The 66,035-nt window shown below is 43.5% G+C and overlaps 1 protein-coding gene and 1 non-coding gene across 3 annotated transcripts; both read left to right on the top strand.

The window, feature by feature from the left end:
* Positions 1 to 28,177: 28,177 nt before the first annotated feature.
* tmem38b (transmembrane protein 38B) lies at positions 28,178 to 43,373 on the top strand. Of its 2 annotated transcripts, XM_055875156.1 has the most exons (7): positions 28,522 to 28,580; positions 32,140 to 32,165; positions 34,561 to 34,717; positions 39,885 to 40,069; positions 40,967 to 41,054; positions 41,356 to 41,473; positions 42,077 to 43,373. In XM_055875156.1, the coding sequence occupies exons 3-7, from the start codon at positions 34,611 to 34,613 to the stop codon at positions 42,386 to 42,388; spliced, it is 810 nt and encodes a 269-aa protein (XP_055731131.1). In that variant the 5' UTR covers positions 28,522 to 28,580; positions 32,140 to 32,165; positions 34,561 to 34,610; the 3' UTR covers positions 42,389 to 43,373. The 2 variants fall into 2 exon arrangements, with proteins under 2 accessions (XP_055731130.1, XP_055731131.1); XM_055875155.1 differs by lacking the exon at positions 32,140 to 32,165 and having other exon boundaries at positions 28,178 to 28,580.
* Positions 43,374 to 56,418: 13,045 nt separating this feature from the next.
* Positions 56,419 to 56,471, top strand: LOC129819246 (U7 small nuclear RNA). The gene has a single exon (XR_008754077.1). It is a non-coding gene; the product is annotated as a U7 small nuclear RNA (small nuclear RNA).
* The last annotated feature ends 9,564 nt before the right edge of the window (positions 56,472 to 66,035 follow it).

The following is a 66,035-nucleotide window of genomic DNA, read 5'->3' on the forward strand; positions in this document are numbered from 1 at the left end:
GAAGAGGAGGAGCTTCGGATGAAGAGGAGGAGGAACGCCGTTACAGAACCACCCACCAAATTAGAACCAAGCAGCATATGCTCGAGCAGTGGAAATCACAGGACTACTGGACTTGGGAGGACGAGCTGGATGGAAAAGGTCCATGGGCACAGCCGGGAGAATATCGCCGTCCCAAAGCTGAGCTGGAGGCAGCGAAAGCAGAGAGGCGGCGATATGAGGAGGCAGCAAGGAGACGTGGCTGGAAACCGGAGAATGAAGCTCAAAACCGGATTTATGAAGGTACGCAGCTAGCACGGAAGCCCGTGAAGACCAAAAATTTCTTGGGGGGGGGGGGGGGGGGGCTAAGAGGTAGTGGGCCAAGGGCAGGTAGGAGACCTGCGCCCACTTCCCAGGCTAACCGTGGAGAACGGGAGTACGGGCAGACGCCGTGTTACGCAGTAGAGCGCACGGTGTCTCCTGTACGTGTGCATAGCCCGGTGCGGATTATTCCACCTCTCCGCACTGGTAGGGCTAGATTGGGCATTGAGCCAGGTGCCATGATGCCGGCTCAACGCGTCTGGTCTCCAGTGCGTCTCCTCGTGCCGGCTTACATGGCACCAGCCTTACGCATGGTGTCCCCGGTTCGCCTACATAGCCCGGTGCGGGTTATTCCATCTCCCCGCACTGGTCGGGCGACGGGGAGCATTCAACCAGGTAAGGTTGGGCAGGCTCAATGCTCAAGGGAGCCAGTACGCTTGCACAGTCTGGTATTTCCGGCGCCACCTCCCCGCCCCAGCACAGTACCACCAGTGCCTACACCACGCACCAGGCTTCCAGTGCGTTTTCAGAGCCCTGTTCCTCCTCCACGCACTCTCCCTATGGTGCGTGTCTCCAGCCCAGTGCCTCCAGTTCCGGCACCACGCACTAAGCCACCTGTGCGTCTCCAGAGCCCTGTACACACTGTTCCTTCTCCCTGTACTCGTCCTGATGTGCGTGCCCTCAGCCCGGTGCCACCAGTGCCGGTACCACGCACCAGGCAAATAGTACGCTTTGAGAGTCCAGTGTGCCCTGTCCCTGCTCCCCGCACTAGGCTTGAAGTGCGTGTCTCCAGTCCGGTGCCTCCAGTTCCGGCACCACGCACCAGGCCTACAGTGCGTCTCAGCCGGCCAGAGTCTGCCGTCTGCCCAACGGCGCCTGAACTGTCCGTCTGCCAAGCGCCGCATAAACTGCCCGTCTGTATTGAGCCTTCAAAGCCGCCCGTCTGCCATGAGCCTGCAAAGCCGCCCGTCTGCCATGAGCCTACAGAGCCTTCCGCCAGACAGGAGCCGCTAGAGCCTTCCGCCAGACAGGAGCCGCTAGAGCCTTCCGCCAGACAGGGGCAGCCAAAGCCTTCCGCCAGACAGGATCAGTCTGAGCCATCCGTCTCCGCAGCGCTATCTGAGCCATCCGTCTCCTCAGCGCCGTCTGAGCCATCCGTCTCCTCAGCGCCGTCTGAGCCATCCGTCTCCTCAGCGCCATCTGAGCCATCCGTCTCCTCAGCGCCATCTGAGCCATCCGTCTCCCCAGCGCCGTCTGAGCCATCCGTCTGTCCCGAGCCATTAGAGCCGCCCGTCTGTCCCGAGCCGTCAGAGCCGTTAGTCAGTCAGGAGCCGCTAGAGCCATTCGTCAGTCAGGATCTGCCAGAGCCGCCAACCAGACAGGATCTGCCAGAGCCGCCAACCAGACAGGATCTGCCAGAGCCGCCAACCAGACAGGATCTGCCAGAGCCGCCAGCGAGCCATGAGCGTCCAGAGCCGCCAGCGAGCCATGAGCATCCAGAGCCGTCAGCCAGCCCGGAGCTGCCAGTAATCCAGAACTGCCCCTCAGTCCAGAGCTGTCTCTCTGTCCGGAGCTGTCTCTCAGTCCGGAGTTGCCGCTCTATCCTGAGCTACCTCTCTATCTCGACCTACCTCGCTGTCCTGAGCTACCTTGTCTTGGTGTTGCCCCTTATATTAGGTGGGTGGAGAAAGAGGGTGGTCATTCTAAGGGGGAGATGTAAGCTGGGATTGACTATGGTGGGGTGGGGACCTCGCCCTGAGCCTGAGCCACCACCGTGGTCAGATGCCCACCCAGACCCTCCCCTAGACTTTGTGCTGGTGCGCCCGGAGTTCGCACCTTAACCCCCCCCCCCCCCCCTTATGTCACGTTCCTGACCTGTTTTCTGTTAGTTTTTGTATGTGTTAGTTGGTCAGGACGTGAGTTTGGGTGGGCAGTCTATGTTTTCTGTTTCTATGTTGGTTAATGGGTACCTAATATGGCTCTCAATTAGAGGCAGGTGTTTTTCATTTCCTCTGATTGAGAGTCATATTAAGGTAGGTCTTTTCACACTGTTTGTTGTGGGTGGTTGTCTCCTGTGTCAGTGTTTGTCGCACCATACGGGACTGTTCGGTTTGTTTGTACATCGTTCTTTTTGTGTAGTTTATTTTCCCTGTTCGTGCGTTCTTCGTGTTATATGTAAGTTCGTATAGTTCAGGTCTGTCTACATTTTCGTTTTGTTATTTTGTATCATTCCAAGTGTTTTTCCCGTGTTTCGTCATTGTCCTAAATAAATATTATGTATTCACAATCTGCTGCATCTTGGTTCAATCCCTGCTCCTCCTCTTCGGATGAAGAGGAGGAGGAACGCCGTTACAACACCCAGCAACAAATGAAACTAAAAACACCAACAGAGTGACATAAAATGTATTCAAAGCCAATGGTGGTATTACCATTCGGTGATTGATTGGCCCAAAGCAAATGACAGCCAATCACAAGCCTATAAAGTCTTCCACTAGAAAATGAAAACCAGTGCATAAAAAACCTGGGCGTAGATAGAAAGATAGATTACTGGCTCAATTGGCTCATTCATATCCTCTCCCAGGGTCTTTGGATAGAAAAGAGAATGTTCTCAGTTCTTTTCCCTGGTAAAGTAAGGTTTAATAATCTAGACTCACAAGGGATATTTCTGCTCAGTCAGTGAGAGGGATGGATGGTCAACACCCCCTGTCTTTTAACAAGGGGGGGGGGGATATTATGCTCCACCTCTTTCTAATAACCTACAGGTTAAAGGTCAAAGAAGCATTCCCCCTTTGCCGCTTCAGTGTGCTTAAACTCTGTCCATCCTCCCCTTTCCCTCTCCTTCCCCTCCTCCTTTCAACCCCTCAACCCTTCACATCCAAAGTGGGGTTTATCTCCAAGGTAATTATGTCAAAGGAAGCGAGAGGAAGAGGATAAAAGGGAAGAGAGAAACAAAAACAGGAGGTGCTTTAGGGCTTCTGACCCGAGAAGATAACAGCTAACCACCATGTTGCATGTTGTGATAGTCTTCCTGACACTAACCTTTGTTTCATGTAATAATAAAATATACTGAGTGTACAAAACATTAAGGACACCTGCTCTTTCCACGATACAGACTGACCAGGTGAATCCAGGTGAAAGCTAGGATTACTTATTCATGTCACTTGTTAAATCCACTTCAATCAGTGTAGATGAAGGGGAGGAGACACATACATACATAATCCATGTCTCAAAATAGAAAAATGCATGTCATTCTGAGGGTGAATGGGCAAAACCAAAAGATTTAGGTGCTCTCGAACGGGGTACGGTAGTAGGTGCCAGGTACCGGTTTGTGCCAAGAACTGCAATGCTGCTGGGTTTTTCACACTCAACAGTTTCCCGTGTGTATCAAGAATGGTCCACCACCTAAAGGACATCCAGCCAACTTGACACATCTGTGGGAGCATTGGAGTCGACATGGGCCAGCATCCCTTTGGAACACTTTTGACACCTTGAAGAGTCTTGTATGTGGGGGGGGGGGGGGGGGGGTTGCAACTCAATAGTAGAAAGGTGTTCTTAATATTTTGTACACTCAGTGGCAGGGCCGGACTACAGCTTTTGGGGCCCCGGCCCTCCAGTTTTATAATGCTATTCTACACATTTTGTCATGAGCCTATGAGAAAATGTTGTAGTTTTATATCTAATTTCTTTAAAATAAAGAAGAAACCCGCACACCGTTCTTGATAGTATCACTGTTCTTTAAAACCTCTACCGCTTCTCTCTCCCGGATCTGGGATCCTCCTCATCAAAAAAGCTGACTAGCATAGCCTAGCCTAACGGGACAGGGATATCATATAATATAATTTCATGAAATCACAAGTCCAATACAGCAAATGAAAGATAAACATCTTGTGAATCCAGCCATCATGTCGGATTTTTTAAAATGTTTTACAGCGAAAAGACAATATATATTTATATTAGCTCACCACAATAGCCAAACACACAACGCCATGTTTTCACCATGTTTCCACCGCAAAGGTAGCTTTCACAAAACCCACAAATAGAGATCAAATTAATCACTAACCTTTGAAAACTTCATCAGATGACAGTCTTATAACATCATGTTATACAATACATTTATGTTTTGTTCAAAAATGTGCATATTTAGAGGTACAAATCGTGGTTTTACATTGTGAATACGTAGCCATGATGCACCAAATTGTCCGGAGAAATTTTGGACATATATAATAATCTAACCAAAAAACTCATCACAAACTTTACTAAAAAATACATGTTGTACAGCAAATGGAAGATACACTGGTTCTTAATGCAACCGCTGTGTTAGATTTGTTGAGATGCGGTATGCATGAGACACGGTATGCATCAATGGTAATATAGGACAGCCCTTCTTTATTCACACACCATTGTCATACCTGGAGGCGACATAGACTTAGTGTTTATTTTATGGCCTTTTACCGTGTATTGCTTTCACAGCCTCCCTACCTCCAGCTATTATCCAGCGGTAACCTCCAGGACTCAGGGTGGCGTTGTCATTAAGCTGGCCGCTCTGGGAGGCAGTGAGTCTCGGAGTGATTAGGAGTCTGTCCTCTACCAGTCCTCCATCGCTCCCGTTTAGTCTGGTCTGTCTGCACCAGAAAAGACCACGTCTTGACCTGACGTTTCCAGGTCCTCCTCACGTGCTCCATGGTGTTTAAACAAAACAATAGAAGATGGTTAGAGAGGATGAGTATACGTCTGACAGAAAGAGTGAGACACGGGAGAGGGCAGTCAGAGAGAGAGAGAATGAGCGAGTGAGAGAAATAAAAGGTTAGAGCCAACAATTACCCAGCGGCCTTGGGGTGACACACAGCAACACTCAGCAACGTTCCTAGCTGTCCCTCGTACGCTCGGAAAACAGCCTCTGCATCCGGAGAAGGAAACTTCTCCTTCCAACATCACAGCAACAATCACTCCAGCTAGATGTCTCCCACTTCCCAGTAACCATGACCTGTAATGGCTTTTACAAATGCAATTACAAAAATATAAGGATAGTTGTTAGTGGGGTATTTTGGGGCTAGCGATCTATCCCGTTTTCCCCCATAGATTTGACATGAAAATAAAAATCTATTGCAAATCACAAGATTTCAAGAATAGTTGTTGGTGCTGTAAGGTGGAATCAGCTATCAAGATGTATGTAATCCATTTTGAATTGTGGACTTCCTGGTTAAATAAAGGTTAAATAAATGTGGAGTGAATATTTTTTCTTCTTCTTCTCAATACCAAGGCAGGGCCTGATCTGACATCCGTTGAAGTCCTCCATGCGTACTGCAGCTGTGTGGTTTGGCTTAGTCGGATTGTGCGAGGCCGGGTAGGAGAGAGAGTCGCCACAGAGAACGTGAGACACACATACACACATCCATGTGTAGCTAGAAGTGTAGTAGGGTGGCTGGGTGGCGGGTAGCATGCATGGAAGGACTGCAGCGAGGTCACAAGGATTGACCGCTTTTTCATTAGAGCACAGAGGCTGAGCCCCGAGCCACGACATCCACAGTCTGACATTCCTGTGGAGGAACAATGCTGAGTCATAGAGTGACCTACACATCCCCTCTAACTTACTCAGGCTCTCAGTTATGACACCAGCAGGATGTACTAACTCTCTCTCTTCAACATATGCCGCAGTGTAGACTCAGTACATAATGTAGCCATGCAAAGGTTTGGGGTTTAGTTCCTGTAGAAATCACGGACACATAATACGAATGTGTGCACTGCATCTGCTAAATGGTTCTATATTAGGAATGTGCTGTAGGAAGCTGCTACACCAAATGAACACGCTGGCTGCATGCCTGATTGAGACCAATTGTCCTAACTTCCATTCGATTAGAGTACATCAGATGAGAGGAACGTGGCTGGGAATAACGAGGATGAATTATTAATCAGCTCTTTAGGGGGGGGGAGGAAGTGTGTGTGTGTGTGTGTGTGTGTGTGTGTGTGTGTGTGTGTGTGTGTGTGTGTGTGTGTGTGTGTGTGTGTGTGCGTGCGTGCGTGCGTGCGTGCGTGCGTGCGTGCGTGCGTGCGTGCGTGCGTGCGTGCGTGCGTGCGTGCGTGCGTGCGTGCGTGCGTGCGCCGGTTGGTTGAGGCATACCGGGTTAGCCAAGCCTGAACTCTCCCAACCTCCTTATCATTAGGGACAAGGGTAGTGTTTTTATATAAACAGAGATTTAAACAATGAAACTAAGGGGACTTTGTAAAAAAAACAAAGGGGCCTTTGTACGAGTCCTCTGCATAGCCATGGTTAAAGCAGCGTGACCATAGGCTATTCATATCCTCTATGAGTAATATGCCACCACTATAAGCTAACCTCCACAAAATGGTCTCAGATATGTTAAGGTCACGCTCCTTTTCCCTCGGCTCTTTGTCTGGATTAGGGTGGAGAGTGAGTCTGAATGACAATATATGTGTGAGTCACCATGCAGGCTGATGGGGGAAAGTAAACAGCATGCTGCTGGGTGTTAGTTCTGCTCTCACAGGGGAACGCTACAGTACATGGAGGGGAGGACATTCCTTGGCCAGGATTCAATCCAATGCAGATTAGCAACCTGTACGGAGCTCCGCATAGACTTTAAGAATCTTCCTGCATGTTCTCTGTATACACCAGTCAATAGCAATGCACAGGTCATTTATCTGCATTTCTTTTTAATCTCGTAGGAAATTATGGATAGAAAATGCACGACACTTGTGAACATTTTTATGGATTTGAAGAGTTTTGTGACCATTGGCTCACAATTAATACACTTATTCAAAGTCGCTTTCCAGCGAACGGCTTTAGATGTCTAGTTATAAAACATCTGCTTTATGTGGCGACGTGCAGTAATTACTTTATGGAGTCTGCTATTGTCAAACATCTGAGCAGCTCCTCTGGCCAGCTTTAGAAGTTTAAATTGGTTTAAAAAATAGAAAGCGGCAAAAAAAAAAAATATTTCAAAATTATAGTGGTTGGGAGCTATACTGTAATTATATATATATTATATATTATCTCAATGTAAACAGTTTATAGTGGTTGGGAGCTATACTGTAATTATATATATATTATATATTATCTCAATGTAAACAGTTTATAGTGGTTGGGAGCTATACTGTAATTATATATATATTATATATTATCTCAATGTAAACAGTTTATAGTGGTTGGGAGCTATACTGTAATTATAGACATCTCGATGTTGGCTTTTCACAACATTTCAGTTCACACAGTGATGACATCAACCAAAGCCTTTAGACAAGTCCAGCCCAGCCATAGGAAGGGCATAAGATGGATGCTTTACAAAGTGCAAACTAAGCATAGGCATTCTTTACAGACATAGTCTATCGATTGTGAGACAGTTTTTGGGCAAAGAAAGCAGCATGTACTGAGCAGCATGTACTAAGACTTCAAGCAATTCAAAGCAAACATATTTCTGAAATATTGAGAGCTGCGGGGGAGAGTGGCGTAGGTTGAGCCAAAGGGGTAAGTTGAGCCACCCTTGTTTCTAGGAAACCGTACACAAAATATTTAGGAAGAGGTCATAATTTCATGGAATCTGTGAAGGAAGAAAACACATGGAAAAAGTCGTTAATTTATTCATTTATTGTGTTAGAGGTTTCATGATATTTGTACCTAAACCACATTTTAAGATTGTTACTATACATCAGTTCGGGTCTCTATATACTTCAGTATGAGGTCTTAAACCTAGCATGAAAGTGCATCTGTATGGTCTAAAGTCCAAATGTTTCCCTTGAGGTAAGTTGAGCCAATGGTTGAGCTAATGACAAGTTGAGCAAATGTACGTTTTTCTTCCCAGGCGTCATGCAAGGAATTATCACTTGTATAGTTGAAGTCGGAAGTTTACTTACAATTTGGAGTCAATAAAAGTCGTTTTTCTACCACTCCACAAATTTCTTGTGAACAAACTATGGTTTTGGCAAGTCGGTTAGGACATCTACTTTGTGCATGACACAGGTCATTTTTCCAACAATTGTTTAGAGGCAGATTATTTCACTTATAATTCCCTGTATCACAATTCCAGTGGGTCAGAAGTTTACATACACTAAGTTGACTGTGCCTTTAAACAGCTTAGAAAATTCCAGAAAATGATGGCATGGCTTTAGAAGCTTCTGATAGGCTAATTGACATCATTTGAGTCAATTGGAGGTGTACCTGTGGATGTATTTCAAGGCCTACCTTCAAACTCAGTGGCTCTTTTCCTCCACAAGTCTGATTCATCCTTGGGAGCAATTTCCAAATGCCTGAAGGTACCACATTCATATGTACAAACAATAGTACGCAAGTATAAACACCATGGGACCACGCAGCCATCATACCGCTCAGGAAGGAGACACATTCTGTCTCCTAGAGATGAACGTACTTTGGTGCGAAAAGTGCAAATCATTCCCAGAACAACAGCAAAGGACCTTGTGAATATGCTGGAAGAAACAGGTACAAAAGTATCTATATCCACAGTAAATCGAGTCCTATATCGACATAATCTGAAAGGCTGCTCAGCAAGGAAGAAGCCACTGCTCCAAAACCACCATAAAAAAGCCAGACTACGGTTTGCAACTGCACATGGGGACAAATATCGTACTTTTTGGAGAAATGTCCTCTGGTCTGATGAGACAAAAATATAACTGTTTGGCCATAATGACCATCGTTATGTTTGGAGGAAAACGAGGGAGGTTTGCAAGCCGAAGAACACCAACCCAACCGTGAAGCACGGGGGTGGCAGCATCATGTTGTGGAGGTGCTTTGCTGCAGGAGGGACTGGTGCACTTCACAAAATAGATGACATCATGTGGGAGGAAAATTATGTGGATATATTGAAGCAACATCTCAAGACATCAGTCAGGAAGTTAAAGCTTGGTCGCAAATGGGTCTTCCAAATGGACAATGACGCCAAGCATACTTCCAAAGTTGTGATGGCAAAATGGCAACAAAGTCAAGGTATTGGAGTGGCCATCACAAAGCCCTGACCTCAATCCTATAGAACATTTGTGGGCAGAACTGAAAAAGCATGTGCGAGCAAAGAGGCCTACAAACCTGACTGTAAAGGCTGTCACTCTCCTCATCCTCAGACGAGGTGAGGAGAGAAGGATCTTCAGACCAAAATGCAGCTTGAGGGAAATAAGCCATCTTTTTATTTCAAAAACGATGATGATGAAGATGGCAACACGAAAACAAACACTTTAACAAACTTACAAAATAAGAAAACGACGTAGAACGAAACCTGAACATAAACTCACATTACTGAAACGTAAACTCACGAACAGGAAACAGACGACATCGAAACGACAAGCCAAACAGTCCCGTATGTGAATATACATCGACAACACGAGAGACATCACAGGAGACAATCACCCACAAACAAACAGTGAGAACGCCCTACCTAAATATGACTCTTAATTAGAGGAAAACGCAAACCACCTGCCTCTAATCAAGAGCCATACCAGGCAACCCAAAACCAACATAGAAACAGATAACATAGACTGCCCACCCAAAACTAACGCCCTGACCAATTACACATACAAAAACAACATAAAACTGGTCAGGACCGTTACATAACCCCCCCCTCAAGGTGCGAACTCCGGGCGCACCAGCACAAAGTCCAGGGGAGGGTCTGGGTGGGCAGGTAACCACGGTGGTGGCTCCGGCTCTGGACGCTGTCCCCACACCACCATAGTCACTCCCCGTTTTTGTCTTCCCCTCCCAATGCCCACCCTAAAACTCACATCCCCTAAATAAACAGCCAGCACCAGGAGAAGGGGCAGCACCGGGACAAAGGGCAGCACCGGGACAAGGGGCATCACCGGAACAAGGGGCAGCACCGGGACAAGGGACAGCACCGGGACAATGGGCAGCACCGGGACAAGGGGCAGCACCGGGACAAGGGGCAGCACCAGGATAAGGGGCAGCACCAGGATAAGGGGCAGCACCGGGACAATGGGCAGCACCGGGACAATGGGCAGCACCGGGACAAGGGGCAGCACCGGGACAAGGGGCAACACCGGGACAAGGGGCAGGTCCCGGCTGATAAACTCTGGCAGATCCTGGCTGAGGGACTCTGGCAGGTCTATGCAGGCTGACGGCACTCGACGCTCATGGCAGGCTGACGGCTCTCGACGCTCATGGCAGGCTGACGGCTCTCGACGCTCATGGCAGGCTGACGGCTCTCGACGCTCATGGCAGGCTGACGGCTCTCGACGCTCATGGCGCTCTGACGGCTCTGGCTGCTCATGGCTCTCTGACGGCTCTGGCTGCTCATGGCTCTCTGACGGCTCTGGCTGCTCATGGCTGGTTGGCGGCTCTGGCAGATCCCGTCTGGTTGGCGGCTCTGGCAGATCCCGTCTGGCGGGCGGCTCTGGCAGATCCTTTCTGGCGGGCGGCTCTGGCAGATCCTGTCTGGCGGGCGGCTCTGGCAGATCCTGTCTGGCGGGCGGCTCTGGCAGATCCTGTCTGGCGGGCGGCTCTGGCAGATCCTGTCTGGCGGGCGGCTCTGGCAGATCCTGTCTGGCGGGCGGCTCTGGCAGATCCTGTCTGGCGGGCGGCTCTAGCGGCTCCTGTCTGGCTGACGGCTCTAGCGGCTCCTGTCTGGCGGATGGCTCTGTAGGCTCATGGCAGACGGGCGGCTTTGCAGGCTCATGGCAGACGGGCGGCTTTGCAGGCTCCTGGCAGACGGATGGCTCAGACGGCGCTGGGGAGACGGATGGCTCAGATGGCGCTGGGGAGACGGATGGCTCAGATGGCGCTGGGGAGACGGATGGCTCAGATGGCGCTGGGGAGACGGAAAGCTCTGGCCGGATACGGCGCACTGTAGACCTGGTGCGTGGTGCCGGAACTGGAGGCACCGTGCTAATGATAAGCACCTTCCTACTAGTGCGGGGAGCAGGGACAGGGCACACTGTATTCTCAAAGCCCACTCTATAACTGATGCATGGTACCGGCACTGGTGACGCCGGGCTGAGGACAAGCACATCAGGATTAGTAGGGGGAGAAGATACAGTGTGTACAGGGCTCTGAAGACGCACTGGTAGCTTAGTGCGTGGGGCCGGAACTGGAGGCACCGGGCTAGATACACGCACTACAGGGAGAGTGCGTGGAGGAGGAACAGGGATCAGGATACGCACTGGTAGCCTAGTGCGTAGTGTAGACACTGTAGGTACTAGGCTGGGGCGGGGAGGTGGCGCCGGAAATACCGGACCGTGGAGGCGTACTGGCTCTCTTAAGCATTGAGCCTGCCCAACCTTACCTGGTTGAATGCTCCCGGTTGCCCGACCAGTGCGGGGAGGTGGAATAACCCGCACCGGGCTATGTAGGCGAACCGGGGAAACCATGCGTAAGGCCGGTGCCATGTATGCCGCCCGAGGAGACGCACTGGAGACCAGACGCGTTGAGCCGGCCTCATGACACCTGGCTCAATACCCAATCTAGCCCTACCAGTGCGGGGAGGTGGAATAACCCGCACTGGGCTATGCACTCGTACAGGAGACACCGTGCGCTCTACTGCGTAACACGGCGCCTGCCCGTACTCCCGCTCTCCACGGTAAGCCTGGGAAGTGGGCGCAGGTCTCCTACCTGCCCTAGGCCCACTACCTCCTAGCCCCCCCCCAAGACATTTTTGGGAATTACTTACAGGCTTTTTGGGCTTCCGTGCCAGACACGTTCCCTCATAGCTCCGGTTCCTCTCTCCGGTAGCCTCTGCTCTCCTCAGTGCCTCCAGCTGTTCCCTAGGGAGGCGATCTCTACCAGCCAGGATCTCCTCCCATGTGTAGACACCTTTTCCATCCAATAAATCGTCCCATGTCCATTGCTCCTTCTTCTCCTGTCCCTTACTCCGTTTATTTTTCCCTTGCCGCTTGGTCTTAGCGTGGTGGGTGATTCTGTAACGATCGTGTGGCGGATTGACGGACCAAAACGCAGCATTAGGAAAATAAGCCATCTCCTTTTTATTGATGAAGAAGGCAAACGAAACAAACACACTTACGAACTAAACAAAACAAGAAAACGATCGTGAAGCTAAATAACGATGTGCACACACAGGCTACAAACGTATCACATAGACACAGTGAGAACGCCCTACCTAAATATGACTCTTAATTAGAGGAAAACGCAAACCACCTGCCTCTAATCAAGAGCCATACCAGGCAACCCAAAACCAACATAGAAACAGATAACATAGACTGCCCACCCAAAACTAACGCCCTGACCAATTACACATACAAAAACAACATAAAACTGGTCAGGACCGTTACACTGACTCAGTTACACCAGCTCTGTCAGGAGGAATGGGCCAAAATTCAATCAACTTATTGTGGGAAGCTTGTGGAAGGCTACCCGAAACGTTTGACCCAAGTTAAACAATTTATAGGCAATGCTACCAAATGCTAATTGAGTGTATGTAAACGTCTGACTCACTGGGAATGTGATGAAAGAAATAAAAGCTGAAATAACTCATTCCCTCTACTATTATTCTGACATTTCACAGTCTTAAAATAAAGTGGTGATCCTAACTGACCTAAAACAGGGAATCTTTACTGGGATTAAATGTCAGGAATTGTGAAAAACTGAGTTTTATTTGTTTGGCTAAGGTGTATGTAAACTTCCGACTTCAACTGTACATGAGGTAACAAAAGGGCATGGACTATTATAAAAGTGTTTAAAAAAGTGGAATGTGTTTGTTAGGTGTTAATCTTGTTTTAAAAAATGCTTACAATTATTAAAGAAAATGATTGTGATTGTGTTGAATTGTCACGGCTTCTAGGAGCAGTGGGTGGAGGAGTCAGGCGCAGAGAGCAGGGTAGTTCAAAACGTGGATCTTTATTCCAAGATCAGAGTAACGGTCACGCCAAACACAAGGGCGCATAAAATACCCAGTCCAACAAATAGGACGAAACTGTCCAGGAAAACGGAATCCACAAATATCCACAAACCATGAACAGAAAAACAAGCCCGCACAAAAGCCGGCGGGCGTACCGGGTTTAAATAGCCCCAAACAAAACCCAAACACGAAACAGGTGCAACTAATCAGACAAAACTAACTGAAACAGAAAAGGGGATCGGTGGCAGCTAGTAGGCCGTCGACGACGACCGCCGAGCGCCGCCCGAACGGGAAGAGGCACCCTCCTCGGCGGATTCGTGACATGAATTGTGTTGGGAAATAAAGATAGACATGGTTTTAAAAGGTAGTGGGAATATTTCATTCAGAACAAAAATGTGTAGATGACTTAACTTACCCTGTCCCGCGGCTCAACTTACACCTTGTGCCAAGAGACCACTTTTTTTGGACAAGTTATTTTTTCAAAACTGTAATGTTTACATTCATTTCCTGATTATTTCCAAGGACAGTCCAGACAACGTTCTGAAATATACACTGAATGGACTAAACATTAGAAACACCTTCCTAATATTGATTTGCTTTAATGCTTCCCACAGTTGTGTAAAGTTGGCTGGATGTCCTTTGGGTGGTGGACCATTCTTGATACACACGGAAAATGTTGAGTGTGAAAAACACAGCAGCGATGCAGTTCTTGACACAAACCGGTGCCTTGACACAAACCAGTTACTACAATACCCCATTCAAAGACACTTAAATATTTTGTATTGCCCACTCACCCTCTGAAGTGACATCAATAAGGGATCATAGCTTTCACCTGGATTCACCTGGTCAGTCTGTCATGGAAAGAGCAGGTGTTCTTCATGTTTTGTATACTCAGTGTATGTAGATATATTTGTTAGAATAATACTATATTTCCCTTGACAGAGTAAGGCTGAATGTAAAAAACGGCAAATGGCTCAACCCAACTCTCCCCTACAACACACAAACGGACAAACGGAGGACAGGCCCTCTGACTGTGCAAATGGAGAAGCTGTGGCATTGATCTCATATTGCAGTCCCATCCCAGCACAGTTTTACATTACCATATAAATAATGTACTGTGCTAGAATGAATGAAGGCACACCACACAGAAAGAGGGAGAGAGAGAGACAGAGAGAGGGAGAGAGAAAGAGAGCGATAAAGAGAGGAGAGAGAGAGTGGGGGAGAGAGGGGGGGAGAGTCAGGGGGAGAGAGAAGTGGTTAGGGAGAGAGAGACAAAGAAAGAGAGGAAGAGGATAGAGATAGAAAGGGAGAGAGGTAGAGAGAGAGTCATGGAGAGAGAGAGCAGGGCCAAACAATGCTCTGGGGGACATAGCAGGCATCGACCAATGACTGGCCTGGATCCAACTCTGCTGCTGTGTGTGTGTGTGTGTGTGTGTGTGTGTGTGTGTGTGTGTGTGTGTGTGTGTGTGTGTGTGTGTGTGTGTGTGTGTGTGTGTGTGTGTGTGTGTGTGTGTGTGTGTGTGTGTGTGTGTGTGTGTGTGTGTGTGTGTGGTGGGGGCCAGGCCACTCAGTGGGTGATGGGGTGATTATAACTGCTCTATTGTAACTCTTAGAGGAGTGGAGGGGGGTGGCCGGTGTGGCAGAATCAGGCACTGAATCACCAGACCTGACTCACACAGTTTTCTCACAGGGGAAGAGAATGGGCAGATGGAACAGACCCAGCTGCTGCCCATGGAGGTCAATCCAGCTAATACCACAAACATCCAGAGGAAAACAGTCACTCAGGAGTTTGTGGAGTGAGTGGCTTTTATGTATGTTTTGTCATTAGTTCCCGTAAAAAAAAAGAAATGACGGTTAACGACTGACCAACACTCTTTACCCTCTCTTCTACTCAGGGAGTTTGAGAGCGAGAGAGAAGACAGAGAGCGAGACATCTCTAGTTTCCCTCTCTAATTTCAGATCCTGGAGTGTTTGGAAGACCCAACAGCCTTCTGCTATTTCTTTCCCCGCAACACATCTCTGTAAAGCACTGCAATTGGATAGCAGCCGTCTTACACCAGACCAATACTGCTATTTTGTGTGTTCTTTATGCTGATCGTAATTTTTGCACATAATCATTTCCTGTAACCGAAAACAGCTTTTGGACATCAGAACAGGGATCACTAACCTTGATTTACTCGGTAGTGAGTGTTGCAACCGAGGACAGACGATTTCACTCACGACACGCTTCAGCTCTCGGCGGTCCCGTTCTGTGAGCTAGTGTGGCCTACCACTTCGCGGCTCTGCCGTTGTTGCTCCTAGACATTTCCACTTCATAATAACAGCACTTACAGTTGACCGGGGCAGGTCTAGCAGGGCAGAGATTTGACGAAGTGACTTGTTGAAAAGGTGGCATCCTGTGATATGAAAGTCACTGAGCTCTTCAGTACAGGGCCATTCTATTGCCAATGTGTGTCATGGAGATTGCATGGCTGTGTGCTCAATTTTTTCAGCAATGGTTGTGGCTGAAATAGCCAAATCCACTAATTTGAAGGTGTGTCCAAATACGTTTGTATACAGTGCATTCGGAAAGTATTCACACTCCTCCAATTTTTCCACATTTTGTTACCATACAGCCTTATTCTAAAATTGATTTAATTTTTTGTTTTTCATCAATCTACACACAATACCCCATAATGACAAAACGAAGACAGGTTCTTGCAAAGGTATTAAAAAGAAAACCCTTTGGTATGAGACTCGAAATTGAGCTCAGGTGCATCCTGTTTCCACTGATCATCCTTGAGATGTTTCTACAACTTGATTGGAGTCCACCTGTGGTAAATTCAATTGATTGGACATGATTTGGAAATGCACACACCTGTCTATATAAGGTCCCACAGTTGACAGTGCATGTCAGAGCAAAAACCAAGCCATGAGGTCGAAGGAATTGTCCATAGAGCTCCGAGACAGGATTGTGTCGAGGCACATCTGGAGAAGGGTACCATAAACTTTAGGCAGTATTGAAGGTCCCCAAGAACACAGTGGCCTCAATCATTCTGAAATGGAAGAAGTTTGGAACCACCAAGACTCTTCCTAGAGCTGGCCGCCCAGCCAAACTGAGCAATAAGGGGAGAAGGGCCTTGGTCAGGGAGTTGACCAAGAACCCGATGGTCACTCTGACAGAACTCCAGGATTCCTTGGTGGAGATGGGAGAACCTTCCAGAAGGACAACCATCTCTGCAACACTCCACCAATCAGGCCAGATGGAAGACACTCCTCAGTAAAAGGCACATGACAGCCCGCTTGGAGTTTGCCAAAAGGCACCTAGAGAACTCTCAGACTATGAGAAACAAGATGCTCTGGTCTGATGAAACCAAGATTGAACTCTTTGGCCAGAATGTCAAGCGTCAGGTCTGAAGGCAACCTGGCACCATCCCTACGGTGAAGCATGGTGGTGGCAGCACCATGCAGTGAAATATATTTTTCAGTGGCAGGGACTGGGAGACTATTCAGGATCGAGGTAAAGATGAATGGAGCAAAGTACAAAGCGATCCTTGATAAAAACCTGCTCCAGAGTGCTCAGGACCTGCACTGTCGAAACTAGAAGCACAAGCATTTCGCTACACCCGCACTAGCATCTGCTAAACACGTGTATGTGACCAGTAAAATGTTATTTTATTTTATTTGACCTCAGACTGCAGGCGAAGGTTCACTTTCCAACAGGACAATGACCCTAACCACACGACCAAGACAATACAGGAGTGACTTCGGGACAAGTCTCTGAATGTCCTTGAGTGGCCCAGCCAGAGCCTGGGCTTGAACCCGATCATACATCTCTGGAGAGACCTGAAAATAGCTCAGGAGGTGTGCAAACCATCCACCACTTCCGAGTATATTACTCGCTAATGTTTAGTCTCTGGACAATAAAGTAGAAGAGCTCAGTGCGAGAATCTCCTTCCAGAGAGACATCAGGGACTATAACATACTCTGTTTCACGGAATCATGGCTCTCTCTGGATATACTGTCCCCGTCCATACAGCCAGCTGGGTTCTCAGTACATCGCGCAGACAGGAATAAAGAACTCTCTGGGAAGAAGAAAGGTGGGGGGGGGGGGGGGGGGGAGAGTATGTTTCATGATTAACTACTCATGGTGATGATTGTGATAACGAACTCAAGTTCTTTTGTTCACCCGACCTAGAATACCTCAAAATCAAATGCCGACCGTATTACCTCCCAAGAGAATTCTCTTCGATTATAGTCACAGATGTGTAATTCCCCGTCAAGCCGATACCATGACGGCCCTCAAGAAACTACACTGGACTTTTTGCAAACTGGAAACCACATATCCTGAGGCAGCATTTATTGTAGCTGGGGATATTAACAAAGCAAATTTGAGGAAAACGCTACTGAAATTCTATCAACACATTGACTGTAGTACTAGTGCAGCTAAAACACTCGACAACTGCTACTCCAACATCCGGGATACCTAGAAGGCTGACCCCCGCCCTCCCTTTGGCAAATCAGATCATGACTCCATTTTGCTCATTACTTCCTATAGGCAGAACCTCAAACAAACGCTGATTTGACCAATCAGAATCCATGCCTCAAGATTGTTTTGATCACGCGGACTGGGATATGTTCCGGGTAGCCCCTGCGAAAAACATTGACATGGTGACGGAGTTTATCAGGAAGTGTATAGCGAATGTTGTTCCCACTGTAACTATTAAAACCTACCCAAATCAGAAACATGGATAGATGGCAGCATTCGGACAAAACTGATGGCAAGGTGACTGGGAATGTGGTTGAATACAAACAGTGTAGTTATTCCCTCCGTAAGGCAATCAAACAGGCAAAACGTCAGTACAGAGATAAAATAGTCACAATTCAATTTGTGGTGGCAGGGTCTACAGACAATCACGGATTACAAAGGGAAAACCAGCCATGTCGCAGACACCAACTTCTTGATCCCGGACAAGCTAAACACCTTCTTCGCCCGCTTTGAGGATAATACATTGCCACCGACGCTGTACGCTCCCAAGGACTGTGGGCTCTCGGTCTCCGTGGCTGACGTGAGTAAGACATATAAACTTGTTAAACCTCAAAGGCATCCCTAGCCGCGTCCTCAAAGCAATGCGCAGACCAGCTGGCTGGAGTGTTTACGGACATATTACATCTCTCCCTATCCCAGTCTGCTGTCCCCACTTACTTCAAGATGTCCACCATTGTTCCTGTACACAAGATCGCAAAGGTACCTGAACTAAATGATTATCGACCTATAGCACTCACTTCTGTCATCATGAAGTGCTTTGAGAGGCTAGTTAAGGATTATATCCCCTCTACCTTACCTGACACCCTAGACCCACTTCAATTTGCATAGCACCCCAATAGACGATGCAATCACCAAAGCACTACACACTGCCCTATCCCATCTGCACAAGATGAATACCTATGCTAGAATGCTGTTTATTGACTATAGCTCAGCCTTCAACGCCATAGTACCCTCCAAGCTCGTCTCGTCCCCGTCCTGTGCAACTGGGTCCTGGACTTCCTGACGGGCCGCCCCCAGGTGGTGAAGGTAGAAAACAACATCTCCACTTCACTGATCCTCAACACAGGGGCCCCACAAGGGTGCGTGCTCAGCCCCCTCCTGTACTCCCCGTTCACCCATGACTGCGTGGCCACACATGCCTCCAACTCAATCATCAAGTTTGCAGACGACACAACAGTTGTACGCCTGATTACCAACAATGACGAGACAGCCTACAGGGAGGAGGTGAGGGCCCTGGTGGAGTGGTGCAAGGAAAATAACCTCTCCCTAAACAAAATAAAGGAGCTGATCGTGGACTTCAGGAAACAGCAGAGAGAGCACGCCCCTATACACATCGACGGGACCACAGTGGAGAAGGTGAAAAGCTTCAAGTTCCACGGAGTACACATCTCAGACGATCTGAAATGGTGCACCCACACAGACAGTGTGAGTGAAGAAGGTGCAACAGCGTCTCTTCAACCTCAGGAGGCTGAAGAAATTCGGATCGGCCCATAAGACCCTCACAAACTTTTACAGATTCACAATTGAGAGCATCCTGTCGGGCTGTATCACCGCCAGGTATGGCAACTGCACTGCCCGCAACCGCAGGGCCATCCAGAGAGCCCAACGCATAACAGGGGGCACACTTCCTGTTCTCCAGGACAATCTACAGCACCCGATGTCACAGGAAGGCCAAAAAGATCAAAGGACATCAACCACCCGAGCCACTGCCTGTTCACGCCGTTACCATCTAGAAGGCGATGTCATTACTGGTGCATCAAAGCTGGGACCCAGCGACTGAAAAACAGCTTCTATCTCAAGGCCATCACTGTTAAATAGCCATCACTAGCCTACTACCTCCCTGCACCTTAGAGCCTGCTGCCCTATATACAGTTGAAGTCGGAAGTTTACATACACGTATGGCTCTTCTTTTCAACCACTCCACAAATTTCTTGTTAACAAACTATAGTTTTGGCAAGTCGGTTAGAACATCTAGTTTGTGCATGACACAAGTAATTTTTCCAACAAATGTTTAGAGGCAGATTATTTCACTTTTAATTCACTGTATCACAATTCCAGTGGGTCAGAAGTTTACATGCACTAAGTTGACTGTGCCTTTAAAGAGCTTGGAAAATTCCAGAAAATGATGTCATGGCTTTAGAAGCTTCTGATAGGCTAATTGACATAATTTGAGTCAATTGGAGATGTACTTGTGGATGTATTTGAAGGCCAACCTTCAAACTCAGTGCCTCTTTCCTTAGCATCATGGGAAAATCAAAAGAAATCAGCCAAGACCTCAGAAAAAAATTGTAGACCTCCACAAGTCTGGTTCATCCTTGGGAGCAATTTCCAAACCCCTGAAGGTACCACATTCACCTGTACAAACAATAGTACACAAGTATAAACACCATGGGACCATGCAGCCATCATACCGCTCAGGAGCGAGACGCGCTCTGTCTCTTAGAGATGAACGTACTTTGGTGCAAAAAGTGCAAATCAATCCAAGAACAACAGCAAAGGACCTTGTGAAGATGCTGGAGGAAACAGGTACAAAAATATCTATATCCACAGTAAAACGAGGCCTATATCAACATAACCTGAAAGGCCGCTCAGCAATCTCCAAAACCGACAAAGATCGTACTTTTTGGAGTATTGTACTTTTTGGAGTATTGTCCTCTGGTCTGACGAAACAAAAATAGAACTGTTTGGCCATAATGACCATCGTTATGTTTGGAGGATAAACGGGGAAGCTTGCAAGCCGAAGAACACCATCCCAACCGTGAAGCACGGGGGTGGCAGCATCATGTTGTGGGGGTGCTTTACTGCAGAAGGGACTGGTGCACTTCACAAATTAGATGGCATCATGAATGAGGAAAAGTATGTGGATATATTGAATCAACATCTCAAGACATCAACCAGGAAGTTAAAGCTTGGTCGCAATGGGTCTTCCAAATGGACAATGACCCCAAGCATACTTCCAAAAGTTGTGGCAAAATGGCTTAAGGACAACAAAGTCAAGGTATTGGAGTGCCATCACAAAGCCCTGACCTCAATCCTATAGAACATTTGTGGGCAGATCTGAAAAAGCGTGTGCGAGCAAGGAGGCCTACTAACCTGCCTCCGTTACACCAGCTCTGTCAGGAGGAATGGGACAAAATTCACCCAACTTATTGTGGGAAGCGTGTGAAAGGCTAGTTTGACACAAGTTAAACAATTTAAAGGCAATGCTACCAAATACTAATTGAGTGTATGAAAACTTCTGACCCACTGGGAATGTGATGAAAGAAATAGAAGCTGAAATAACTAATTCTCTCTGTCATGCCCTGACCTTAGAGATCCTTTATTCTCTATTTTGGGTTAGGTCGGGATGTGACTAGGGTGGGCATTCTAGTTTCTTTATTTCTAGGTTGGCCTGGTATGGTTCCCAATCAGAGACAGCTGTCTATCTTTGTCTCTGATTGGGGATCATACTTAGGCAGCTTTTTCCCACCTGTTGGTTGTGGGATCTTGTTTTTGTATTGTTGCCTTTGAGCACGACAAAGCTGCACGTTAATTTCTTTGCTCTTTATTGTTTTTGTGCCGGTTCTCATAATAAAAGATGATGAACCCAAACCACGTTGCATTTTGGTCCGATTCTTACAACAACGATCGTGACACTCTCTACTATTATTCTTAAAATTAAGTGGTGATCCTAACTGACCTAAGACACGGAATTTTTACTAGGATTAAATGTCAGGAATTGTGAAAAACAGAGTTTAAATGTATTTGGCTAAGGTGTATGTAAACTTCCGACTTCAACTGTACATAGACATGGAATCACTGGTCACTTTAATAATGTTCACATACTGCTTTACTCATTTCATATAGATATACTGTATTCTATTCTACTATATTTTAGTCAATGCCACTCTGACATTGCTCGTCCTAATATGTATTTATTTCTTAACTCCATTCTTTTACTTTATATTTGTGTGTATTGTTATGAATTGTTAGATATTACTGCACTGTTGGGGCTAGGAACACAAGCATTTCAGTACACACGCAATTACATCTGCTAAATATGTGTATGTCAAATTTGATTCGAAATTGGATTTGATAGCAGTGCAGCAATGCTCCCCATCCAACCTGACAGAGCATGAGAGGATCTAAAGAGAATAATTGGAGAAACTCCGCAAATAAAGGTGTGCCAAGCTTGTAGCGTCAAACCCAAGAACACTCGAGGCTGTAATCGCTGCTAAAGGTGCATCAACAAAGTACCGAGTGAAGGGTCTGAATAATTATGTAAATGTGATATTTCATTTTTTTTTTCTAAAAACCTGTTTTTGCTTTGTCATTATGGGGTATTGTGCGTAGATTGATGAGGGGGGAAAACTATTTAATCCGTTTTAGAATATGGCTGTAACGTAACAAAATGTTTAAAAAGTCAAGGGGTCTGAATACTTTACGAATGCACTGTTACCTATCCCCTCACTTACTACTACTACTTACACTGACACCCTGTCACGACTTCCGCCGAAGTTGGTACCTCTCCTTGTTCGTTCGGCGGTCCATGTCACCGGCTTTCTAGCCGCCACCGATCTACGTTTCTTTTTCCATTTGTTTTGTCTTGATTGTACACACCTGGTTTCCATTACGTTATAATTTATTCCCTATTTAACCCTCTGGTTCCCGCATGGTTTTGTGCGTGTTTGTTCATTGTTTAGCGGTCCCTCTTTTGTGTCGAGCTGGTATATTTTTCCCTGTATGGAATTAGTTTCTGATTTATTCGAGTAAAGTACGTTTTTACTCAGTTCTGTGTCCTGCGCCTGACTCCGTCCTACCCGCTGCACACTGACACTTGACATACCCTAACACACACACACACACACACTACATACGCCCACACACACATACAACTTTCCCACTCACCACATACACTGCTGCTACTGTTCAGTCTATTATCTATCCTGTTGCCTGGTCACTTTACCCCTACCTACTGTATATGTACATAGCTACCTGAATTTTCTTGTACCTATGCACATTGACTCAGTACTGGTACTCCCTGTATTTAGCCATGCTATTATTATTGTTTTTCATTATTCACTGTGTATTTATTCCTTGTGTCACTATTTCTATTTGATATGTTTTATCTTAACTCTGCATTGTTGGAAAAAACGTAAGCATTTCACTGTTTGTCTACACCTGTTGTTTACGAAGCATGTGACAAATACAATTTGATTTGATTTGAGAGGATGACAGACACTAGAGAGAGCACCGCCAACACTGAGTTCTTGACATCCAACACTTAACGAGCAGAACACCGTACTGCAGAGCACTGTAGAACTACTCATTTTGTGGTGTCCATCAGTAAGGGATTTGGGCACACACATTCCTCAGCTCTTGGCCAGACTTAGAGGTGATCATTGGATGCGACCAAGCTGTCACTACCATTCCTAAACTTGATACGTCCCCATATTCAAAACAGGAAGCAGGTGTGAATGGGTTTACATTGCAGCGACAGGTTCACAGTCACAGACCTAATGGAACACATATCCCAGGCAGTTCTGTACCCTTTGTGAGACTGGGCGCGGGCCCCATAAATCCCAGCAATTAAAGGCCATGACTACATCCTAAATGGCACCCTATTCACTACATGGCTCACTAATTTTAACCAGGGTAGTGCTACTTTTGACCAAATCAAATATTATTGGTCACATACACATGGTTAGCAGATGTTAATGCGAGTGTAGCGAAATGCTTGTGCTTCTAGTTCCGACAGTGCAATAATATCTAACAAGTAATCTAACATTTCCTCAACAACTACCGAATACACACAAATCTACAGGGATGGAATAAGAATATGTACATATAAATATATGGATGAGCAATGAGCTCATGGGCCCTGGTCAAAAGTAGTGCACTATGTGGGGAATAGGGTGCCATTTGGGACACATCCCGTCACTCTGCTGCCTGTGCTACTGTCGCAGGGGGGACCGGTGCCTTTGATCCTGGACCAGGAGGAGAATACTGATGAGGCTGGGGAGGACCAGGGGAGTCCGGGCAGTTTGGAGGGGTAGGGACAGCAGTGACAGGCGTGACAGGGAAGAGGGATAGGGTGGGACCAGGGGAGCTACGGTTTTGGGGGACTGGGCTGGAGGGGTTGCAGCCTCTTATGAACCATCCTGATCTCGCAAGCTTAAAGGCCTAGTGCCTTCAAAAACATGATTTCCTGTATTTTATATATACAGTATTTCCACACTATGAGGTTGCAATAATACTCTGAAATTGTGAAAATTATGATAATGCCCTTTTAGTGTAAAAGACTGCCTAAAATTTCAGCCTGTTTGCTGGGATGGTGTTTTAGCCTGCCTGGTGAATTCCAAATCTCTCTGCCTGGTGACATCCAAATCGTTCTGCCAATGACATCCAAATCTCTCTGCTAGTTTTCAGTGTTTCCCTCCCCACTCAGACCACTCCTAGACCGTCCTAGCAAAACTCTTGCTTGAGAAATTGCTCTTTGCTTAGAAGCTGTTTTTGTTTCTTTTTGACAATACAGTAAGGTAATTAATTGTTACCCCGAAATGATTTGGTATCGAGATTAAAAACGGCAGCATTGGACAAGGCTAGATGGCTGGGGGCATGAGGGACTGATGAAACTGGGGAGTCACAGCCGGGTCCAGGGGGGGGGACTGAGGGGTAACAGTGAGGGGTTGGAGAGTCACAGAGGCGCTTAGGGACAGGGGTGACAGTGAGGATAGCTGGTGGGTGGGAACAGGGGAGCTATGGTATGGGGGGCACACGACTAGGGGACAGGGGGGTTACTATTACAGAGTGACGATGGGGTTTGAATCTTTCAGTCTCCTCTCACAACCAGCATCAACCCGGTTGTTGTCACAGTAACCTGATTTGTGTTTGCTATAGTGTAGGACTCACTTTATCACCTTTCTATGTGCCATAATGGTACTGTACTCTTCTCGTACTGTGTACAGGGTCAGCACTACCTACCTATGCCTTCAAGGCTTTAGTAGACATTTCTTCACAGTTTCGGTGCTGTGTCATCACCCATAAGGGGACTTTCCACCAAGAACGTCTAATAGGCCTATAAATAATCCTTTGTGAAACCAAATGTATTTCACTTTCAATTGAGGTAACAATGACTGTACATGTATGTTTATCGAAGGAAACATTGAAAATGACATTAGCCTGCGTCAGCACCAATGCCACCACTACCTCATGGACTTGTGAAATCTCCAGTACATGATCTGTCTCAATCTACTGGCCTGTATTGTGCATTACAGTCAGTGGGTACTGGGCAGGAGTGTTCCCACAGACATTCCCAGTTGCTGAAAAACATAGAAATCCTAACTATACAATGCTGACCTCTGCTGGCAATGATTTAGAATTTGTTGAGCACAAAGTGGTAGATGACTCTAGTGTCCAAAAGCCTGTTTTAGCATGGGCAGCTCCAGGGCCCGCGAATCAGTTGGACAGGCATTTGATTTCCATAGGGGGGCACGATTTTTCATGGGATGGCAGGTAGCCTAGTGGTTAAGAGTGTCGCGCCAGTAACTGAAAGGTTGCTGGTTCAAACCCCTGAGCCGACTAGATGAAAAATATTTTGATGTGCCCTTGAGCAAGGCATTCAAGCCAAGTTGTTTTGGATGAGAGTGTCTGTTAAATGACCAAAATGTAGGCAGAACGCATGAGTTTAAGTTTATCCTACCGATCTGCACGCCAGTTATGATTTTTGTGGAACAGTTTCATTTCAATAATGACAGCCTATCAATCAATCAATCAAATGTATTTATAAAACCCTTGTTACATCAGCAGATGTCACAAAGTGCTATCCTGAAGCCAAGCCTAAAACCCTGAACAGCAAGCAATGCAGATGTAGAAGCACGGTGGCTCGGAAAAACTCCCTAGATAATTTGTTTGTTAGACATGGTGGGATCTTTATGTGTTGGTGAAATTAATTATGCAGGAAATGGCGGCAACGCCTTTATACGCAAATATTGATACAATAACCATCATTTTGAAGTAAATTTGGAGTCAGGCAAAGATATGTGTGGTCCTCCCGTTACGACTTGGGAAACCATGTAGATTATTAGGCTACAGACTAAATAAATTATGATAAACCTCACAGGGTGGTGTAAGTGCACAGTGATGAGTTTGATGCTGCTTTCCAATAAATATCGAGGGTCTTTTTCTGGTGACGTGTTGATCTATGCTTGACTGCCGTTTGACAAAAAAAATATTCTCACTCTTATCCATAATAATCTCAAGACCAGGGTAAGGCACATTTGCCGTTTAACGCAACAGTTTTTGTGACAAAACTATGGTAGAGTTGGAAATGCGATGGAAACACAATGAACTTTTGATTTTTATTTGGTACATGAAAACCTAAGCAAAAATGTAAATTGTACAGTATTTGCACTATGTCATCACGCACTGATTTTTACCCACACGTCCATTTGGTGGAAACCAGGGGCACAACTTTCACTGGGGACGAGGGGACATGCCACCCCCCCCCAGATTCTGAAATTGCATTTTTGTCCCCCCGTTTTATCATTGCAATGTGATACAAAACAAGGCACAGGTGTGCGTTAGGAACCTTGCGGACGCCTCCGAGTGGTCGGATAGGCTGTTTGGAGTGTTTATCTCACTGGATAAACAAAACAAAAAATCTAATAATAATAATTATGTCCCCCCCACTTCTAAAACCAAAGTTGCACCTCTGGTGGAAACATACCACTTGATGGGAAAATTGACATAATTTTGCTATTTCTTCAACCATCTTACATATAAAATCTTATTTGTTCATCGAAAATTGTGAATAACTCACCACAGGTTAATGAGAAGGGTGTGCTTGAAAGGATGCACATAACTCTGCAATGTTGGGTTGTATTGGAGAGAGTCTCAGTCTTAAAGCATTTTCCACACACAGTCTCTGCCTGTATTTAGTATTCATGCTACTGAGGGCCGAGAATCCACTCTCACATAGGTACGTGGTTGCAAAGGGCGTCAGTGTCTTAACATCGCAATTTGCCAAGGCAGGATACCGTGGCTTCTGAATAAATAACATTTTCACAGAACCACTTGTTGCAATTTCGATGAGGCTCTCTTGTTCAGATATCGGTAAGTGGACTGGAGGCAGGGCATGAAAGGGATAACAAATCCAGTTGTTTGTGTCATCCGGTTTGAGAAAGTACCTGCGTAATTGCACACCTAACTCACTCAGGTGCTTCGCTATATCACATTTGACATTGTCCGTAAGCTTGAGTTCATGACATGATATGACATGCCATACTATTTTTGTCCAGACAGCATCAGATACATGGTCTAAACATACTGAGACAGAGGGGCGCTGTTTCACTCGCTCAGATGCTTTATCTGAGATTGATGTGCCTTTCTGTGAGCGCTTGTCTCAGTCAAATAAACAATCAATATTTCAATATTTTATTTGGACGGGCAAGGAGGTAGAGTAGGGCGGGCCAGGCCCCATAACGCTGGCCCTGGGCAGCGCCATTGAGGACCTTCCCCATTTTGAAGTAGTCAACTGGGTGGGACTTCCTCTGGGTTAAGGAAGGATCACATAATTCCATCCAGGTCAACAGGAGAGATTACCAGCCAACATAGCCGAGGGAAGTAGGGTTGCTGTGGGTGCTGCAACATCCCATGAGAAATCATAATTTTAAAAAAGTTACAAAAAAAGTCCTTTACTGGTCCTTTACTAGTCCTGTATTAAAGGGCCGATATAGCCATCTGTAACGTCAGCAAAAAAAAATCTAATAACAAAAATCGCAGCACCCCCACCCCCAAACATCTTCCTGTGGCTATGTCAGCCAATGAATTTTACCTCTGAGCAACCGTTCCATAACTGCAGGTGGCAGTAAATCGACAACCTTGGATTTATACCTGTTCAAACAACATGCTCCAAGTGGCAGTATGTACCCTTTCAGTTTGTTTGCCAACTTATAGATATAGTAGAAGAACATTTATTGAAAATGGAGGTGGGCTCCATGGCGCTGCCGTGCTCTCACGGGGCGCCATAGTTGGACAGATACAAAGATGCGATGTCTATCTAAGTCTATGGTTGAGCCCCCAATTTGATCTACAGTAGTAGTAGGTAGACATGTTCTTGTTCATGTTCATGAACTGTTCGATCAAAATAAACCTACACATAAAACATGCTTCCCGTTTTTCTTTTTGGCAGGTAGGCTAGTCTACAGTAGGTAACCTACACAAATTGTTACATTTTATACTGTAATGTCTGATGCAAAGTGCACCTGCACAGTTGTTACACGCTACCTATGCACAATGTAAACAGTTGCAACGATAATGACCTGTGCATAACTGTACCTGGTGCTCATGTCATTACAAATACGTAAATAGTTGCAGCTCTGTATGCTTGTGCTTGTGTGTGTGTGTCCACGCGCGTGCAGAAGTGTATTGCGAGAACATGTCCTATTGCGGCACTCCGCGAACCACACACGCACCTCTGATTGGCTCATCCCTCCACTTCTTTCCAATCAGAGAGCTCCGCTCGCTCCAACCGCCACATCATTGACGGACCGACGTGGCCGGAAAACCCGCAGCCTGATGTCAATGGCATTGCATTGGCTGTCCCTTGTCCATAGGGAGCCGTTGCTGACCGATAACCAGGTGTTGTCAGTTTTGCGCTCGTCAGAAGCAGCTGTTTCGATTTGAACTCTGAAGACAAGACAGACTGGGGATAAACCACTAACCGACTGCTCAGAAGCTCGGAGTTGGACGACGGCCACTTATTTAAACATCTCGAAGATTAGAACTAGAGAGCGCTCAACTCGAGGGGTTCCAGAGTAACATAAATATGGATGTGTTTGGGGTTCTGAATTTGGACGAAGTGTCCCATGGACTGGCTGGTCTCTCCATGTTTCCATACTTTGACACGGCGCATTACATTGTCTCAGTGATGGCACTGCGAGAACAGCCAGGTAAGCAAAGACCGTTCAACAGCCGGTTGACATTGACCGGTCTAGTTCACTATAGTAGCCTAGTTAGAACTGTTAAAACGCTGAATCTATCTACTAGCCTATTGAATGTTTTGCTTCGTTACTTTCCATATTTGAATGACAGCAAGGCAAGGCTTGAATACTACACTTTTTTTTTTGCTCCCTGATGACAGAATTCAGCCTCGAGTTGTCTCCACACCAGACGTGTCAGTACGCGTTCGATTAAGCGCGTGAGAACGTGGAACTTGAGAGAACATTCCACACAATTCAACGTTTTTGGCCACGTTGAATGTTGACATAGTCTACCGTCATGTTTTCATTTTCGAAATGCCCACAGCTGGATGGCATAATAATCTTAGGGAATGGATTAATGCTGCGGGATTAATTTGAGAATTGACATCCCTCATATTACAAAGTGACAGCGTTATACATGATTCCTAGTTAACTCTGTGTATGTTCTATCTATTTGCCCAGTTGACATTAACACGGTTAAGTCACGCCACTTTTGCAGCCTTGAAGTTTTTAGACATGCCTCTGGGAGTTCATATAGTGGACAGTGATCATGCGCGCACACACACACAAACACAATCCCTCTCGCACAAACATAGTGAGATAATGTATTGTGCTGTATCAGGGCGTGTGGACTAATTACTTAAGATTAAAACTGTAGCCTGAACTGTATGTAACTGGAGATTTGCAGATATATATATAATATTTTTTGATACTCTGTGCTTGAGAAGGGAGGCGAACTACTGTAGCCTATTCTTCGTGAATCACGATAGTGTTTATGATAAGCTTCAAGGTCAATGAAAGTAAATGAGTCAATGGCATGGCTGTATTGACGTCATGGAGATGTTATCTTAACATTTACAACAAACACATTATCACTGTCCATTGTGATATAGGTAGCAGCTACAGTACAGGCCAACTGTACATCGGGTTGCCAAGTCTGTTATATTTATATGTCACTCTTATAGTGTCTCAGAGACAGGTGGAGTTTTACAATTTCAATGTTGACCTTTTCCCCAAACAAACCAGACCGGAGTTCAAAATAAAATACAAATATTCAAGCATTTACTCTAGTCTGTCTGGAGTGCCAGATGAATGGTTGCATTTTTGTGACTATTCTACTGGTTCCATTGCGGCAGGCAAGCTCAATCAAGCCCAGATAAAGAATTTGAAATGGTATCAAATAGTACTTGTACCCAGGTCTGAAACAAACAGCAGGGTTAGAGCTAGTGTGGCTTCCCTGACTTTTCCCTCTGGCCTGTCAATACCTCAGCCGCTGCTGATCCTATAGGTTGTGATCTGCATCCCAAATGGCACCATATTCCCTATACAGTAGTGCACTACTCTTGACCAGGGCCCATAGGGCTCTGGTCAAATGTAGTGCACAAAATTTGGAATAGGGTGTCAATTGGGGTACAGTCTATATGTCCCACAGGCTTCCTGGGTGTGAGTGACTGAGTAATGGAGGGGGTTGCCCTCGTGCAGTTTGCCTCTGCTATCAACCTCCCAAAATATCACACGGTCACCCAACATGCACCAGTGGTCCTCATATAACCCCTCCCCTGGGTGTGTGGAGGATGTGTGTGACACGATATGGTCATAGCCTTGCCTGTATTAGGATGGCTTCTACAACACAGAAAGCCATATTAGTGGAATCTACAGCCATATCAGGGATCAATTCTAGAACTCAGGCCACAGAGAACAATGGAGCTTATCAGATTCTAAGTTCCAAATCATATTTTCTCCCAGAAAGGAATGGAATGTTCCAAAAGAGCTTGTTCTTTTCCACTCTGTCTTCCATCCTGTTCTGGCTGTCCTTCATTTGTAGACAGCACTGGATCTTGTCATGATTCCCACAAAGCACTCAGACTTGACATTTTTAATGGAAATAACTGGCACATTGTACATTTAGAGCCACTTGAAAAGCACCACTGATATGTAGATACTTTTTTATAATAAACACAAAGTATTTTTCATGAGCACTTGTCTTTTATACAGCAGAGTTATTTCAAGCCGTGTCCAAACTTCACTGAGTGAGTTGTACAGGAGGTGGGAGGTCTGTCTGCCATCTAAAATGGAAAAACCGCAGCATTAGTTTATTCTGTGAACAGACTGTAATCTAAAAAGAAGTGCCCCGTTCTCAACTACTCAGCGGAGACCTAGCCCAGAGAGACCTACACAGAAAGATAAACAGAGTGAATGAGAGAGAGACAACCCCCAGTCTCTCCCAGACTCTGAGGATTCTGTGACGTAAAACTAGTCTCTCAGAGCGACATCATTGTTTTCTAAACAGGGTTCTAGTAACAAACTGCAGCTCTAGAAACCCAGTAAATGAACCCGGTAGACTGGAACTGCAGAGAGACAGGGATTACACCACATTCTGTTCCTTCCTGTTTGGCGAGAGAGAGCATGTGAAATATCACAGACTGGGGCCAACTCTACTCACCACAACACACTACATAGCAGAGCGACACCAGGATGTTGTATTTACTTTACTCATAACTACCCAAAGAGGTCAGCCTGCAGCCTGACAGCGAGATCAGATTTGACTTGTAAATGCCCTCTGAATGCAAAATGTGCTAGGAACCAAGGTCTCTCGAGGCATGGCGGTCAGGGTGAAAGTGCACAGTGTCTCCTGCACAACCTAAAAAGCTAAACCTCTGCAGGGTTACTCTTTCTGCTGGTGTCATGACTGAGTTTGCGACGAGAGATTGGATTCCAGCCAGCGTTCCTTTTTTTTGGGGGGTGTAATTTGTCACACTGTACCTGTCCAAATGCAAAAGTAAAGAGGTCCCAGAAATGTCACAATGGAAACATTGTAAACACTTCCTGTCTTTTATTGGGACTATATTCAGCAGGAAAATACTGTGATTCACGAAAGGAGAAGCACTGCACCGCACATGACGTAATTCACATGTTTTAGGCTTTCTCTGGGGACTCTTGAAGCAGAAACTCAACAACCCACTCAATGAATATCCCTAGCTAGCAGCATGACCAGTTCACCCATTCTCAAGGGATTCTCAGTGTGCAAGGGGGTAGACGACTCAACCGAGCTTCAATAACTACAGATATGCAGCGGAAAAGTATTAGTTGACTAAACCTCTCACCTCTCTTGTTTACTTCTGCTAAATGGTGGGCAACAGCCTTCCTTAATTCCTGTTGCTTGGCTGGCTCTGCTGCTTTTTATAGCCCTCGAGGCATGACCTGCTTTTCAACTACAGGACGCTCGCCACCGCTAATTTCACACCCTGCTGCTGTCACGCGGCAAAAACGCACTGCTGCAGGCCTTTGTGACAAAATAACCAACTCTGTTTCTCTGCTGTCTGCCCAGTGCTCACGAGCGAAAGAAATCCTCTCTCTAAACACTGCTACGTGTTACCAACACTATGCCTATACTCGAGGGACATGACAACGACAGTAGATGTTGTGTACACATTTGCATGCATGTCATTGAACTAACTGTCTGTACTTTTGTCGTTGAACTCTTTGTATAGGTGTATTCATGACTGTTGTGCCTTTGGTTATGTTACAGGTTACAGTACGTTTCCCAGTAGACAGGTATGTTACTACTTCAAGTACAACTTATTACTACATGTCATTACTGTAGCAATCCACCTGCTCTAGAAATCCATCCAGAGTCATCACGGTATGTGTAGACTGTATACAGTATATGGCTCTGAGTAAACTCATCTTTAGACATCCACTGTTGACAAATCTTCTATCCAGAAGGCGTTGTCCCAGATCTGGTGCACGCATGGCCGCCGCACTTTTGTTTATTTATTACTTTAATTTAACCTAGCCTAGTCCCAGATCTGTTTGTGTGGACTTGCAAACTGTTTGGTGTGACAACTCTCATAGGAGTTGGTAAGAGAGCATAAACAGATCTGGGATCAGGCTATATTTAAACAGGTAGGTTACATATTTGACCATAACAACCTGTGAAGCGTTGTTGTGTCAGTGATTATGGAGGAGCCATGGTTACACCGCTCCTCCTGCTATCAGTGGTTTAACTGTTTACAAAGCTTGTTTAAAAGGTTATTACGACTGTTATAACCTTCCGTCAGTTGGCTACGACCTGCTTTCAACTGATGGTTTGCATGATGGCAGTTCTTTTGATTAGGGATGTTGTTGATGTGCAAATATGCCGATGTGCCGTAACCACGACTTCGGTTGCAACATCAACTACCTTGCTCCAACGGCAAACGCCGCCGACCACACAGGCTTTCAGTTCTGATGCATGTGTGTGTTCAGATGGGTACTGTTGCGCAAAGCCGAGTGTCCCATCTGTAGTGAACTGTGATGCACAAAAATACATTTTCATCAGCTATTGAATGGTTGTGCAAATGGTTGTTTGGTGACGCCTGAGATTTGGTGTTGTGAGGAACCGTTGGTGTATGTTTTGTGTGTTTGTTTGTTTGGGCGTATTTGCTGTTGCTTTGTGTGTGTTTCTTTGTGTGCGTATGCGTGTGCCAACTGTGTACTGTAGCTCACCCTCTCTTGGAACCAGGTAATCACTAATCCGTATTGCTTGATCTATATCATGTGATGTTATGTAAACAGTATGCCAGTTGCCCAGCTTTTTAAAAATTTGTTTTTTTAATAGTTACACTGCAGATACGGTTGTAGTTCCTCCTGTAAAACTTCTCTTCACCTCTCTCCCCTAACCACTGTTGGGGGTGTGGTTGTTTGTTGGAGTTTGGTCAAGGAGCATTGTTGCTACCAACTCCAGACCACACATTGCCACAAAGCTCCATGGATTTGATCTCTCTCTCTCTCGCCACCGTTTCCAATTTATCCTGTCAATAAAACCCTCAAAATACAGGGAAAATCAACAATTTATTTTAGAAAACACAACAGGATAAACACTTGTTTTTAATTATTGGGACAATGGGAAGAGCATATGTAGTTACCGTAGGTCTACTCTGCAGTCTTTGTAAAGGAAGCCTTAGTTGTGTTCAAGAGAGAGAACTCTAAATAACATGGCTTCCTAGTTGTGTTTGTGCTCAGGGCAGGAGGCTTCCTTGCCTGCCTCTCCAGGAGTCTTCAATCTCTTTAATCCCTCAGGTTAACCAGGCTGGGCATTACAGGATTTAGTTAGCGTGGGGCTAACCTTGAGACCAGGAAGTAGACTACTTGGGAACTGGCAAATTTTAAGACGAGGAAGGGCCAGAGCCAAGGTGCTAAATATGGCTCTGAGAAGGGCCTCAGCTGTGTACGTCCTATGCTCACATACTGGACTGGTAGGAACTTGATCCTGTGCATCAGCAGACTCCATCACCATCAATCATTTTCCGGACCACCTCCCTCCACTCAAGCCATGAACTTTTTGACCCTCCATCTTTGGTGACCCAAGGGATTGCAGCTTGATCTTGTACTTGACTAGTACATTTTCACCATGTGAACATGCTATATTTAGCCATATTTTTAATTGACCATGACATTTATTTGTCAGAGGTGGGGTTTATTCGCTTGTTTGCCACACTGTTTGTGTTGTACTGACCTTTTGGCTGACCTGAGTGACCCAACTACCTGTCAGTCCCTAATACATAGTGGAAGTCTTTCTTAATACTTGATCCTAGTTGATCTAGAATTCCTTCCTTAAGAGGCCGTGTCCATAGTCTGACTGAGAGTGAAGGAACACAATGCTGAATGGCTTGGGATATGGGGAGACAATACACTTACCTTAATTGAGCAGACACCAGCCCTAATCAACTTTTGAGCTCTTAACTCTGCCCTTTACTCTGAAGTCCTAGAAAACGGATTCTCATATCTGTATCAAAACGTGTGTAGGCGAGATGAGCACATATCCTAGTCCTGTGGCTGACCTGGGTTCCCAGTTCTATATCTACTGTAGTTAATATTTAAACTGCCCTGGACACATTGTGTCATGTGCTATATTGTACTTTATTTTACTTAGTTTGAGATCAACTAACTGCTGGTGGCTGGGTTTCAGGAGCCCTGGAGGTGGCACGGAGGAGCCCGTTTGCCTGCTGGTTCAGTTCCATGCTCTACTGCTTCGGAGGGGGCATTCTCTCCGGTTTCATGATGGCTGAGGCCCCCATAGCCTTCCTGTCCAACAGCACCAGCGTTCTCATGGCCTCTGTCATATGGTGAGTCCTCTATTAGCTTTAAGAGATTGGAGAGGGCGGTAGGGGAGAGGGGACAGAGATAGAGGGAGACCCCTATAGCCCCTCTGTCGAACAGCGCCAATGTCCTAATGGCTTCTGTCATCTGGTGAGGGAGCAGGAGGGAGTGTGGGATGGGGAGAGAGAGGAATCACAGGAAAACATAGCCCAACATGCAGTGTCTCTGGGGAAGACATTGGAATACACACTAGAATACTGTGTAGATTGCATTCAGTGGACCCTGAAAACCAATGGACCATAGATTCTCTGTGAGGCTCTCCCAGTCTGGATACACAACACAGCAGGGGAAAGGGCTGAATAAAATAGTACCTATTAAACTCCCAGATAAAAAAATAATAATAATAAAAAAAAAAACATCCACCATGCTTCCTTTTCAATAGCAAAGGGTTTTAGTGCCCTCTGCTGGGGGGAATCCAACATGCATACTGTATGCAACATTTGCTTACTGACTGTCGAACTGTGCTGTACATTATTTTTAAACATGGACATTTAAGAACCTGTCTTTGTCAAATCAAGCTTTATTTATACAGCACATTTCAGCGCAATTTGCTTTACAGAAAAAAAACAAATAAAAACAAAAAAAGCTGAAATATTTACTACACAACAAACACAAGATTTAAAAAAAACAAAATAGTGACACAAACTGAACAACTAAAAAGCACTCTTAGGAAAATAAAAGCAAAAAATCTATATTTTAAGATCTCTTTTAAATATGTCCACAGTTTCGGCCCCCCTCTGGTTCTGGCAGGCTATTCCAGAGGCTGGGGAATAACAACTGAAGGCTGCCTCTTGGTCCTATGCTTTGAGATAGACCCTATTTCCACCTGACTGACGTGCCCAAAGTAAACTGCCTGTTGCTCAGGCCCTGAAGCCAGAATATGCATATAATTGGTACCATTGGAAAGAAAACACTTTGAAGTTTGTAGTAATGTTAAAATAATGTAGGAGACTATAACACAATATATATGGTAGGAGAAAAACAAATCAGATTAATTTGGGAGCCAATGCTCTTCCAATAGAACGTATAGGGAAAAAATAAAATCTAGCTCCCAGTATGCAATTCCAATGGCTTCCCCTTGATGTCAGTAGTCTTTGTTCAAGGTTTCAGGCTTGTTTCTTCCCAAACGAGGAAGAATTATGCGTTTTAGTACAGGGAGTCTTGGAAATCAGTCTGCGTGGGACGAAGAGGACGCGCACCTGCTAATATCGTTTTCCTATTGAACATATTTCTTTCCGTATTACATTTTAGGGTATCTGAGGATTAAATAGAAATGTATTTTGACTCTATCAAAGTTTAGCGGTAGCTTTTTGGATTCCTTTCTCTGCATGTTGAAGGACTGGATTACTCAAATTGATGGCGCCAACTAAACTGACTTTTTGGGATATAAAGAAGGATTTTATCTAACAAAACGACACTACATGTTGTAGCTGGGACCCTTTAGATGACAAATCGGAGGAGGATTTTCAAAAAGTATGTGAATATTTCATCGCTATTTGTGAATTTATGAAACCTTTGCTGGTGGAAAAATATTTGATGTGGGGCGCCATCCTCAAACACTCGCATGGCATGTTTTTGTTGTAAATCGGACAGTGCAGTTAGATTAACAATAATTTAAGATTTTAACCGATATAAGACACTTGTATGCTCCTAAATGTTTAATATCCATAATTTGTATGATTATTTAGCGGGACGCCTAGCCTTAAGAAGTTTTTAAAAGCCAGAGGACTTGAGGGACCTACTGAGTACATAACTTAAAAGTATGTCTGACATGTATTGGGGTGCACAATTGTGGATGGATTTAGAAACCAATAGAAGAATGTTCATATTCATTCTAAAATTCACATGCAGCCAGTGCAGAGACCTTGTGTAATGTGTGCTCTCCGTCTGGTCTTGGTCAGTACCCGTGTTGCAGCATTCTGTATGTTTAGCAGTTGACCAATGGCTTTCTTGGGAAGACCAGACAGAAGAGCATTACAGTAGTCAAGCCTGCTTCTAATAATAGCGTGGATGAGTCTCTCTGTATCAGCCTGAGAGAAAGTCACACCTTGGCAATGTTCCTCCGGTGGGGAAAAAAGCTTTTTTGTTCACCTTCCCAATGTTTGATTTGAAATTTAATTCATAATCTAAATCCTAGTTTTTTTACCTGGTGTTTTTATCTTTATTACCTGTAAATTAAAATATGCGGCCAGATTCCCTCTGTGCTTTGGCTCCAACAATAACCTTTACTTAATACCCATCCCGGATCCGGGAGCATCCTCATCAAAAAAGCTGACTAGCATAGCCTAGCCTAACGGGACAGAGATATCCTATAATATAATTTTCATGAAATCACAATTCCAATACAGCAAATGAAAGATAAACATCTTGTGAATCCAGCCATCATTTCCGATTTTTAAAACGTTATGCAGCGAAAACACTATGTATTTCTATTAGCTAACCACAATAGCCAAAGACTCAACCGCATATTTTCACCATGTTTCTACCGCATAGGTAGCTTTCACAGAACCGACCAAATAGAGAATTAGTCACTAGCCAAGAAACAACTTAATCAGATGACAGTCTTATAACATGTTATACAATACATTTATGTTTTGTTCAAAACATTTGCATATTTGAGGTATAAATCATAGTTTTACAATGCAGCTACCATCACAAATAGCACCGAAGCAGCCAGAATAATTAGAGAGCAACGTGAAATACATAAATACTCATGAAACATTTATGAAAAATACATGGTGTACAGCAAATGAAAGCTAAACATCTTGTGAATCCAGACAATATTTCAGATTTTTTAAGTGTTTTACAGCGAAAACACAATATATATTTCTATTAGCTCACTACAGTAGCCAAACACACAACGCAATTTACTCCCCGCCAAAATAGCTTGCACAAAACCGTCAGAATAGAGATAGAATTAATCACTAACCTTGAACAACTTCATCAGATGACAGTCTTATAACATCAGGTTATACAATACACTTATGTTTTGTTCGAAAATGTGCATATTTAGAGCTACAAATCCTGATTATACATTGTGAATAGGTAGCATCGATTCACCAGAATCTCCAGAGATATTTTGGACACTCACCTAATCTGACCAACGAACTCATCATAAACTTTACATAAAAATACTTGTTGTATGGCAAATGAAAGATACACTGGTTCTTAATGCAACCGCCGTGTTAGATTTTTAGAAATAACTTTACCATAACAAACAGCTTGCGTTATTGCGAGACAGCGCTCGCCAAAACGGCAGAGAATAGGAATCAACATTTTCCACAGAAATACGAAAAAACATCATAAATTGTTCTTACTTTTGCTGAGCTTCCATCAGAATCTTGTACAAGGAGTCCTTGGTCCAGAATAAATCGTTGTTTGGTTTTAGAATGTCCTTTTCTGTCGAATTCGCGCCACAATGCTAGCCAAGGTTGATAACGTTCCCACCCTCTTGACGCAAAGAATGGAAAACTCAGTCCCAATAAACGTTGAATAAACTGATTAAACTTGGTTGTAAAAACCTACTTTACGATTATATTATCACATGTATCAAATAAAATCAGAGCCGGAGATATTCGCCGTGTAAACCGAAAGCTTTTCAGAAGCTAATGTCGAGCTCCGCCTCGCGCCTTGGTAAAGGAAATTCCTGACCTGCCACTCAAAGCTCTTGTTCGACCTCAGATCAAGCTAGACACCCCATTCCACCTTCCACTGCCTGTTGACATCTAGTGGAAGGCGTATGAAGTGCATGCATATCGATAAATATAAGGCAATTGAATAGGCAGGCCCTGAAACAGAGCCTCGTTTTCAGAATTTTCACTTCCTGTCTGGAAGTTTGCTGCCAAATGAGTTCTGTTTTACTCACAGATATAATTCAAACAGTTTTAGAAACTTGAGTGTTTTCTATCCAATAGTAATAATATGCATATTGTATGATCTAGAATAGAGTACGAGGCCATTTAAATTGGGCACAATTTTTTCCAAAGTGAAAACGGCGCCCCCCTATTGACAAGAAGATAATTACCTCTGTCTTGTCTTGATTTAGCTGGAAGAACTTGTGTGCCATCCAAGTATTTAAATCACTAATACAGTCTAATCATTTATTTGTGGAGCTAAAATCCTCTGGTGACACAAATGTAAAGTGGTGTATCTTCTGCGGAGCAGTGAAAATAAATGTTGTGCTTTCTCATAATGCTGCCAAGGGGTAACACATATATATATATATATATATGAGAACAGTACCAGACCCAAAATCAAACCTTGTGGAACTCCACATGTGATATGCATTTTCTCTGAGTTATGGTCACCAAGAGTGACAAACTCTCAACTGGATAGATAGGTCCTAAACTAATTTAGAACTGAACAGGAGAGACCAACCCACCTTTCCAGAAGGACATCATGGTCAACGGTGTCGAATGCAGCACTTAAATCTAAGAGTACAAGGACAGAGAGCTGTTCGGCATCCAGGTTGGGTCTAAGATCATTTACCACTTTAACTTCAATTTTAGTTACCTTGTGGATTTCAGTAGGCCTATGGGTGTTTTGATAACATACACTTGTGTAACAGAATATGCAACAGAATATGCAAATAAGTGGGTAAATGACCACACAGGAATGGACCAATTAGCCAGTCCTGGTCCCAGATCTATTTGTGCTGTATATGTTTAGCATGGCAATGTTGACCATGGGATTTGGCAAGACGGCACAAACAGATCTGGGACCAGGCTAGAATATGTAATCATTCAAGTACACAAGGTAATGTATACTGGGGGCTCCCGAGTGCTGCAGGGGCCTAAGGCACTGCATCTCAGAGCAAGAGGCATCACTGCAGTCCCTGTTTTATCTCCGTTATAATGATGTGGATTGGAGCATCAAGGCGTTTTGCTGTAATATATTACTCACTACTTCCTGAATGTATATTGTGTGGTTGTGGGAAGAATTGAGTAAAATACCACCCTCTGCTGGCCAAATAGAAGACTGCTGATAACAGACAGTATAGCTGGGGGTTTACTACAGTAAACTGAATGTAAACATAGAGCTCATTCTCAAATGTCTGCCGGTATGTGTGTACATACATTTCTGTGTGAGTCCTGGCTTGGATGCCTATGTGCATGCCTTCCCTGTGTATTCTAGGTACCTGGTGTTCTACTGCCCCCAGGACGTGGTGTACTCCTGTACCGCCCTCTTCCCCCTGCGTCTGGTGCTGACGGGTATGAAGGAGGTGACCCGCACATGGAAAGTCCTGGGCGGTGTGGCTCAGGCACACAGCAAGTACAAGGATGGACTGCTGGTGATGATCGCTATAGGATGGGCTAAAGGTACAGTAGGCATCTATTGTGAATGTAATCCACACAAGCATACAGTCTGATAACCATACAGATTCTGACAACCTCTGGCCACTATACGCTATGCTACCACTGTGTGTGTATACAGACAAACATGTGAAATATGTCCATATGTTACACAGATACATAAACGCTCTCTCTCCCATTCATAAAGTATACCCAACATCTAGTTTTCATATACATCCGGTTGAGTTGTCAACTAACTTAAATTCAACAACAACAAATTCACCATGTCATTGTTTTAAGGTTAAAAGTTGGGTGAAAAAAAAAAGACCAAATTCCTTTACGTTGGTGACTTTCTGCAAATCCAATCAGTTTCCCACGTTGATTCAAAATCTATGTGATGACGTTTTGGTTGAAATGACGTGGAGAGAGCGTTGATTCAACCAGTTTTTGCCCAGTGGGTACGTTGTGTGCAAATCCATTTGGAAAGTAAAGCCTTGTCTGTAGTCATTCAGAAGACAGGTTTGTGAAATGTAATGGATATCAAAACCATTACTGTTGTCGTTGTTAATGTCCTGTGCTTTTCCTTACAAATGTTTCTACATAACTTGAGGTTGAGTTGACACTTATTGTGATCCTGAAAAATGAAGCCCGGAAGCCTTTACACACATTACATTCTTAGTATTTATTTGGCGACAAACAAACTCATTGAGTAGACTTTTTAGACTAATTACTGGACCGACAGAGTATAATGCAGTTAGCCTGGTCCCAGATCTGTTTGTGCTGTATAGCAAACTCATATGGTCATTGTCAAGCCAAACAGACCACTGGAGCTGGCAAGACTGCACAAACAGATCTGGGATCAGGCTACACAGGCTACTGTAACAGCCCAGGACAATTAGCGTCTACTTCTCTCTTTCTCTTCAGGTGCTGGAGGGGGTCTGATCAGTAATTTTGAGCAGCTGGTACGAGGAGTCTGGAAGCCAGAGACCAACGAGCTTCTTAAGATGACCTAGTAAGTCTCCTCTAACAGTGCTCGTTCTTGGCTCTGTGTGATGTTGTGCACAGAAACCCAGTGATGTAATTGGAGACTCACTGAGTGACAGATCTGTCGCTGGCTGTCTGACTGTGTTGGCTTTGACTTTGATCTGTTGTTGTGTGATAATGTCTGTCTGGTGGCGTCTCCCTATTCTGATACGGGAGAGCGAAGAAGAGGAGATCCTGAATGCCTACCCGCTGTGACTCACAATCTGTTCAGAACCACAATGGTGAAGTCATGACATCTGAGTTGACCTCTGACCTTTGTGTTTGTGCAGCCCCACTAAGGTCACCTTGATAGGAGCGGTGCTGTTTGCCCTGCAGCAGAACCAGTACCTTCCTGTCCAGAAACAGCACCTCATGCTGATCTACACCGTCTTCACCGTCGTCAACAAGGTCAGTCACTGACCTTAACCCTCAAGCCTAACCCTAAGCCTCAACCCTAACACTATAGGACTCGTATGTTTATCGGATCCAGATCAAGCCTAGACATGAACTAATAAAGCATACTCAATAGGACAATCTCAGCTGAAAGTGTTTTTGTTTTTTTAAACACAGGAATAGGTTTATTCATCTGGTTCTGGGAAAACAGCCAGGACATTTTTATGGGAAATCAAACAACATTCTTACAGCATTAAATGGTTGTGTTTGCCATGTTATTTGAATGACCTACCTTTACCATGAGCTATGACTCAACATTAGGCTTAGTGTTGCCTCAGCGGGAGGTTTTTGTATCGTTTTCATCTCGTTGCGTCATTCTTTCTCAATCCTCTCACACCGAGGTCTCCTGCTCTCGACTCTGATGAATCTGAGCCCAGGTTTTCAGAACTCTCTCAAACGTTAATTTGGAGTTCACCGGTCAACTCACTAAAGTTGCATTTAATCTAAGCACCTGTTTACCTCCTCGTTAGTCATTTTTGTAGTAGTCAGTGTATTCATCACTCCACCCTGTCTCTCCTTTCCTCTAAATCCTTCCATCCCTCTTCTTTTTTTCCCCAGGCAAGGATGATGCTGACCGGCTCCTCTTCCTCACCCTTTGCTCCCATCGAGTCTGTCGTATACAGCACATTCTTCGCTGGTCCGTCACCCTCCTCATATACCACCCTCACCACGGAGACCGAGACCCTTGTAGTGAAGAAGCCGTCCACAGCCACTAAGAAGAGCATCAAAGAGGCCTGTGAGAGCCTGAACGGCACGGCCCCAGGCTCCCCGTCCAAGACTGCTGCACACAAGAGGGGAAAGGGCTCCCCGAAGAAGGCCAAAGAGCAACCAGAAAGCACTGGAACGGAGAGCAATAAGAAGAGTGACTAGTGACTGTGTACTGTACTATATAGAAATATAGTCTATAGAATGGACAGCCACTTAGCACACTGGAATTTGACTGGTAAAGGCATGGGTACACTTAATATGGCTGCCAGTCCACCCATTGTTAGTACATTGACTTGAATGGGGATGTCGACTCTATCAATTATATTTCTATGCTGTAATGCCCTCCTTATCCTGGCTAGGGCAATCTATCCTCCTTGTCCTGTGACACCGTCATCCTGTGATAGGTCCCAATTTGCTCACTACCCCCACCCCCTTGGTCCTAACACTGATGTGTGTAGATCTGTAAGGTGTAAGCAATATGGTGAAAGCTTCACCACTACTTATATATACTTATCCAGATCCTTCAGATCTTCAAACATCAATTATGGCTAGGGTTGGAAAATTCCTGCAACTTTCAATAAATTCCCTGGTTTTCCTGAAATCCCAGTTGGAGGATTCCTGGAATCAGGGATTAAGCAGGAAATCTGGGGTCCTCCAACCAGGACTTCTGAAAAGCCAGGGAAATTATTGAAATTTTGCAACCCTAGTAATGGCCAAGCAGGAGGAAATTGGGGACCGGCTGAATGAGTGCAAATATAATCTATGCTGATTTTAATATTTATACAGTAAATGTATCTATATTTTACTATTTTATATTAAAGTTTGAATAATCCTTTTCTAATTATGCATTGATTAATCCAGTTTTTACTAAGGGATAAATACTGTCCATGATGCTGATCCATGACTGTTGGCCACTGTTTAACTGTATTTTAATATGAAATATTCAGTTTTATTGGCCTGTATTTCCTATGAAATATTTAAAGATTTTACATAGAGCGTTTTTATATAATTATTCCTCAGATGTTCCATTTATACTCAAGGAAATGCATTTGAATTACACATTTCTAAATGGAATGCTTTTTGGTACACTTACTCTCTTGTGAATGCTATTGAGCGCTTCAAAAGTAAATGATCACATGCACTTTAATCGGAGTCCTTGTCGTTGTCATACAGTAACACCGAAATGCAAACACTTGGACATTTGAAAACATTTGTATGGTAAAACCTTTAGTTAACTTTTAGTTCCTACAAAGATGTTCAGATTGGAGAAATATTTTCAGATACCACGTCTCGACGCTCTGAGTCGACCTACCGATAATGTATTTATATAGAATTATATTCTCACCTGTAACAATGGCTCCTATTTATCTTATTGTTAGCTGTGGTCATGTCCAGGGAAAGACCCATTAAACAAGGCCAAGGAAAGGGCCAGATTTAGCTGAAAAAATACATCTCAGCCTGCTTTTCTTTTACAATGGAAATGAGGTGTTTTAATTAGATGCACTCCAGGATCTTAAGCACAACAAATGTGTAACATATAGTACGAATTGCATTCTTAACATATAAGCATTTCTAAAAAAAAAACTATATGTATATTTTGCAGGATGTAACATATCATACAAAATGGATGATGTTGTACACAATTTGATGACTTAGCACACAAAAAAATGGGGACCAATTTTGGCTCATGAGCACCACTTTCAAAACTACTGGCTGAAATTATACCAATGTTTGAGAGTGTAACTCATATGTGGGTCGCTAGCGTCCCACCTCGTCAACAGCCAGTGAAACTGCAGGGCACCAAATTCAAAACAGAAATCCCTTAATTAAAATTCCTCAAACATACAAGTATTTTACACCATTTTAAAGATACACTAGTTGTAAATCCAGCCACAGTGTCCGATTTCAAATAGGCTTTACGACGAATGCACACCAAACGATTATGTTAGGTCACAGCCATTTCTCCAGCCAAAGAGGAGTCACAAAAGCAGAAATGGAGATACAATTAATCACTAACCTTTGATGATCTTCATCAGAATGCACTCCCTGGAATCCAAGTTCCACAATAAATGTTTGATTTGTTCAATAAAGTCCATAATTTATGTCCAAATACCTCCTTTTTGTTCACGCATTTAGCCCAGTAATCAAAATTCATGAGGCGCGATCACTAGGTGCAGACGAAAAGTCAAAAAGTTCCGTTACAGTCCGTAGAAACATGTCAAACGATGTATAGAATCAATCTTTAGGATGTTTTTAACATAAATCTTCAATGTTACAACCGGAGAATTCCTTTGTCGTTAGAATTGCAATGGAACGCAAGCTACCTCCCACATGAATGCGCGTGGTCAGATCATGGCACTCTGGGAGAGACCTTACTCAATCCCCTCTTATTCGCCCCCACTTCACAGTAGAAGCCTCAAACAAGGTTCTGAAGAGTGTTGACATCTAGTGGAAGCTTTAGGAAGTCCAATATGACCCCATAGACACTGTATATTCGATAGGCAATGAGTTGAAAAACTACAAACCTCAGATTTCCCACTTCCTGGTTGGATTTTTTCTCAGGTTTTTGCCTGCCATATGAGTTCTGTTATATTCACAGACATCATTCCAACAGTTTTAGAAACTTCTGATTATTTTCTATCCAAATCTAACAATTATATGCATATTCTAGCTTTTATGGCTGAGTAGCAGGCAGGTTAATTTGGGCACGCTTTTCATCCAAAATTCCGAATGCTGCCCCCTACCCTAGTGAAGTTTTAAGTAGTGTGCAATAATGCTGCCCTTATATGTGTCTCGGTCTATTGGTTGTATTTGCCCTAATGATGTCTTAATTCTTTGATCTGGAACAGTAGAAACTAATGGAGCTCACAGATGTAACATTTCTTCTATCTGTAAGACAAATAGTGAAACATTGCATCATTGTAGCATCAGAACTTGACTGATAACTCACCCACGTTCACCACCTTGGGAAAAGAAAATCCCGAAATCCCGAAATGCTTCAAGTTCACAAAATAACCTCAGAGTTTGGAAAGGAGTCCCACAGGAATACAAAATTAAGAACAGAGGTGGTGTTGAAACTCGAATCGTAAAGGAGTCTCGTAGCAGATATCTGTCTGTCTGTAATGCTCACAGTGCCACCACCTCTGCATGTCAATTAGAGTGCCATCTCTCAGTGTGTGTGTGTGTGTGACCACTTGCTTGCGTTCATGCTCGGTGTGTATGTGACTCTAAGGGTGAACTCTTGAGTCCTGGGTAGTTAAAGTCCTCTCTCGCTATCTCTCGCTCTCTCTCAATTCAATTTGCTTTATTGACATGACGTAACAATGTACATATTGCCAAAGCTTACTTTGGGATTTACAATATTAACATAATTAATAATAATAATCAATATTGTCAACGGGACAACAGTAACAACAATAACCAAGGGTCAAAACAACCATACATTGAACAACAAGTATATGTGCAGGATGTTTGGTCTGTCAGACACTGTCCCTCATCTTATGGCAGGCAGAAATGTAGTGGGCTGCCAATCCACAGCTCTCTGTGCTCTCCTCCCCCAACAGGACGGGTAGCCTATCATCAGAGAGGTCTTTGAAACCTTGAATACGTTTATTTTTTAAAAACATTTTGTCAGGAAATGCAGCTCTGTCTCAGGTTCTGCTGTGGTGCAGTGGTTGCACAGCCTTCCTCTACAGTAGGTATTCCCAAAGTGTGTGTGGGGGGGGGGGGGGGGGGGGGGGGGGTACGCGCAATGCCGTCGGGAGTACACCAAATGTAAAAAAAATCTCATTAAAAAAATATATATTATTATTATTTTAATTTAATTTTCTTCACATTTTCAAACAGTATATTTATATTTTCAAATGGGTCTATACATTTGTGTGTTTTTTTAATCCTCGGCTGAGTAGCCACATTTCACTGCCAAAAGTAAAATTAAACCATCTAGTGTTCAGCGAAATAACAACAATGTCAAATACAGGTAGCCTAGTCAAATAATGAACATCCAATCACATTAACCGTTACTCTCTCGCGGGAAATCTTCACTCTTGCGCAGATATTTAGAAACGAAACATCAGAATTTGAAAAATAAACCAAGGGGAGTTTTTTGAGTGAGAATATAAATGACTTTCGAGAAGTAAGTCATGTATAAAAGCAACAGATACCATTAATAAAAGGGGCTAGAAGCATCTTATATGGTGAGCTACCGAGTGGCTAGGACAGGCAAGTCCCATACTATTTTGAAACAATTACTGCTTCGCATACAAGCCAATTGATTATATGCATTAAAGCTGGATGAGTCAACAGACGTGGCGGGCCTGGCACAGCTCCCGGTATACTGTATGTCCGTTACGTTGGGGGGTCAATTAAGGAAGACATCCTCTTTCTGTGCCCTGGTCGTATAAGAGCTCGTTGTCACTTCCCCGAGCCGGGTTGTGACAAAAACTCACACTCATTCTTATGTTTAATAAATGTATCGTATAGTGTGTGTGCGGCAGGCTTACAATGATGGTAAACTGCTCACTGAGCCTGTACTTTGTCAAGGTTTTTCTACGGTTTTGATCAGTAACCATGGTCAGCTCTAGGTATTGCGGAGCTTGGTCACGATATGAGAGGGGGTCACTGAATTTGAGTTAATTCATTTTAGTTTCCATTCCAATTGCTCTTTTTTGAGTTTTTATTATTAGTGGATATTGGCCTGCGTGCATTGTTTGTGGTTTTCCTCTGGAAATGTAGGAGAATCTTACAGAACTCTGCATGCAGGGTTTCAATGGGGTGTTTGTCCCATTGGGTGAAATCCTGTTTTGCAAGTGGACCCCACACCTCACTGCCATGAAGTGCAATTGGTTCAACGTCACATTCAATTAGCCACATTTTAATAGGTGTTTCAATTTGAATTCGTTTTTTTGATGATGTAGAATGCCCTGCGTGCTTTCTCTCTCATTCATTGCATCATTAAGGTGTCCAATTGAGCTCATTTTTAAACCTAAGTAATTGTATTCTGTGCAGTGCCAATTGAGAACTTTGGTCTAATTCCCTGAGATCTGGATCTTCTCTGTAAAATCATTATTTTAGTATTTTTGAGGTTTACTGCCAGGGCCCAGGTCTGGCAGTACTGCACTAGCAGGTCCAGGCTCTGCTGTAGGCCATGTGCTGTGGGTGACAGCAGGCATAGGTAATTTGCGAAGAGTAGGCGTTTAACCTCTGAATTGTGGAGACTAACACCAGGTGCCTGAGGATTTTTCTAGAATAGTGGCCAATTCGTTGATGTAAATATTGAAGAGTGCAGGGTTCAGATTGCAACCCTGGCGAAGGCCCCGCCCCTGGTTAAAGAATTGTTATTTTTTGCCAGTTTTGCCAGTATACATTGATTTAATTATGTCATATGTTTTACCCCTTACACCACTTTCAATAACTTTGTAGAACAGTCCTGTATGCCAAATAGAATCAAATGCTTTTTGGAAGTCGATAAAGCAAGCGTACATTTTGGTATTATTTTGGCAGACATGTGTGTGTAGGGTGTAAATATGATCAGTTGTGCGATGTTTTGGTATGAATCCAATTTGGCTTTTACTCAAGACATTGTGCTTATTAAGGAAGTTTAGAACTCTTACATTGATAATACTACAGAAAACCTTCCCCAGGTTACTGTTCACACAAATGCCTCTGTAATTGTTAGGGTCAAATTTGTCTCTGTTCTTAAAGATTGGGGTTATGAGTCCACAATTCCAGATGTCAGGGAAATAACCTACACTCAGGATCAAATTAAACAATTTTAATATAGCCAATTGACGTTTTGCACTAGTGAATTTGAGCATCTCATTTAGGATGCCATCAGGTCTGCATGCTTTTTTAAATTTGAGAGCCTGAAGTTTCTTATAGAGCTCCTGGTCAGTAATTGGGGAGTCCAACATATTTTTATTGCCCTTTATAGCTTTTTCTAATCCATTCAACTTCTCATGAATTTGGCATTGTTTTGTGTTTGCATCAATTTGAACAGGGTTGTAGAGTGTTTTAAAATGTGTTGTCCATATGTCACCATTTTGTATCGCTAATCCCTCTTGTTTAGATTTTTTGGGGGGGGTTCCAATTTTGACAGAAGTTGTGTTTATGGATTCCTCAATTAGTGCCAGCTGCTTGCTGTTGTGCTGTGCTTTTTTGGTTCTGAGTGTACGTTTATAGAGTCTCACAGTAATGAAAGCGTTAATTCACCATTATTTGGGTCTCTGTGCTTATGGTTTGATATTGTTCTAAGTTTTTTCCATATCATTTTACAATCTGCATCAAACCAGTTGTCTTTTTTGTTTAGTTAAAAAATATATATATTTCAGTTCTTTTGCTGTTTGCCTGAATATATTGTTGATGTTTTTTACTGCTAGATTGATGCCTTCTTTACTATGAGTGGATGTGCTACCCAGAAAGTTATCTAAGAGTGTTTGGATAGTAGGCTGTCATTGTTCAGTGTTCTTAACTGACTTGTCTAGTTAAATAAAGGTTAAATAAAAAAACAAAAACATATATTTTGGTTACTGGTTGCTTTCTGGTATTCTTCTGTGCTGTTTTTCTCCATCTGTATGAATTTCTGATGTTGTACAGCTTACTGGGCTGTGAATGTGTGGTTGTTTACCTGGCTGTGATCAGACAGAGGTGTTAGCGGCTTGACGGTGAATGAGCTGAGAGAGAAAGGGTAAATTACTATAATCATGTAGTCTACTGTGCTGTGGCCAAGAGGTGAGCAATAGGTGAATCTCCCCAAAGAGTTCCCCCGTAACCTACCATTGGCAAAGTACAGACCCAGGCTTTGACAGAGCTGCAACATATCCCTTCAGTTTTTGTTGACGGTGCTGTCACTGTTGTTTCTATGGGGGAGATTAAGGCAGTTAGAAACAGTATGGCCTGTAATAAAGCTGTCCCCTCGTGTGGTTGTTTGATCAGGTAGTGTTCCTGTGTGTGCATTTGTGTCCCCACAGATCAGCACCTTTCCCTGGGCCTGGAAAGGGCATGTCTCTTGGATCATCACATAATTGGCATATATATTTCTCTTACAGAATTTCCACGTGGGCGAGGATATTGGAAATTTAATCAAAGTCTACTAGATGATAAATTGTTTAGAACTAGGACAGAAGATTTTATAACTGACTTTTTCAGACATAACATAGGTACAGCAGATCCCCTTATTGTATGGGACACTTTTAAGTGTGCCTTTAGAGGCCATGCAATTCAGTACTCATCTATAAAACAAAAGCAATTTAGATCAAAAGAGTCCATATTAACAAAGGAAATTGAAGGACTAACAGTACAGTTAGATAGCAATAAAAACGGTACCATAGAGGCACAGAATAATTTAGAGGAAAAACAAAAAGAAATGGAGGAACTTATTCAAGAAAGATCCAGTGTAATATATTATAAAAATAAAGCGAACTGGATGGAATATGGGGAAAAATGCACCAAATTCTTTTTCAATCTTCAATATAGAAATGCTACCAAAAAAAATGTATTAAAACTTGTGACAAATGATGGAGTCACGCATGATTCACCAAATGATATTTTGAAAGAGGAAGTAAAGTACTTTAAGAATATGTTTTCGTTTCAGGCTCCTCCATCTCCACTAACTGAAACTAATTGTATGGATTTTTTTCCTATTAATAATGTAAAATTAACATCTGAACAGAAAGACTCATGTGAAGGCCAAATTACAGAGGAGGAACTGCTTGTTGCAATTGGGGCCTTTAAAGATGGGAAAACTCCAGGGCTGGATGGCATACCAGTGGAAGTATACAAAACGTTTTTTGATATACTCAAAGGACCTTTATTAACTTGTTTTAACCACTCCTATATAAATGGTAGATTATCAGACACACAACAAGAAGGTCTGATATCGTTATTACTGAAACAGGACCCAAGTGGTATATATAAAGATCCAGTCCAATTAAAAAATTGGAGACCTCTTACACTTCAGTGTTGTGATGCAAAAATCCTAGCAAAATGCTTGGCGCATAGAATAAAAAAAGTTTTGTCAGATATTATTCATCCTAATCAGACAGGTTTTTTACATGGACGATACATTGGAGATAATATAAGGCAAGTACTGGAAACAATAGAACACTATGAGATATCGGGGACACCAGGCCTGGTTTTCATAGCTGATTTTGAAAAGGCTTTTGATAAAGTACGACTGGAGTTTATATATAAATGCCTAGAATATTTCAATTTTGGGGAATCTCTTATAAAATGGGTTAAAATTATGTATAGTAAACCTAGGTGTAAAATAGTAAATAATGGCTACATCTCAGAAAGTTTTAAACTATCTAGAGGAGTAAAACAAGGTTGTCCACTATCGGCATATCTATTTATTATTGCCATCGAAATGTTAGCTGTTAAAATTAGATCAAACATTAATATTAAAGGATTAGAAATCCATGGCTTAAAAACTAAGGTGTCATTGTACGCTGATGATTCATGTTTTCTTTTAAAACCACAACTAGAGTCTCTCCAGGGCCTCATAGAGGATCTAGATACCTTTGCTATCCTCTCTGGATTAAAACCAAATTATGATAAATGTACCATATTACGTATTGGATCACTAAAAAATACACATTTTATATTGCCATGTAGTTTACCAATTAAATGGTCTGACGGAGATGTGGACATACTCGGTATAAAAATCCCAAAAGAAAGAAATGATCTCACTCCAATAAATTTTTATAGAAAGTTAGCAAAAATAGATAAGATCTTGCTACCATGGAAAGGAAAATACCTGTCTATTTGTGGAAAAATCACCCTAATTAACTCTTTAGTCATATCACAGTTTACCTATTTGCTTATGGTTTTGCCTACACCTAGTGACCTGTTTTTTAAATTATATGAACAAAAAATATTCAATTTTATTTGGAACGGCAAGCCAGATAAAATTAAAAGGGCCTATTTATATAACGAATATGAATTCGGAGGGCAGAAATTATTAAATATTAAAGCATTAGACCTCTCACTAAAGGCATCGGTCATACAAAAGTTATACTTAAATCCAAACTGGTTCTCTAGTAAACTGGTACGAATGTCTCATCCTATGTTCAAGAAGGGCCTTTTTCCCTTTATTCAGATTACACCTGCTCATTTTCGGTTGTTTGAAAAGGAAATGATCTCCAAAATATCCTTATTCTTTAAACAAGCCTTAGAAAGTTGGTTGCAATTTCAGTTTAATCCACCTGAAAGGACGGAACAAATAGTACAACAAATATTGTGGTTAAATTCAAATATAATAATTGATAAAAAAACTGTATTTATCGAAGAAATGTTTAAAAAAGGTATAATTTTTGTGAATGATATCATAAATAGGACTGGTGGAGTTATGTCACACATGCAGCTAACACAGACATATGGAAAAGTCTGCTCTACCCAAAATTACAACCAATTAATTGCAGCATTACCACAAAAATGGAAGAGGCAAGTAGAAGGGGAAAAAAGTAAGGAACTTGTATGTCGGCCCTGTATTAAAGAACAAAAATGGTTAAAGAAAAGTGTGATAAATAAAAACATATACCAATTTCATTTAAGGACCAAAAAACTAACAGCTGTGCCATACAAATTGCAAAATAGTTGGGAAGAGATTTTCGATGTACCCATTCCATGGCACATGGTTTATGAATTGATACGCAAAACAACGCCGGATTCAAAACTTCGAATTTTTCAATATAAATTACTGTACAAAATTCTTGCAACTAATAGAATGTTATATATATGGGGTATACAATCTTCCCAGCTCTGCAGATTCTGTTGTGAGGAGGCAGAGTCATTAGATCATTTATTTTGGTATTGTCCATATGTAGCTCGTTTTTGGTCACAGGTCCAGGAATGGCTGAAGAATTGCAACATTTGCCTAAAACTAACGCTACAGATAGCAATACTGGGGGATTTGAAAAGCCATAGTCAATCAATCAATAATATAATAATTATTTTGGCAAAGATGTTTATTTTTAATTTACAATCTGTAGAAGCTATGAGAATAGGAAGGTTCAGGTCTTTTGTGAAGCATCACAGCACAGTTGAGAAATGTATGGCAAATAGAAATCCGAAATGGATGATGTTGGAAGATAGATGGGAGGGGTTGGGTGGAGCTGAAGGGTGGGAATAATAACAAGATAAACAATATAGGGCATACGGGATCTGTGAAATGTGTATAGGTGCGGAGCTTTTGTGAAATAGCACAGTTACAAGTGGAAATAAAATTGGATGGACAACAGAAATAGAGGAAGGACTAAGAACAAATAAGAGAGAACTATTGTAAAGTGGACTGTGTCTGTAAGATAGGTATAAGATGTAGAAATTGAAGGTAAAAGCAGAAGTGTTTATAAGTTTACTCCAATTGGGGGATTGGTGGTAGGGTCGCGGGGAATAATAATAAAGGCATATTCTTTAAAAAAGTATGTATGTCTATATAGGTATGTGTATGTATATATGTGTATATGTATGCATACGTATATGGATATATATATTTACCCAAAAAAATATGGGGGAATGGAAATGATGCAGACAATTACATTGGAAGCAACATTCTTTCCGCAATACTAAGCTGATCCACCCCCCCCAAAAAAAAAAAAAAAAAAAAAAAAAGGGCATGTCTCTTCCTCAAGGGTAGGGAATATCTCCTCTGAGCAATATGGGGATTCTGAGAGGGGGATATATATTGCGAAAAGGATATTTTTCTGCCAGTACAAGTCATTTTTTCAGTTTTAACCAAATGTGATATTTACCAATTTTGAGGGTATCAATTACATTTTGTAGTTCCGATTTGTACCAAATGATCCTCCAGAGTCTCTGCCTCTATTATTAACAGAGCTGTGTTTCTGTGACGGCACAATTACCTCTCTGTAGCCTGTGGGGCATGGAGTGACAATGTCTGTCTTACACCATGTCTCCTGCAGAATGATGACGTCAACATCTTATAAGATTTTATTTTTTTAACTCCAGGGATGTTCCGCATGAAGGCGATTTCATGCTGCAAAGAGAAAGAATAGCACAGTCATAAATACAGTAACCACTACGTTGTTAAGAGTGAGATAAACAAGATCTCTCTCTCTCTCTCCCCCCCAGCGAAAGGGCCAGGCATGGGACATGGGATAAGCCAAGGGCATGGCATGTTGTGCGTTAGGACTGTCAGGTTGTCTCTCTGTGTCAAACACACAGCAGATAGGATATTAGGCTGCAATGGCGGCAAAGTTAAATACAGGGGATGTGTCTGAAATGGCACACTATTCCCTATATAGTGCACTACTTTTGACCAGGGCCCATTCGGCTCTGGTCAAAAGTAGTGCACTATGTAGGCAATAGGGGTGCTCTTTGGGACGCAGACAGGGTCAGGGAGAGGAGGGTTTAGCTATCAGTGAATATTTCATATTGACACCAGCAATTACCTGGAGGTTATTTCTATAAGGGTTAAATCGACTTACTGTATCTCAACACCTTGTCTACGCTACTACTTCTGCTTGTCTGTTTTTGAGTGATGGGGAGCTCTATTCAATCTGTATTGCTGAAGCATTACAGATTGGGTGATAACAATTTAAGGACAATTTACGATTGAATCGACATATGCAGCGTAGATTATTGAAAAACTAGGTAAATATACTGAACAAAAATATAAACCCAGCCTCTCGAGTGGCGCAGCGATCAATGGCACTGCATCGCAGTGCTTAAGGCGTCACTACAGACCCGCGTTCGATCGCAGGCTGTGTCGCAGCTGGCCGCGACCGGGAGACCCACGAGGCGGCGCACAATTGGACCAGCTTCGTACGGGTTTGGCCAGCTGGGATGTCCTTGTCCAAATTTATTTGCATCTCTGTTAGTGAGCATTTCTCCTTTGCCAAGATAATCCATCCACCTGACAGGTGTGGCATATTAAGAAGATGATTAAACAGCATGATCTGTCACGCCCTGAACATAGTAAGCCGTTTTTTCTCTGTGTTGGTTGGGGCGTGATGGTGATTTGGGTGGGTTATCTAGGTGTATTTGTATGTCTATGGTGGCCTGATATGGTTCCCAATCAGAGGCAGCTGTTTATCGTTGTCTCTGATCGGGGATCATATTTAGGCAGCCATTTCCCTTTTGCGTTTGTGGGATCTTGTCTATGTTTAGTTGCCTGTCTGCACTATTTGTATAGCGTCACGTTTCGTTCGTCAATTTTGTTGTTTTTGTTCAGTGTTCATTCATTAAAAGAGAATGTACGCATACCACGCTGTGCCTTGGTCTCACTCATACGACGACCGTGACATGATCATTACACAAGTGCACTTTGTGCTGGGGACAATAAAAGGTCACACTAAAATGAGCAGTTTTTTCACACAACACAATGCTACAGCTGTCTCAAGTTTTAAAGGGGAGCTTTCTACTGTATCCCAACACCTTGTCTACAGCTACTACTTCTGCTTGTTTGTTTTTGAGTGATGAGGAGTGCAATCTAGTTAAATTGGCATGCTGACTGCAGGAATGGCCGCCAGAGCTTTTGCCAGAGAATGTTATGTTAATTTCTCTACCATAAGCCGCCTCTAACGTCGTTTTTGGCAGTACATCCAACCGGCCTCACAACCACGGACCATGTGTAACCACGCCAGCACAGGACCTCCACGTTCGGCTTCTTCACATCCGGGATTATTTGTGACCAGCCACCCGGACAGCTGATGAAACTCTGTGTTTGCACAACCATAGAATTTTTGCACAAACTGTCAAAAACCGTCTCAGGGAAGCTCATCTGCATGCTCTTCATCTTTACCAGGGTTTTGACCTGATGGCAGTTCTGCGTCGTAACCGACTTCAGTGGGCAAATGCTCCCATTAGATGGTCACTAGCATGCTGGAAAAGTGTGCTCTTCACGGATAAATCCTGGTTTCAACTGTACCGGGCAGATGGCAGACAGCTTGTATGGTGTTGTGTGGGCGAACGGTTTGCTGATGTCAACGTTGTAAACAGAGGGCCCCATGGTGGCGGTGGGGTTATGGTGTGGGCAGGTATAAGCTACGGACAACGAACACAATTACATTTCATTGATGGCAATTTGAATGCACAGAGATACCGTGACGAGATCCTGAGGCCCATTGTTGTGCCATTCATCCGCCGCCATCACCTCATGTTTCAGCATGATAATGCACGGCCTCATGATACAAGGATCTGAACACAATTCCTGGAAGCTGAACATGTCCCAGTTCTTCCCTGGCCTGCATACTCACCAGACATGTCACCTTTTAAGCATGTTTGTGATACTCTGGAACGACATGTACGACAGCGTGCTCCAGTTCCAGCCAGGATCCAGCAACTTTGCACAGCCATTGAAGAGGAGTGGGACAACATTTCACAGGCCGCAATCAACAGCCTGATCACCTCTATGTGAAGGAGAAGTGTCGCGTTGCATGTGGCAAATGGGGGTCACACCAGATACTGACTGGTTTTCTGATCCACACCGCTATCTTTTCTGTGACCAACAGATGCATATCTGTATTCTCAGTCATGCGAAATCCATAGATTACAGCCTAATTAAATCAATTTACTGATTTCCTTATATGAACCGAAACTCAGTAAAATCTTTGAAATTGTTGCATGTTGCATTTATGTTTTTGTTCAGGGTATGCAATCTGAAATGACTTTTTAATTAAATGAGTATTTAAATAAGCACATACTGTATATTTGAGACAAGGAGAACACTGTATTATCCCTCGATCGTGTACTGCTTACTATAGAATTTTGTAGTATACTGTAGAATGCTATACTACACACTAGTATCCTCGATCGTGTACTGCTTACTATAGAATTGTGTAGTATACTGCATCGCAGTGCTAGACTCGTCACTACAGACTGGTTCAATCCCGGGCTGTATCACAACCGGCCGTGATCGGGAGTCCCATAGGGCGGCGCACAATTGTCCCAGCGTCGTCCGGGTTAGGGGAGGGTTTGACCGAGGTAGGCCGTAATTGTAAATAAGAATTTGTTCTTAACTGACTTGCCAAGTTAAAAAAAGGTTAAACATGTTTTTAAAGTATCCCACCATGGTATAAAATACTATAGTTGACTTAATATAGAATTATGCAGTTCACTGTAGTAAACTGTAGAATACTATACTAAACACTGTATTGAGAAACCTACATGCCAAGTATTGTTCCCCAGAGATTATAGACAAGATCATTTCTGAACCAATCCTTACAAGTTATGGAAAATGTGCTCTTTTAATATTTCTCCAGTAGATTTTCTCAAGGAGAAAGCCCCCACTTCTATGTCAAAGATAATAAAAACTATAGTAAATACTACAGTAATGGTCACAAAAACACTACAGTAAATACTACAGTATACCACAGTGAATACTACAGTATACCACAGTAATGTCCGCAAAAACACTACCTCAGATGCACCCTCAGACTGGAGAGACACTACCACCACCACCACTAGTGTCCTTAGTAAACAAACCATTTTCATAGAAGGGTATGCAGGTACAGGTATCGTCCACAGGAGGGCGTAGGGTGTCCCTCCCTGTCTGGCTGGAGGAGAGGAGAGCAGACAGGCAAGCAGAGAGGCAGCTGCAGGCCGTTAGGGGAGGGGAGGACAGTGGCTGGGGGCTAGATGGCTAGGGACCCCGGCCTCCTCCCTCAGTGGGAATGGTAGCTGCCCACAGCCACAGAGTGGCACGTCCCTAACAAAGACAGGCAGAGTCCATCAAAAAGACACAAAGAGCCTTCAGCCACACACACACGCCCCCCTCCAAACCCCACTAACGACCAGCGACCAGCTATGCAGCCGGGACCAGACAAAGACCCGGATCCTGTGTTTCTCCTTCTCCAGACAGAGGCTACACACGTACAATGTTACTGTACATAGATCCAGCACATCTTTATTTAATCCTGAGCTGAGATGTTTTTTCTGTTTGTTTTTTTCAAAAGTGAAAGACATAAGTGGAATCCAAGACTTGTATCACAAATGGATGGTCTCTGGCACATGCTGTATGCTGTTTCTGCACCTGTGAACACTCCTGTACGGTATGGTGGTGTTCCTTACATAGTGATTGTCATCCATCAGCTGGCCTGACAGTAGACGGCTAAGCAGTGATCATACTGAGGAGCTTTTCTCTTCTGCCCTCTGCACCATGTCAGTCAACCTACAGAAGACATGAGCATTAAGACCCTGTCTAAATCTACAGTCCCGTAATGCTTACCAAGCCCCTTAAGCAGTACAATACACAACTGTACAGGACAAAAAGCATGAGTAGAAAGATGTGGGGAGAGAGAGAGAGATAGATTTCCATTTCCATCTTCTGTCAGGCTCAAAAGGAATAGAAAGCACCAACATGGATGATGTTACCAAGCTGTAGTAAGATCCATAATACCAATATAGATTGGTAGAGTGAGAGAGAGCGTGACAATGAGCCAGAGAGCAAGAGAGAGAGAGAGAGAGAGAGGGAGAGAAAAAGAGAGAGAGCGAGAGAGAGAGAGAGAAGGAGCGAGATAAGACAGGGTTCAAGGCTTTCAGTGCAGTGGTGTCACATCAGGCCATCACGACAGAGCAGCAGTGATTCACTCTGCCTCTTTTCAGAGAGAGAGCGAACGAGGGAGAGAGCGAGAGAGAAAGAGGGAACCACACAAACAGAGCCCTGTACACTGATTAATCTAAATAAAGCACACAGATGGGCCCCTGACAGTGCAACACACTTCAGCACACTTCAACACAGTATTGCACTCTCCAGAAATTACAACCTGTATCAATGATTTCCTTTCAAGTGCATTTAGCCCTAACTTCCCTGAAAACAATTGTGTCAGTGAAAAAAATGTATGCATCATAGAGCAGCCACAAAGGCAAACGTATGCAAAATAAACAATAATTCTAATTGGATACCTCAAAAATAGAAGTTGTTTAAAACCTTAATACCGAATGTAAACACTTCAGAAAAAAAAAATGTCTTTAAAACATTACCAACCACAAGATACAGACGTTCGGCAAGAGTTGTATGGCACATTGAAAGAATACAAACAAAACGTAAGATGGAAGTGCCAGTCGGCTGTTATTAGCTTTTTAGAGAACCAGCCCTTATTTTGTGAATAGGTGTTTATTGGAGTTGCAGTGGGCATTTATTAATTGTGTGCTTTATGCTTGCCTGTGCATGTTTTTGTTGGTTTGCTGTTCTTCTCTCTTCTTCTTCTTCTTTGGTATAATGGTGTTCGCAACAATTATATGTGCATTCCGCCACCTACTGAACAGGTGAATAATAAAGACCCGAAAAGGAAAAAGTTTGTGGTAAAATAAAAAGTGAATTCAAACTAAATCAGCCTCCTTTTCAGTTTTGATCAGGTCCCTACACAGGCTCAGAGGGATCCTATGATGGCGGGACATTTCCCGGCGACAGTAGTCCTTGCAGTGCTTCTACCGTTAATTCCTGGTGGCCCAAAAACTTCTCTGCTGCAGATATAGTGATGTCCAGCTTCTTGGACACTTGTGCAGTGCAATTAATAACTGTGGCTATAAATGCTACAAAATCCACCTTCACAATGAGTGTATCCAGATCACTTTGAGTGACGTGTAACATTTGCAACTGGTTGTGGTTCATCCACCGCCATATCTTCTTCAGAACTGTGGCCTCTTGCCTCTTCAAATCAAATCAAATTTCATTGGTCACATACACGTGGTTGGCAGATGTTATTGCGGGTGTAGCGAAATGCTTGTGCTTCTAGCTCCGGCAGTGCAGTAATATCTAATAAGTAATATCTAACAAACTACACAACATATAACCAATACACACAAATCTAAGTAGGAATTAATTAAGACTATATACATATTGACGAGCGATGTCAGAGCGGAACGGACAAAGATACAGTAGAATAGTATAGAAAAACACTATTTACATATGAGATGAGTAATGCAAGATATGTAAGCATTATTAAGTGAATGAGATACCGTAGAATAGTACAGAAACCAGTACATACATATGAGATGAGTAATGCCAGATATGTCAACATTAAGTGACTAAGCCACCGTAGAATAGTATTGAATACAGTATATACATATGAGATGAGTAATGCCAGATATGTAAACATTATTAAGTGACTAGTGTTCCATTCCTTAAAGTGGCCAGTGTTTCCTAGTCTATGTCTATAGGCAGCAGCCTCTAATGTGCTAGGGATGGCTGTTTAACAGTCTGATGGCCTTGAGACAGAAGCTGTTTTTCAGTCTCTCAGTCCCAGCTTTGATGTATCTGTACAGAAGTCGCTTTCTGGATGGTGAACAGGTAGTGGCTCGGGTGGTTGATGTCCTTGATGATCTTTTTGGCCTTCCTGTGACATCGGGTGCTGTAGGTGTCCTGGAGGGCGGGTAGTTTGCCCCCAGTAATGCATTGGGCAGACCGCACCACCCTCTGGAGAGCCTTGCGGTTGCGGGCGGTGCAGTTGGCGTACCAGATGGTAATACAGCCTGACAGGATGCTTTCAATTGTGCATGTCTAACAACTCTCATCAACGCCTCCACATAGGAGATTTGCTGTACTGCCCTGATCCTTAAAACCTCAACCTCTTTCACCCTAACAGGGCACTCGGAAATATGATCCCCACCACAGTTGCAACATTTCACAATAACATATTTCTTCTGTCTGCAAACACTTGACAAATGGCCAACCTTTTTACACTTCTTGCATTGTATCGGGTTTTGCACGAACACTCTTACGGTGTATGTTATACATTACCAGTCAGGGCTGTACAGAAAACCCTTGAATGAGTAGGTGTGTCCAAACTTTTGGCTGGTATATCCCAACTTTACATAGGGTGGTAAATACTCATCAAAACATCAATAATACAGATAAACTTTGCCTCTTTTTCTCTTTCTCCATACAGGTCAAGCCACGTGCATGAACTACTCCTGGAATTGTTTGCCTAAGATATTGATTATCAATGTCCAACGGGACCCCAGAGAGAACACCTTTTTCCCGGTGTCACGGCCGTCAAAGGAAGTGGACCAAAGCGCAGCGTGGTGAGCGTACATATTCCTTTTATTTAGGATGACGCCGACAAAAACAATAAACAATACAAAAACAACCGTAAAGCTTAAGGCTATAGTGCCACGAGACAACTACCCACACTGAAATGAGGGAAAAAGGGCTACCTATGTATGGTTCCCAATCAGAGACAACGATAGACAGCTGTCCCTGATTGAGAACCATACCCGGCCAAAACATAGAAATAAAGAACATAGAGTTTCCCACCCGAGTCACACCCTGACCAACCAAGATCTCTACGGTCAGGGTGTGACAAAAAAGGTCAGGGTCTCAGCAAAAAACGAATTGTCTCTCTACCCAAACACAGAACAGACCACGCACACATTACACATGCTAATAAACCAGCATGTTCATCAGAACAACAGAGGGAAAGTATTTACATGTTATGTTGATTTTAAGAATGCTTTTGATTCCATTTGGCATGATTATTACACAACCCTCCAAAGCGGTGTTGGGGGTAAAGTATAAATCATTAAATGCATTTACTCTCATAGCAAATTAAGTATTAAACCACACAAAATAACAGTTTAACTTCCACGGGACGGTTGAGCTAACGTAGGCTAATGTGATTATCATGAGGTTGTAAGTAATGAGAAAACTTCCCAGGACATAGACATATCTGATATTGGCAGAAAGCTTAAATTCTTGTTAATCTAAGTGCACTGTCCAATTTACAGTAGCTATTACAGTGAAATAATACCATGCTATTGTTTGAGGAGAGTGCACAATTTTGAACATGACAAGTTATTAATAAACAAATTAGGCACATTTGGGCAGTCTTGATACAACATTTTTAACAGAAATGCAATGGTTCATCGGATCGGATCAGTCTAAAACTTTGCACATACACTGATGCCATCTAGTGGCCAACATCTAAATTGCACATGGGCTGGAATAATACATTATGGCCTTTCTCTTGCATTTCAAAGATGATGGTACAAGAAAAACACAAAAGAACGGTTGTTTTTTTCTTTGTATTATCTTTTACCAGCTCTATTGTGTTATATTCTACTACATTCATTTCAAATGTCCATAAACTTCAAAGTGTTTCCTTTCAAATGGTACCAAGAATATGCATATCCTTGCTTCAGGGCCTGAGCTACAGGCAGTTAGAGTTGGGTATGTAATTTTAGGAGAAAATTGAAAAAAAGGGGCTAATCCTTAACAAGGGAACGGGGTGAGTCAAGGGTGCAGTTTAAGTCCAAACCTGTTCAACCTTGGACCGGTCTGCAAACCCTAGACTCACCCTCAAAGACGAGGTCAGATTCCTGCTCTACACAGATGACCATGTCCTGCTGTCACCAGGGGAGCAATATCTACAGGAGCAACTAGACATTATATGTGAATAAAGCACCAACTTAGCAATCAACATTAACTTTCATGAAACCAAAGTTGTGATTTTCCAGAAAAAGGACAGGAATCAGAGCAGCAAACACGCCTTCAAATGAGGAAAAACCATGGTTGAACGAGCACAATTATACAACTACCTGGGACAAAAAATATGTGCCTCTGGTGGCTTTGGTCTGGCACTGAATGCAATAAATGAAATAGGCTGCAAAGCATTTTACTCCATAAAAACAAATTTCTACAAAATAAATATTCTAATCCAATTCTGGAGCAAAATATTCAATAGTGTAATTTTATTATATTTTACCAATTGCACTAAATGGAAGCGAGGTTTTGGGTCCAATCTGCAAGTACGGTTTTAAGCATTGGGAGAAACCCCCAAAAGAAAAATGCATACAGAATTCTGCAGAATTATCCTAAATATAAAAAAGAAAGGGATAAAAGGGATAAAAACTCTGAACCATCTTTACTCCACACACAGCGACGCATACCAAGCTCTCTCTCACACTCCATTTGGCAAATCTGACCATAATTCTATTCTCCTGATTCCTGCCTACAAGCAAAAATTAAAGCAGGAAGCACCAGTGACTCGATCATTAAAAAACTGGTGAGATGAAGCAGATGCTAAGCTACAGGACTGTTTTGCTAGCACAGACTGGAATATGTTCAGGGATTTCTCCGATGGCATTGAGGAGTACACCACATCAGTCATTGGTTTCATTAATAAGTGCATCCCCACGGTGACCGTACGTACTGTACATACCCCAACCAGAAGCCATGGATTACAGGCAACATCCGCACTGAGCTAAAGGCTAGAGCTGCCACTTTCAAGCTTATAAGAAATCCCGCTATGCGATTGTAACAGTTTAACTTTAGTCCGTCCCCTCGCCCCGACCCGGGCGTGAACCAGGGACCCTCTGCACACATCAACAACAGTCACCCACGAAGCATCGTTACCCACCGCTCCACAAAAGCCGCGGCTCTTGCAGAGCAAGGTGAACCACTACTTCAAGGTCTCAAAGTGAATGACGTAACCGATTGAAACGCTATTAGCGCGCACCATTAGCGCTTTCACATCCGTTACACTCTCAGGCGAACCATCAAACAGGCAAAGCGTCAATAAAGGACTAAGATCGAATCGTACTACACCGGCTCTGAAGCTCGTCGGATGTGGCAGGGCTTGCAAACCATTACAGACTACAAAGGGAAGCACAGCCGAGATCTGCCCAGTGACACGAGCCTACCAGACGAGCTGAACTACTTCTATGCTGGCTGCGAGGCAAATAACACTGAAACATGCATGAGACCACCAGCTGTTCCGAAAGACTGTGTGATCATGCTCTCCACAGCCGATGTGTGTAAGACCTTTAAACAGGTCAACATTCACAAGGCCACAGGGCCAAACGGATTACCAGCGCGTGTACTGCGAGCATGCGCTGACCAACTGGCAAGTGTCTTCACTGATATTTTCAACCTCTCCCTGTCCGAGTCTGTAATACCAACATGTTTTAAGCAGACCATAATAGTCCCGGTGCCCAAGAACACTAAGGTAACCTGCCTAAATGACTACCGACCCGGAACACTCACGTCTGTAGCCATGAAGTGTTTTGAAAGGCTGGTCATGGCTCATACCAACACCATTATCCCAGAAACCCTAGACCCACTCCAATTTGCATACCGCCCCAACAGATCCACAGATGATGCAATCTCTATTGCACTCGACACTGCCCTTTCCCACCTTGACAAAAGGAACACCTATGTGAGAATGCTATTCATTGACTACAGCTCAGCGTTCAACACCATAGTGCCCTCAAAGCTCATCAATAAGCTAAGGACCCTGGGACTAAACACCTCCCTCTGCAACTGGATCCTGGACTTCCTGACGGGCCGCCCACAGGTGGTAAGGGTAGGTAGCAACACATCCGCTACGCTGATCCTCAACACAGGGGCCTCTCGGGGGTGCCTGCTCAGTCCCGTCCTGTACTCTCTGTTCGCTCATGACTGCATGGGTAGGCACGACTCCAACACCATCATTAAGTTTGCAGATGACACAACAGTGGTAGGCCTGATCACCGATAACGACGAGACAGCCTATAGGAAGGAGGTGGCCGTGTGGTGCCAGGACAACAACCTCTCCCTCAACGTGATCAAGACAAATGATTGTGGACTACAGGAAAAAGAGGACAGAGCACGCCGCCATTGTCATTGACGGGGCTGTGTTAGAGCAGGTTGAGAGCTTCAAGTTCCTTGGTGTCCACATCACCAACAAACTAACATGGTCCAAGCACACCAAGACAGTCGTGAAGAGGGCACGACAAAACCTATTCGCCCTCAGGAGACTGAAAAGATTTGGTATGGGTCCTCAGATCCTCAAAAGGTTCTATAGCTGCACCATCGAGAGCATCCTGACTGGTTGCATCACTGCCTGGTATGGCAACTGCTCGGCCTCCGACCGCAAGGCATTACGGAAGGTAGTGAGTACAGCCCAGTACATCACTGGGGCCAAGCTTCCTGCCATCCAGGACCTCTACACCAGGCGGTGTCAGAGGAAGGCCCTAAAAATTGTCAAAGACTCCAGCCACCCTAGTCATAGATTGTTCTATGTGTTTCCGCACAGCAAGCGGTACCGGAGCGCCAAGTCTAGGTCCAAGAGGCTTCTAAACAGCTTCTGCCCCCAAGCCATAAGACTCCTGAATATCTAATCAAATGGCCACCCAAACTAGTTGCATTGCCCCCCCTCTTACACCGCTGCTACTCTCTGTTGTTATCATCTATGCATAGTCACTTTAATAACTCTACCTACATGTACATATTACCTCAACTAAGCGGTGCCCCTACACATTAACTCTGTACCGGTACCCCCTGTGTATAGCCTCACTATTGTTATTTTACTGCTGCTCTTTAATTATTGCTACTTTTATTTTTTGTTCTTACTCATATTCTTTTTTATGGTTAGTGGCTTGTAAGTAATTATTTGAATGTAAGGTCTACACCTGTTGCATTCGGCACATGTGACTAATAACATTTGATTTGATTCGAATAAAGTGGAAAATCTGTCGATGTGCCCTTGAGCAAGGCACTTAAACCTAATTTGCTCCAGCGGTGCGTACTTCTATGACTGCCCCTGTCAAACAACACACTTCACTGCACCTATCCGTTGTACAGATGTATGATCTTAATTTGAGCCAGTTTGCTTCAGCAGTAAAATAATCATGCAGGAAATGGGAATTATTATCTGGATTATAATTAATGAACGTTTTTGTCGTTTTTAAAACTCAAATACACTACAAGTTTTAAATTTCCTGCATTGCAGTTCTCCTGCAACAGGGTGCTCGAAGTTAGATCCTACATCTGTATGTGACAATAAAACATATCTTGTCCCCATTATTTATCCTCTTTTATATTACTAACCATTGTTGTCATTCTATTGTTGGTTTTTCTATTATTTTGTTATTATTACTATTTTATTTGATTATTATTTATTATTTTATTCATACTGAACAAAATATAAATGCAATATGGAACAATTTCAACGATTTTACTGATTTACAGTTCATATAAGGAAATCAGTCAATTTAAATAAATAAATTAGGCCCTAATCTATGGATTTCACATGACTGGGCAGGGGCACAGCCATGGGCTCCCACCCACTGGGGAGCCAGGCCCAGCCAATCAGAATAAGTTTTACCCCACAAAAATGTCTTTATTACAGACATACAGTAAATACTCCTCAGTTTCATCAGCTGGCTGGGGTGGCTTGTCTCAGACGATCCCGTAGATAAAGAAGCCGGAAGTGGAAGTCCTGGGCTGGTGTGGTTGCACATGGTCTGTGGTTGTGAGGCCAGTTGGACGTATTGCCAATTTCTCCAAAACGACGTCGGAGGATAAATGGTAGAGAAATTAACATTATTTCTGTGGTAAATGTGGCATTGTGTTGTGCGACAAAACTGCACATTTTAGAGTGGCCTTTTATTGTCCCCAGCACAAGGTGCATCTGTGTAATGATCATGCTGTTTAATCAGCTTCTTGATATGCCACACCTGTCAGATGGATGAAGTATCTTGGCAAAGGAGAAATGCTCACTAACAGGGATGTAAACACATTTCTGCCCAAAATATGAGAGAAATAAGCTTTTTGTGTGTATGGAACATTCCTAGGATCTTTTATTTCAGCTCATGAAACATGGGACCAACACTTTACATGTTGCGTTCATACTTTTGTTCGGTATATTTTCAATTACACTGTATATTGTATACGTTAGTGCTTTGGTAATATGTACGCAATGTTTGTCGTGCCAATAAAGCCATTTACATTTTAATTTGAGAGAGAGAAAGAAAGGGAGAGCAAGAGAAAGAGAGAGAGAGAGCTGCACCATTGAACTGAATGCCAAAGCAACCCGCTGTCTGAGGCTCTGAGCTCAGGCTATTCAAGATCTGACTTGTATAGGAGCAACAG

Source organism: Salvelinus fontinalis, chromosome 21 (assembly GCF_029448725.1).
Source record: "Salvelinus fontinalis isolate EN_2023a chromosome 21, ASM2944872v1, whole genome shotgun sequence".
In the NCBI taxonomy this organism is placed as follows: Eukaryota; Metazoa; Chordata; class Actinopteri; order Salmoniformes; family Salmonidae; genus Salvelinus; species Salvelinus fontinalis.

Coding starts and splice junctions, on each gene's coding strand:
- tmem38b (XM_055875155.1), top strand. CDS start 28,457: ATGGATGTGTTTGGGGTTCTGAATTTGGACGAAGTGTCCCATGGACTG. Junction 40,070..40,966: donor CGCTATAGGATGGGCTAAAG/GTACAGTAGGCA, acceptor CTTTCTCTTCAG/GTGCTGGAGGGGGTCTGATC. Junction 41,474..42,076: donor TCTTCACCGTCGTCAACAAG/GTCAGTCACTGA, acceptor TTTTTTCCCCAG/GCAAGGATGATGCTGACCGG.